Raw genomic sequence first — 71011 nt, forward strand, 5'->3', positions numbered from 1 at the left:
CCCACATCCACGCCAGCACTGGTTGCTTTTGTACTTTTGAATGTGTGCCAGTCTGTGTGGTGTGAGATGATATCTCATTGTTATTTTTATTTGCATCTCCCTGATGACTAGCGATATGGAACATTTTTTCATGTGCCTTTTGGCCATTTGTATTTCTTTTTTGAGGAAACTTCTGTGATCTATTTCTTTCTATTTACCAAAACTGTCTCAAAAATTGTAGATTCATAGAAAGTCTTAAAACGTAAGGAATCAGTCCTTTAGCTTCGTTCTTCAATATTATGTTGCTATTTCAGATATTTCATATCTTACTCATATAAACTTAACAATTTGTTTTTGTTTTGTTTTGGACCACATCTGGAGATGCTCAGGGGTTACTCGTGGCTCTGCACTCAGGAATCACTCCTAGTGATGCTCAGGGGACCATATGGGATGCCAGGCATCAAACCCAGTTCAGCTTACATGCTGTACTAGCTCTCTGGCCCCAAGAACCAGTCTGCTGATATTCACAAAATAATTGATGGGGATTTTGAGATTGCACTGAATCTTTAAATAAGGTGGTATATAACTGACATCTTTACAACCTTGAGGTTTCCTATTAACATAGGGTCTCTCATTTATATTATTTTTATTTATCAATTTTATAGTTATATTCACACCAAACATGAATGCATTATACTTATACCTATGCTTTTTATTTTTTATATTTTTTTAGGTGGCGGGGGGAGGCAGGGGGAAGCACTGGACCAGGGGCTAGTCCAGGCTCTGCACGTGGCTGTTATTCTTGACAGTACCCAATGGAGTGTGTGGTTGAGGATCAAACCGAGGCCTCCAACATACAAAACATGCACCCAGCATAAGCCATCTCTCTGGCCCATTCTTTTAGTGTTCATGTAAATGGAAATTTTTTTTTAATTGTGCATTGGGGCTGGAGCAATAGTACAGCGGGTAGGGCGTTTGCCTTGCACACGGCCGACCCGGGTTCGATTCCCAACATCCCATATGGTCCTCTGAGCACCGGGGTGATTCCTGAGTGCAGAGCCAGGAGTAACTCCTGTGCATTGCCAGGAGTGACCCATAAAGCAAAAAAAAAAAAAATGTGCATTGTTTTTTGTGAACTATTTTTTAATCTTCTACATAGACAGTCATCTGTAACCAAAGACAGGTTTACTTCTTCCAAACAGCACAATTTTTACTTTCCTTTATCTTATTGAGTTAGCTGCAATTTCTATTGAAAAGGAATAGAGATAAAATATTTGTTTTGTTTACTGATTTTAGTGGGAAAACTTCTAATGATCTAAAATGACTGAGTTTTATTAGATTGAAAAATGGGTATGATATTTTCAAATGCTTTTCTTTCTATATCTAGTGACATGTTATGAATTTTTTTCTTCAGTCTGTTGTTATAATAGATTATCTTAATAGATTAAAGACTTTAATTTACCTAGAAAAACATTTACTGTTTGTAGTATTAATGATTTTCAAGCTTTGCTGATTTCTATTTATTATTAATTTGTTGAATATTTCTCCATTTATGTATATGAGAGATACTGGTATGCGGTTTTATTTTCTTGTAATGATGCTTGGTTTTGGTTTTAAGCTCTTGTTTCTATTTCTGGAAGGGTTTATAGAACATTAATAATTTTTTTCTAGAATAGTGCTAGAGTTCACCATGAACAATGTAGATCTGTTGTATTCTGTTTTGAAACTTCATGAGTTAATGATTCAAATTACTGAATACAGTATATATTCAGATAGTATTTATTTATTCAGATAGTATTTATTCAGATAGTATATTTTTATGTGCGTTTTGGCAGAGGAATCTTTCAATTAATTGTGTCAAATTTGAGGTATCAAATTTGATGGTTTAGAACTGTTCATAATTGTTTTTTATTTTAACTTCGGGCAGGCACAGTGATTTACAAAATTGCCAACGGTAATGTTTCAGGCATATTATGTTGCTGGAGCGATAGCACAGCGGTAGGGCATTCGCCTTTCGTGCGGCCAACCAGTGTTCGATTCCTCCATCCCTCTCGGAGAGCCCAGCAAGCTACTAAGAGTATCACGCCCGCACGGCAGAGCCTGGCAAGCTACCCGTGGCATTATACGGTATGCCAAAAACAGTAACAGTAAGTCTCACAACGAGAGACATTACTGGTGCCTGCTTGAACGAACTGATGAGCAACAGTGACACCACACCCACCACTAGAGTGTCAGCTCCCCTCATCGGGGTCTCTAGGTCCCTCTCACTCCTCTTCGTGTCCCCTCAACGAAGGTCTGCTGGCATCAGTCACTTTTTATTTTCTTACTATGTTCTCTACAATCTACATGAGATTCACTAAGCTCAATATCATACCCTGTAGTTTCATCCACACAGCAGGAGTTTATCTATCTTACCCGTGGCATAATCGATATGCCAAAAACAGTAACACAAGCCTCACAATGGAGATGTTACTGGTGCCCGTTCAAGCAATTCGATGAACAAAGGGAGGGCAGTGCTCCAGTGCTACAGTTGAGTAGAGACAGTAAACTGGATTGATCAGTGGAGTTTGCTAAACTTTAAAGGCACTTAAGGCTCTTCTGCTAAGACTCTTTAAATTTTTTTTGAAAAAAGAATAATTCTAAACATGATATGGAATATAAGTTTGAGAGCTTACGTCTTGAAAGTCAGTATTTAAGAGACAAGAATTTATAGGTTTTATAGGTTTATTGGGTTTATTTAGTAATATGGAGTAAAAGATTTATTCATGTTCCAGCAACCTGAGAAGATTATGAACTTGGGTCAGGGGGAGAGGGATCTAAACAAAGGCTTCTTCCTCAAGATAATCACAGCTGAAGTGCCAACCAAGGATTACCCAATCAGAACTGATGCTGTCCTGTTGGTTTGACACCATTATTCATGGGGCAGTATTTCGCTCTTCTAAGACAATACCCAGGTACTTGCAGAGTGCCACTGATACACCACCCAAGACTGCATTGGAACAAGACTCATTTTCGCACCAAAGGAGACATGACCATGAGCTCATGACTATAAAATGCATTTGGCAATGCCATATCCCACCATCCAGAACTAGCCCGATACAACAGCGAGCTGGCTACCAGTAGTTCAGCTGAAGTACTACCTGGCCAAGCACATAATGAGATTTGGAAACGATCTTCCAATCCAGGACACCGTATACATAACCATGAGTCATAGATAGCACAGCGGTTAGGCATGCCTTGCATGTGGCCAACCCAGGTTCGATTCCTCCACTCCTCTCGGAGAGCCTGGCAAGCAACCAAGAGTATCTCGCCCACATGGCAGAGCCTGGCAAGCTCCCCATGGTGTATTCGATATGCCAAAAACAGTAACAAGTCTCAATGGAGATGTTACTGGTGCCCACTCAAGTAGATCGATGAGCAATAGGATGACAGTGATACAGTGATACAGTGATACAGTGATAGTGGTCGATGGTGCCAGTACAGCTGCACACAAAAATCATAGCAGGGGTCTCTTCAACTCTGACCACTAGTGACGTGCGTCGGTTTTTCCGCCTTTCATACAACTCAGTGTTTTGGTGTTCATAGGTTTCAGTTCCTAAAGCTAAGTACGGGACGTGTTCTTTCAGCAGTGATGGCTATCTGACTACACTTCGTTCGACAAAAAAGTGACTAATAGGTCTGGGGTTATGACAGACAAACTCCAGGCATGTGACTACCTTAATGGGAGTCTGTCCGGAACCTGGGAAAGTAACAGGACATTTCTAAACTGTGAGGCCAGCAGTGAGTTCGACCAACATGGGAAACAACTGAGGGCTGATTCCTGAGGGAGAGCACGTAACCTTGACTGTCTAAAGCACTGCTCAAGTTGAAGGGGCTATTTCAGAGGGGCCTCAACTCCCACAGGCCACTGACATGGAGATGTGAGATCAAACGACGATGCCTTCAGGACAGAGCTCAGGGTGGCACAGGTGGCTATATACAGGATGGCAACAAGTGAGCGCCAAACTGGGTCACAAACCCTTTCCCCCATCACTGTCCTTTCTGCAGCGTCTGGGTCTCCATCTGCACAGGCTGCCTGAGGCTCAGCGACCTGGCTGCTGCTGATGCAGGCTGGCGGAGTGTAGGGGCGAGATCCACACCCAGCATGGACCCCAAAAACCCTCCATTGCCAGAATCAAGAAGAGTCAGATTAAACACCCCCCTCTTGCCAGCTGTGGGGAGTCGGAGAGCGTTAGCCTCAGTGATGACCAGAACTAGAGGTGGGGAAAGGGCAAGGTAAGCACTTGAGCAGGAACCTGTGCCAGACGGTTTTGCATGACTGGAACACAGATCTGGAACAAGACCTTCAGAGAGTTAACAAGAAATTCCCCATCAGTAAGGTCCTTTGTGCCTTACGCCTCCAAACCCTGGGAAATGGCGGTGATGGCAGACGTCCAGGCTTGGCTCTCCCGTCTTCCCACTGACTCGGCAGGCAGCTCTACTTCCTTCTAACACAGTCTCATTTTTGGTGTGCGTCAAACAAATGGAATTTGTTTCAATTCCCACTGTTTGCAAGTGAGAGCTCTGACCACTCAGAGTGATAATGTAGTGGCCAGGGTGTTTGCCTTGCACACAGCCAACCCAGGTTCAATCCCAGGCACCCCAGATGGCCTCCTGAACCCCGCCAGGAGTGAGTCCTGAGCCCAGTGTCAGGAGCGAGTCCTGAGCATCGCTGGATATGACCCCAAAACAAAACAAAACAAAACAAAAAAGAACTCGTAGTCACATGTCCACTAAACCAATCAGGATTTCCATATGGACCTACTCCAGGACATAGGAAAACATAGACCAGAGTTTCTGCAGTTAAAGAGCAAGCACTGTCCATTAGTACAAGTCTAAAGTAGTAATACAAACTAGGAAGATTAAAAAATGTCAAGTTATTTGAAAAATATAAGACTTACATAACAACCATGTTACAATACCAGCATAGCTCCCTGCCACTCAGTTGTATCACCCGGGACAGGCTGAAGGACATAAACGAAATGGGCTAAAGATGGGTTAAGTATGGTTTTATTGTATTTCTTGCTGCTTATATGAAAATATAAGGTAAATGTCACTGGCTTGTGGGAGTGATTTAAGAACAGTCATAGGGGCCTGAGGAGAGTACAGCGGGTGTATCTGCCTGCATGCAGCCAATCCGGGTTCAATCCATGCCCCCACATGTGGTCCCCAAGCACTACCCTGAGTGATCCCTGGTCACAAAACCAGGATTAAGCCCTGAGCACAGCCACGTGTGAAAACCCCCAATAAAAATAGATGCAAGCAGCCAAGGTTCTATCCCTGGGAGCACATATTGGTGCCGTGAGCACCAACAGGAGTGATCCCTGAGCACAGAGCCAGGAGGAAGCCCTGAGCACTGCCAGATCTGGCCCCCAAACAAAACAATAACAAAAACAGTACTAGAGCACAAAGCGTGGCTCACGGCAGGTGTGTGACAGAGTCCAATTCATCCGCAATGTTGATACACATTTATTTCGGTCTCTGTAGTTACACGAGTTCTCTGACCTGGCCGAGGCCGTCCCTGCAGTCTCGCGACACTGTGAAGCAGTAGGATCTGAGGACGCTCATTCCAGTTTTCCTGGATTCCACACCTACAATGCTCATGCTGTCGCATTCCACCTGGGTGAACCCACTGAAAGGAAAGGACATTCTGTGGCTCATTTGGGAGGGGACAAATGTCTGCAATTAAGCTAACGGGAAACCACCGATCTCTGTCTCCTGGCCAAACAGGGATGTCCCGAGTGTTCATTTTAAAACAATGAAAAATTCCATTCTCTTTTGGAGGGGGTGAGTTGGGGAGCCACACCCAGCAGTGCACAGGGTTTCCTCTTGGCCCTGCACCCAGGGGTCACTCTTGGCAGGCTTGAGGGGTCATATAAGGTGCCAGGGATAGAATCTGGGTGAGCCGTGTACACGGCAAATACCGACTCACTACATTGCTGCTCCAGCCCCCAACACTGGCTCTTCCAGAGGTTACAGTCTCACCCGGGACTCCCTCTGCCATGAAGGTCAGAGAACAGACTTAGGACTGTGCACTCTCCGAGGAAGGGCTGTGTCAGGGCCCATCCCACTGGGAAGCGGAGGCCGTGCTGAGTGCAAGTGGCGCTCTTGCAAATGAGAGAGAGAATGCAGCTGCATACAGCATCTTCTTATGGAAAAACAAACAAGCAAAAAACACAAACAGAGTGAGCATCTGAGCAATGCTTCAGGCTCTGGGTGGCAAAGGACAGGCTGCGCCAAGACCCCCAACATCTTCCCAGCCCAGCATTTCCCGGGGCCCCCTTGATGAGGTAGTGCCGAAGGCGCAGGGACGTTACTTCATGGCCAAGGGAAGGGCGGGAGAAGCGATTACCTGGACCATCTGTGGGACCCTCCCAGCAGGTGATAGCAGCTCTTGAGGACAGGCCAGGTCCCGTCCTGTTTCCACATGTAGATTCGCAGGGAGAGGTCAAGGGAAGAGGTGACGACTCGGCTCTCATCCTTGAAAGAAGAGATTCAGGACTGTTCAGGATTGTACAAGGGAGAAGACAGAGAACAGAGACAAGCCCAGTGAGCAGGAACAGGGGCTCCTAGTGGGGAGCATGATGCGGCAGGAGCCGTACTCACCACCCATATGTCCGTGATAGGCTGCTGGTGGTCCTGATGGGCTGCCAGCTGCAGGCCGTGGATGGTGAAGACCACCAGCTCCAAGTCAGACCCCACCAGGACCACCTGAGACCCGTGAGCTTTCAGAAGAGGCGGGGCCGCCATGGAGTCTGGCAGGGGGAAGCTGGCAACCTCCTGTGCTTGATGGAAAGGAAACACTTGCATGAGCGCGTCTTGCCAGCAGGGGGCAGCAGAATACACGGGTCTTGTCTAGGAAAGTCAGTACCTGGGGAAAGCAGCAACTTTGTACTCCCCCTACATTTAATCCTGACCCATACACTCATTCCCCTAAACTGCCTCTCCTGTCTGCTGATTTAGAGAGAGATCAGAGGGGCCGGAGCATAGCACAGCAGGCTGGGCGTTTCCCTGCACGCGGTAGAGTCAGACGGGGCTGGGGGAGGGCAGGGGAAGGGGGGAGAGAGCGCATTAGAGGTGGAGCAGCAGCATCTGTCAGGCAGTATCATCTGGCGCTTCTCTAACGGTTTCCACTCATGACCCTTTCTTGCCTGAGAAACGCAGCACAGGCCAAGTGTCGAAGGAAATACCCGATGTTCTTGGAGAGAGTCCAGTAGGCGGGGCTTTCACCTTGCATGTACCCCACCCAGGTTCAATCTCCAGCACCCTCTATGGACCCCTGAGTGATCCCCGAGCACAGTGCTAGGAGTTAACCCTGAATGCCATAGGTATGGCCCTCCCCGCAACAAAACAGAAACAAAAACACACAAACCAAAAGAAATACCTCAGGTTCATTACACGGTTGATTTTGAATTAATGTTTGGTTACTGCATGTTCACAAATCTTTGACTGTTGCCAAACTCTGAGCACTTCTCACATTCAGTGATGCCCAATGCATGCAGGTCAGCTTTAGAAGCCAGAATCTAGGGATGGATGTCTGCCTGCCCCTACCCCTGTCTCTGACATCTGTGACAGAGAATGTAAGAGTGGCCACAGGAGGAGACTCTGCTTGCTGCCCCACTATTCCGGCTGAGATTAATCTCCGACTAACACCATCGACCCTACTCAGATGAGAGAGATAAAGTACAAAAATGTTCCGTGAAATCAATATTGCAAACCACAATGCCCAAAAGGAGAGAGAGACAGAGACAGAAACAGAGAGACAGAAAAAGAGAAGTGCCTGCCATAGAGGCAGCAGGGGGTGGAAGTGGGGGTGATGGGAGGGAACCTGGGGACAGTGGTGCTGGGAAATACACACCGGTGGAGGGAGGGCTGGATGCTGGATGTTGGATGTTGGATGTTGGGATACTGTATGACTGAAATCCAACCGTAAACAGCTTCGCAATGCTCTATCTCACAGTGATTCAATTAAATAGTTAAAAAAATAAAAAATGAAATTGCTAAGAGAGTACATCAGAAAAGTTCTCGTCATAAGAAAAACATCGATGTGTAGTGATGACTAACTACATTCTCTCTGATGTCCTTTTATAATATATACTAATATCATGTGTACGCCTGAAAATGGATAAAATGTTGTATCTCAATTATAAAAAAAATTCACTGAAATGAACACCTCACCAAGAATCCTCCCAGCTAGATATCATTCACATTTTTTTTTTTTTTTTACAAAACTGTTCATGATGGGGCCGGAGCGATAGCACAGAGGGTGGGGCGTTTGCCTTGCACGCGGCCGACCCGGGTTCGATCCCCGGCATCCCATATGGTCCCCTGAGCACTGCCAGGGGTAATTCCTGAGTGCAGAGCCAGGAGTAACCCCTGAGCATTGCTGGGTGTGACCCAAAAAGCAAAAAAAACAAAAAAACAAAAAAACTGTTCATGATTGCGTTTCAGTCATACAGTCCCTTCACCAGTGGTGTAAGTCCCAGCCTCAGCCTCCACCCCTGACCCAGCTGGCCTCTGTGGCAAGCCCTCCTCTCTCCTCCTCTCCTCTCCTCTCCCCTCCTCTCCCCTCCCCCCTCCCCTCCCCTCCCCTCCCCTCCCCTCCCCTCCCCTCCCCTCCCCTCCCCTCCCCTCCCCTCCCCTCCCTGTCTCTCTCTCTCTCTCTCTCTCTCTCTCTCTCTCTCTCTCTCTCTCTCTCTCTCTCTCTCTCTCTCTCTCACTTTAGGCATTATGGATTGCAATACAGATGCTAAAAGGTTATCATGTGTATCCTTTTACCCGCTTTCAAGACTCAGTTCTTGTCCAGAGTTGATCGCTCACATTTGAAGGAATGACATAGAGCTTCAGGGACAGACACCTGCTTAGGGAATTCACAGCCTTGAAACCAGTTTTGCAAGAAACAGTTAAGAGGTTTCTTAAATGACAGGACAAACGTCTCAGCATTTAGCATTAAGTACTGCACTTGCTCATGGTACTCATGGTTCCTTTCTACTGGATTAAGAAATGTTTACTTCTGGCTTTGCTAAGAAATTTTATACATTTTCAATAATGATTTAACACCTAATTTAGATTGAATGTTCTTTTTTTTTTTTTTTGCTTTTGGGTCACACCCAGCGATGCACAGGGGTCACTCCTGGCTCTGCACTGAGGACCCACCCCTGGCAGTGCACAGAGGACCTTATGGGATGCTGGGAATCGATCCTGGTTTGGCCACAAGGCAAATGCCCTACCCACTGTGCTATTGCTCCAGCCCCTGATTTACATCCACAGGACTTTTATTACAATCTTTTACTTATTAAGTAAATATAATGCACACTCTCAAGAAATATTCTTTTCTAATATAAAGCCAATATTCCCTTTCTTAGGATAATATACACTTTGGGCTTTTAGAGGCCTATCCTGATTTTTCCCTTTAAAATTTCTAAGTTAAAAAAAATTAATTTTAAAAAATAAAATAAAATTTCTAAATTTTTGTAACTTTTTTACATTTGCAAGATTTATCTGCTTTATGTAAACTCTAAAATGTAAAATTTTCTATAAAATAAATAACTGAAATGTATATGCCTCTAAAATATAAAAAATTTAGTTTTTAAAAAATCATTTGATTAAAATTTTGTGGCATTTCAGGTGAACTCTGTGTTATTTATCTGTACGTGCATAGTGTCAGAACCTTGAGAGAGAGAGAGAGAGAGAGAGAGAGAGAGAGAGAGAGAGAGAGAGAGAGAGAGAGAGAGAGATCACAATCTGTCCCCTATGTAGGGGGAAAAGAACATAGTTATAGGACAACAAATGGTCAAAGTCATCAGAACTGAAGATTTTATCTAACTTAACTTACTTGAGGGCAGAAGGAACTTGGGACACTGGTGGGGGGAAGTGGTGATGCGTCTGATTTTGGAATGATGCTTACATGAAAAATGTGAAACAATATTTAAACCCCAGAATCCGAATAGAAGTGGTTAAAAAGGGGCGGCACATAAGAACTGACATTTACAACACCAGTCAAACACTGTCTTTGACATCGCATAGAATCCTTGCTTTAAAAAATAAAAATCTGATGATTTCCTTATGGAGGTTAGCACTGGGGGATCGCCTCTCGACGATTTCGTGTACATTCTTCCATCAGAAAAGGATTATATTGTACACCCCGTGTCCTCTCAGCTGCCATGGGGTCAGAATAAAATCTATCATGAAATGGGACGAAAGCAAATGATACAAAGCCAAAAGCTAAGGACCGGAGGGAGGGCGCAGAGCCGCGTGGGGCCTGGGGGACGGGAAGGAGAGCTGCAGGCCTGTCTCCCACCCAACTAGGACCCCCGGGGGCGGAGCCTGCTGCGGTTTGCACGCGTCTCTGCGGACACGACAGACCACACATCTCCGGGTCACTCTCACCGCTAGTGGGAATCGCGCCTGCAGGAGCGAGACGGGAACTGGAGGGACAGGACAGGGATAAGGTGCGCGCCTTGCACACGCCACCCTGGGCTTAACTCCCCGCATCCCACACGGCTCCCAGCACCCACCCAGCACCTACTCTGATGCCTGAGCACAGAGCCAGGAGCAGCCCATGAGCATCTTCGGGTGTGATCCCAAAACAAAGCAAAATAAAAAACAGAAACGATGCAATAGTGGTGACAGTGCCCACACGGCCCCTTACCCAGAATGCCCACACTATCCTTGCACCTCTTCGTCCCCAGCTCGAACGTGGTGACGACCCCGTGCTCGCCGCTGTCGCTCCTGTGCAGCACTATGAGCCTGGCTGCCTCCAGGGGGGCCCAGCAGGCCTTGGACGGCAGCTGTACAGGGAGAAGCGCAGAGACGGGAGCCTCCTCTTCCTGCCGGAGTAGCAAAGAGCGCGTGTGGATCACCTGGGAAAGCACCGGCAGTGAGGGAAAGCACGGCTCAGGCTCGCGCCCCGTGCTCCGCCCACGCTCCTGGACTCCTCCCATACTCTGAGACTCCTCCCACATTCATAGGCCCCTCCCACCTCCAGAATCCTCACACCTCCAGACTCCTCCCACACTCCTAGACTCCTCCCACCTATAGGCTCCTCCCACCTCCAGACTCCTCCCACACTATAGGCCCCTCCCACCCCCACACCCTCCTGCCTTCCTAATCCCAGCCAACCTTCCTAGACCCCTCCCACACACCTAGGCTCCTCCCACCTCCAGGCTCCTCCCACCTTCCTAGACACCTCCCTTTCTCCTTGCTGTCTCCCACCATTCTAGGCTCCTCCCACCCTCCAAGGCACCTCTCCTGCCCCTAGACTCCTCTCACCTTCCTAGGCGTCTCCCAAGCCCCTCGACTCCTCCCTCATGGCCTGGCCCATGTCGCCAGTCCTTTACAGGGCTGGGAAGGTTCACTGCAGCCCACGTCTGCCCTCTGGAAAGGGCTTGGCACACTGGACCCAGAGAGTGGGTATGACAGCGGGGTCTTCCTGATTGGGAGTCATGGTCTGCACCTCCTCGTTGTGCCCCCAGTTTCTTCCTGCAGCCTTCCCACCTCTTTGAGTCTTGCTCCTGATGCCCCCTCCCCATCCCCCGCGCTATGCTGTATTCAGGTCCCGGGGGTTGCTGCGCTCTGCTCCCGTGACCCCTGCCTCTGGCTGCCCGTCCTAACCACTGCCCAACCTGGCCACCGGGTCCCAATACAGGCAGTTCTGTCCTGCTCTGTCCCTGCAGTGTCCCCCCTTGAGGCCTCCGCCGCTCTAGCCATCTGCTGTCCATTTGCTCTAATTCCCCTGTCAGGTCTATCGCTCAGACTAACCTTCTCTGAGCCTAGAAACTGGGGGGCTTCCTTGCTCCTAGGGTGCTGGCTGCACGGTCAGAGGCGTCACCCGCCCGGGCCAGGGAGACCAGTCCGGCAGCCAGCCCGCTGCTTCGCCATGCTCTCCTCCCCAGCATCGGGCCTCTCGCCCTCCCGGAGGCGCTGGTCTCAGGCCACTGTACGTCTCCTGGGCCACTGGACTGGCCCTGAAGTCCACGTCCCTTCCAACTGAGCTCTGCCTCCTTCAGCCGGCAGCTGGTCCCTCCCAGCCCACCAGGAAGAACGGGGGCGCTGCAAAGAGGACAGCACCACACCACTGAGGACACACTACACAGATGACTGCCAGCCAGTGAGAGGTCAGGAGTGGGCGGGTCCTTGTGGGTGGCAGGGCATGAACTTGCAGGAGAAGCTGCCCTTTCACATGCATCCCACAGGCCTGGGGCATAGGAGCTGCCCCCTTGTGTCCAGAGCAAGGAGCACAGGTTGTCACTGACCTTTGCGCCCAGGCCTGAGCGCTCGGTGAGTGCTAACAGCCACTGGCCGTCAGGAGAGCAGAGGAGGCTTGGGGCGCTGCCTGGAAACAGGCTCGCTCTGGAGAGCAGCTGCAGCTCCGGCAGGGTCAGCATGTACACTGCCCCCTCAGCACAGGCAGCCTGCAGCGGAAAGGTCTAGAAGTGAGCAGGCAAAGAGAGCAGCATCTGGGGCTCACTGGGGCGGTGGCCCCTCACACTGTCTCACTGTGGTACACATGTCAGCTATACTTTACTTTGTTTGATTAACAGTCACACCTGGCGGGGCTGGAGTGACAGCACAGCGGGTAGGGCGTTTGCCTTGCACGCGGCCGACCCAGGTTCAATTCCCAGCACCCCATATGGTCCCCTGAGCACCCCCAGGGGTAATTCCTGAGTGCAGACCCAGGAGTGACCCCTGTGCATTGCTAGGAGTGACCCAAAAAGCAAAACAAAAAAAAAGTCACACCTGGTGATGCTCAGGGATTGTTCCCAGCAGGACTCAGGGGACAGTGTGGAATGGGGGAACAAACCGGGGCCAGCTGTGTGCCAGGTAAGAGCCTTGCTTGTTGGGCTGTCTCTCTGACATGCACACCAGTTGCTTCACTAAAAAACATATTTGGGGGGCAGCGGGGGTCATACCCGGCAGTGCTTACGGTTTTCTCCTGACTATATTCAAAGGTCACTCTCGGGAGTGTCTGGGGTTTCTCGAGGTTTCAGGGATCAAGCCAGGGAGGCTGCATGCAAGGCCAGTGCCTTACCCACAGTGCTCTCTCCAGGCCCCTGCCAGCTACTTTAAAGTCATGTCTTAAAACAGTGTCCAAAGACGCAGGCACAAAGAAATATATCGTACATGTGATCACAAAACTCAGTGGACTGACAGCCCTGCTGTCTGCTTCAGTAGCATCATTCCTGAAGCTGCACCCCAGACACCCAGGAGGGGGAGCTGGAAGACACCCTCTGTAAAGAGAAAACACCAGGCAGCCACTACTGTGTTGGAAGGTCAACCCTGAATGATGAGATACAAGAAGACAATTGGAGGCGGGGGGGGGGGGGGGGGGGGGGGGGGGGGAGGGGCAGGGGAGGGGGAGAGAGAGAGAGAGAGAGAGAGAGAGAGAGAGAGAGAGAGAGAGAGAAGAAAACGTCTGCCATAGAGGCAGCGTGGGGGCCTGGAGTGGGGGGAACTGTACGACTAAACCCTGATCATGAACAGCTTTGTAATTGGCTCTCTGATGGTGATTCAACAACGACAAAAAATTTTAAATGAATAATAGGCATGTGTTAATATAGAAAAAAAAAGGAGACAACTGGATGTCTACGGGGGAGGAAAAAGTTCTCACTGGAGAAATAACTACTTGCCTAAAAATTCAAGAGAATTCACAATAAGATAAATCATTAACAACATAAATAAGAAACAAAAATTAAAATAAAATAAATCATTAACAGAAAATAAGTAAGTAAAACATTTTACTAAGATGAGAGTCTATGAAACGAATACCCTCACCCATGGAGAGAAGTAGGAAAACAGATAATCAGAAAACAACACCACAGAAAATGTCTTTCCATGGGACTAGAAGAACAACAAAAAGTAAAATGCTTCGAAAAAAATTTAATTGTAAGAAAGACATGTACAAAATGCATCTGAGGAAAACTTTCAAGTCCTTCTGAAGGACATAAAAGTCACCTTGAGTCAGTGGAAGCACACCATTCATTCAGGGACCCCATGTCAACACTACAGTATACCTGATCCCAAGGAAGATAGCATTTTCTTTCACAGAGAAATAAAAGTTGATTCTGTGCTTCATATGGAAAAAGTAACACATGAGAATACATGAGAAACCCTTGGGAAAAGAAGGCACAATGGGGAAAAGACAACTTCAACTCACTGTCACTTGTCTCTCCCTGGTTAGACGATGCCAGTCCCTACAACAATCCTGAGACCAAATGTCCAGGCAACAGAAGACACGCACTGACTCACAGATGCCTGCAGGGGTCAAGATACCTCTGTTCTCCTGAGCAGGCCCTCGCTCGGACTCAATAAATGAAAAAGGGTAAGAACACAGGAGTGAGAAAAAATCGCAGGGAGAAAGACTAGTGAGCAGAGGACAGGAGAAAGGAGGGATGGAGCATAGGGAGTCGCAGGGTTAGGGGTCATGAGAACATCCTTCAGAACAGGCAGGGCCACGTCTGGGAGGAGACGTGGTGCCACACGCTCAGCCTCACCGGGATCTGCAGAGGTGGCTCCCAACAGTGAGGCCCCGTGCCAGGGTCGACGTGACCTGGAGGCTTACACCCACCCGACCCCGGAGCCGGGCTCCTCACCAGCAGAAAGGGGCCTTCGGGCTGGTGACAAGCTTCCAAGGCAGCCGAGGAGGTGGGCAGGGAGAAGGAGGTGCACTCCCAGCCGTCTTCCGCTTTCCACACTTTGATCAGGCCCTGCTCGTCCACGGTGACCACCAGTCGCAGCCGAGGAAAGGTCACCAAGTTCACCAGAGCTGCAGGCTGTTGCGGGCTGGCCCAGATCTCCACACCCTGGACGGCCACCAAACGAACACTGGACTCAGAGAGGGGCCGTGTGCTTTGCCGCCACCCACCTAGGTCGGGAAGGCTGCAGCACTGCAGTCAGAGTATCCATGGCAGGAGACTCGGCACGGCAGTGGGGACTCGGGGCCAGGCCAGGTGGGGACGTGAGGCTAAAGGCCCAGCCTCGGAGCGAGGTCCGTCCCCAGGTCCGTGAGGACTGGGCGGGGGCAGGAAGCAGCACTGTGCAGCCGACAGGAGCGTGGGTGTTTGGTGCAGGAGTCTGCACCTGCCTGGGCTCCCCGCCATGGGTGCCCCCCTCTCGTGTAAGGAACTGGCACTTGGGGCAGACCCGAGCAACAGCCAGGAGACCCAGCGCCCACTGAAAAGACCTGGCATGACGGAGCATCCTCGCAGTCTCTGCCTGGGACGACGCTGGGGACGCCAGGTCGGGACCCAAGGGAGGATGCTCTCTCTCGCTGGAGGCTGGGTTCCACCGCCAGGTCACCTGAGGCGGAGCCCCTGGGAATACGAGGGCCAACGGGCCTCAAGACTCAGATAACCTCCCTCCCCTCTCCTGTTTTCTATCAAACGAGGATGGCAGTAACAGAGGCCACTGCCCAGCTGCTGAGCAGACTGGAGTAGAAAACGGACAGGGAAGCCTTTCAACTGTACCCATCAAGCGAGGCGAAATACCACTCGAGTCACTGAGGTTTCTTTGCTTGGTTCTGGGGTTTCACCCAGCAGTGCTCAGGGCTTACTCCTGGCTCTGTGCTCAGGGATCACGCCTCAGGGAACCATATTAGGTCCTGAGCATCAAATCTGGGCCAGCAGCCTGCAAGAGGAACGCACCACCCGCTGTGCTATCTCTCTGGCCCAAGTCACTGAGGTTTTAACATGAACTGTGCAACTCTCTAGGTGAACCCACACACAGTGCCCGCATCAGCAGCTGCGGACACAGAGAGGCCACTACCGAGATCCCTGTCTCCCTGACGTAGCCCCCGCCGGCAGATGTGGCAGATGACCCTCCCAGTTTCCCATCTGCGCCGGGAACTCCCTTGTAAGTGACTTGCGACCGTTCAATCATGAGGTACAGGAGGACTCACTAGGACCAAAGCCATGGTGTGTGGCCAGTGCCCACCCCGGCCTCCTGCTTACCTCCCGCACATCCCACGCACGCACAGTGTGGTCGGAAGACACAGTGCACACCACAGACTTCTCCTGCCCGTCACGCCGGTACTCGCTGGTTGAGATGTAAGCCAGCCTGAGGATCCGTCCTGAAAGGGCAGACTGGCACTGAGTGCATGAGCAGACGCCCGGGAAAAGGCAGGCCCGGAAATCGCTCTCCTTTCTTGCTCAGGAGCACCACAGGTCCTCCTGAGGGGACAGCAAGGCTGCAGGATGGTGACACGAGTTTTATGCCTCCCACTTCCTGTCCCACACCACTGACTTAACATCAACGACGTCCTCCACGACGTGCGTGCACTCTTGTAGCTGCTGTTTCTTTCCGCTGAGAGAAACGTAAGACCCCTTCTTCCCCAGCTGACAGAACAGAGAACCCAGCGGGCGTCTATTCATCAAGTGGCATTTTCCAACTCGTCAGCTGGAATGCCACATCCAGGAGCGTGAAGCAGGTGCGTCCCGCAGGAGAGCAAGGCCACCCTGTACCTTTGTGTCCAGTGATGGCTCTGCAGGTGAAATCCTTCTCTGGCCGCCCGGACTCCATTCGGAACTCCAGTTCCGATCGGCAGAGATAATACTGTCTCCAGGTCTGTGTGCCCAGGGTCACCTGGGAAGTCTGACAGGAGGGCCAGCGTCTCTGACACAGCTGCCTGAAAAACAGGAACTCCATCCCATGCCGACCAGGGTTCCATCCCCGGCACTCCAGAAAGTTCCCTGAGCCCTACCGAAAGTGAGCCCTGAGCACAGCCTGGTATGGCTCCCTCGGCAGAAGAAAAACTAAACAAAAACCTGACTGAAGAGATTAAAACATTGTTCTTCTAACTGGTAGCATTCTTGATAAAAAAAAAAAAAAATTTTAAAAAGAATTGAATTTCAGAATTCTTAAATATCTCAAATATAAAAAATAAAATGAGGGGCTAGAGAGCTAGTGTAGCAGGGGCACCTGCCTTGCACACAGCTGACTAAAGTTTCATCCCCGCATTACAAACGGTCCCTTGAGGGGCCGAGTGGCAGTACAGCAGGCAGGGTGTTTGCCTTGCATGTGGCCGACCTGGGTTCAATCCCTGGCATCCCATGTGGTCCCCTGAGCTCCGCCAGGAGTGATTCCTGAATGCAGAGCCAGCAGTAAATTCTGAGCACTTCTGGGTGTGAACCATCCCTCCCCAATAAACAAGAAACAACCAAGCAAAGATTCAACTCATGTTTGTAAGAATCTTTATTGTGTGAATAGCAGCTAGTGATTAAATCTAAACATAATTCCTACTGGACCAAGACAAGGCTACAATTTGTGTTGTATTCAGCAAGAGAAGATCTTGGGACTAAGATTTCAAAGGAGGTTTCAAAGGAGGAATGAAGCGGAAGGAAACTTTAATATCAAAATTATTTTTTAATTTTCAACTTCAATGTCTTAATTTTTCAGTTCTAATATCACATACACTTTTATCAATAAGTGGAAACACCAAAGTTGAATTAGAAGTAGTATGCCGATTTACTTCAATCATCCAGTCACATTCATCTACTTTGAATGCATTTCCACCCCGTACTTTAGAAACCCTACAACAACCTCCCATCCAAGTCAATGCAATCTCTCATACTGAAGGCCCCCAACCAGGGAAGGGTTTCCTACTAATATGGCCTGTGGACTGTCCCTAACTATATATCCCGCAAAGTCAGCAATGCAAAGAGTCGAAGGGCTTACACGCTCCACCCATCTCTCGTTGCTGGGGGACTCACCTGACCCAGTTAGTTCTCTCACTTACCTCCACAGTTCTGTGCTGCTTGTAACTTCATTCCAGAGCTAGCATAGAAAGGACACAAAGACAGGATCTGATCAGTAAACCCGCCAGAGCCGACAGACCACAGCCTGGCCCGCCCTCCAAGAGAACTCACCCTGGGACGGACGAGACATATTCAGACAATCAAATAAGAGCCAAATTGTGAATGTGAAAGGAATAGGCTCAGAAATGATAAGCAACCAAGTCTCGGTGGCTGAGTAGTTCTCTAAGAAAATAGCTCAAACATTCCAAGGAGAGAGGACCAACGGTGTCGTAATGTCTAGGAGTATGGAAAGGATGGCAACTTATCAATCATTTATTTATAACCCAGAGCCGGACACTGGTCCCTGGATTTGAGAGTAATCATGACAAAAGTAGTAAGGTAATGACAACTAAGAAGCTGTACGTAATGAGAATCAGGAAACTAAGGAGAACTAAGAAACTATGTAACGAGAACTAAGAAAATGTAATAGAAACTGGGAAACTGAAACTGAGCCCGAGGTTAAGGTGACAAGGGAGGAAGACGCTTTCCTTCCCGCCACCCCAGTCTACTGGGTTAAGGGCCCACCAGGTTGATGAAGGCTGCACCAAGCGGGCAGGACACACCGACACTGACTTTTTCTTTTGGGCACACGAAGGCCACACCACATGGGCAGGGTGCACTGACTGTTCTTCTTCTGCTTCCTCTGTATCCCTGCTTCACTGATACGGATGTATGTAGACTGTGGCCCACTCTTGGAGAATAAAAGAGACCCTCTCCGCAAACGGGGCTCCAAAAAGTCTCTCACGTTCTACCTGGGCCCCTCAGCGCTGAGCTTCTAATAAACTCACTGTCTTGCTCTGAGCTGTCTCTGTTCACTCAGGCTCAGGCCAGCACAATAGTAAGAGTGCCTGAGACTCTGCAACGGTTGATCAGGGGGAGATGGTTCTGGAAAATCCTGTAGCTGCTATGTGGACTTTGGGGACAGAGCAACCGGCCGGCTGCTGGATGGAGCATGGCACTGTGGGGACTGCCAGAAAGGACAGGAGGGCAGAAGGGGTGGACCGGGTGCGCCAAGAGTGCCACTCCCGCGTGCAGCAGTGAGCCGGCCAGACTCCAGGTCATGTGGGTGCCAGGCTACTTTAGTAAACATGGGCGCGTGCAGTACTTCCCTTATTGGTAGAAATGGGGCTGGGCACTGCTTCCCCAGGTACTGAAACGTTTAGCTACAGTACTCCAGGCTCAGCTTAGTCTCTGTGTTGTTGCGGAAGGATTTGCCGATGTCTTTTAAAAGCGAAACATTCTCTAACACCAAGCCTGTCCGTGGGGCAAAGCCCGGGCTGGGGGTCCGCGCGGCGGGGAGGGGCGCGCACCAGCCTCACGGTCACCGTGCGGGTCGCTGGGGCAGGTGCGCGCTGGGACGCCGCCGGGAAAGGGGAGCCGCTGGGGTGTGGCCACTGGGCTCCTGCTCCGGGGGAAAGTCCAGAATATTCCAAAAGGGCGGGGTGAGGGAGATCGCAGCGTCAATAACCCAGGCATGCGCCTAGTTTAAAGGGGCAGGAATGAGACTCACTAACCACAGTGGGGACGCTCAGGGGGACCCAGGTTTGCAGGGCCACCGCCCCTGGCCACCACCTGGGAGCCGCTGGGCGCTCGAGACAACCCGGAACCTGAGCTGCGGGAGCCGCCCCTGCCCCCCCCACCCCCGCTCCCGGCCCCGCCGCGCCCCAGCTACCTTGTCCACCTGGGCCGCGCGCAGCAGGTCGCGCGCCCCCAGGAAGGAGAAGACGTGCAGCAGCTCGTGCGCGCCCAGCCGCGGCTCCATCGCCCCGGGCCGCCCCGGGCCAACGCGCTTCCGCCCGCCGGCCCGCCCCTCCCGGCTCCTCCCCGGCCGAGCTTCCCCGCGCCCCGCCTCGCCAGGCCCTCCCGCGCGGACATCCACCCTTCCCCTGCCCCCGCGCTGGACTGGCCGCGGGGTCACTCTGCACTCAGCCTCAGCCCACCCCGGGGTTGGTCCCGAAGGTGCCCTCTTTTGGGGTGTGTTTTGGGGAGCACGCCGGGCTGTGCTCCAGGGTTGCTCCTGGCGGTGCTGGGACGAGCATCTGGGGTGCCAGGGATGAAACCTGGGTCCGCGCGTGCAAGGCAAGCCCCCTCCCCACTGCACTTTCCCTAGGTGGGTCTTCATCTCACCTACCCCCTCAGTTGTGGCCCGGTGGGTAGTATTAATATTTGATTGCTGCTGGAATTATTAGTTATTATTAGCATTATTAGTATTTATTGCTGCTGGAATTATCACCTACATAATCTAGGACACTCTTTTCAACATAAGGTATATACTCTTGCCATATACACAAAGTCACGTTTGCAATGTGACATACTCCATTTTGAGGGTCCATTTTTTCCACTTACCACCATCAAAGTTAAGCTTATGAGCAAGGTCAGTTTCAAGGTTATACACAATAGGTCAAGCTTGAAGGCATGATTGAGCTGAGGGTCAATGTATGTGAGAGTCAATGTAAGTTTCCCTGTCAGGGTCCAGACCAAACTTAAGTGTGGTGGGATTCAGGTCAGTCAGCAGTGACAGCCCAGTGTCAGAGCAAGGAGGACTAGGTCATGGTCAGGGTCACTATTATTTGAGGGTCACAGGAAAGGACAGGGTATTGGGTTCAACAACAAATTGACATAAGAACAAAAATAATTCAAGGTGGTAAGGTGATGTTATTGAGACCCGGCTCATGGTACAGACTAATTCAACTTCAGGTGTTCAGTATCAGGTTCAAGGTCACGGTAAGACTCAGTCTAGGGGTTCCAAGGGTGAGGAGGGCCAGGATTTCGTTGAAGGTAGAGATCACTCATCATTCACCACGGATCAGCAAGATGTCATGGTCAAAGACGTTAAGGTATGTTCAAAGTTGGCATGAGTAGGACAATCACGCTGATAGTCAAAGGTCAGGGTCAAAGTTATGGGAAGCGCAAACTGTCAAAGTGAAGGTGAGAGTCAAGTTTATAAATGAGCTTAAACTCTAGGTCATGTGAGATCCGAGTGATGGAAAGAGTCGGGGTCAATGACACAATAAGGTCAGACACGGGTTGGTAAGGGTTTTGCAAATAATTGAGTGTACATACAAAAAAAGCATCAAATTGAGGTTCCAGACGATAGTCCTGTTTAGAGCAAAGACTGGATTAAATATCAAATTCAGGCAGGGTGCAAAGCTCACAGTGAGGGTTGGGACTGCTATAAAAGCTCACATGCTTCAGGTTTAGGGCTTTATGCAAGGGGGGTGCCTGAGGGTCAGTACTGGGTCAGTGTGGGTACAAGTCACAATGAGTTATTTTCGTTAGAATGCAGATTCGAATATATAAACGAACAAGTCCTAAAACATTTCTTAAACCTGAGATACAGATGAAGAGACAGTACCGTGGGTAAGGTGCTTGCGTCAGACCTGGGCTTGACCTCTGGCACCACAAACGGTCCCAAGCCCAACCAGGAACATCTCTGGGCAGATGCAGGAGCACCGAGCCAGCGCTGATGTGTGGCCCATAAACCAATAGAAGAAACCTGGCCAGAAAGCTAGTACAGTGGCCAGGGCGATTTTCCAGCACATGGCCACTGTGGGTTTGAGCCCTGGCATCCCATATGGCCTCTGAGCACAGAGCTACGAGTGACCCCTGGCCCAGCTAAGTGTGCATACCACCCCCTCACGGCAGCCCCCCCCACCCGCCCCGCCACCAACCCCTGCAAAAACAGAAACAAAAGCAAAACACAAATGGACGAACAGGCTTCTCCCTGAAAGAAACGAGTTTATTTTGAGTTCCCTCTACACGCATTAAGGGCACTGCCTGCACTGTCGTCCTGCGTCCTCAGAGCTTACAGACCTTTATCTGTGAGGCACAAATTACACCCTGACAAAAGATCACGAAGACTCAGCCTGTGTCTCATCTACCGCGAGCCAATCTCTCGGTCTCGAGTTTCCCGACTGTGTCGGTGTCAGACAGGGCCAGCGGCTCTGCTCCCGCCTGTGTCCTGGTCTCGAGTGGGCCCGAGAGCCCATTCACCAAGTCACTAGGAACAGGCGCTGACCCGGCCTGTCCTGTGCTAGGCTGACTTCACAACGCCCCCTTACTTGCTGGGGAACATCTGTGAGCCTGGGCCCCCTGAGCATGTGGGGGCTGATGTCGGTCAGGATCCCACCCTGGGTCCCTGCCAGGCCTCGGCTTCTTTCTGCCGCCTCACCTCCAAAGGTTGCTCCCCGCACCAAAGTAGCGTTCAGTAGCGGACCCTGGGCAGAACTGCTTACGGGTTTATATCCACAAAGCCTGTCCTGCCACTTGCACTGCGGCCAGGGCGCGGCCTCCACTCTGTTCCCTCCGCTCCCTGGGCAGGAACGCAGGGCCGGGAACCAGACGCTCAGGCCGATGCCAGCGGCCCAGGCAGTGAGCCCGCAGCTGGGGGACCAGACGCCGCTTGCGGGGGCGGGCACAGGAACCGAGGAGGTGAGTGTGGCGGTGAAGAGGCCATGGGGACCCAGTCAGGCAGAGCAGAGGAAGCGGCCTAGGGGTCCTGGAGGTATCCTGGGGGCCCTGGCCCACCACTCAGCCTTGTGGGATAAAGGGTCGAATGAGCTCCGGGTTCAAGAGTGAGTCCTCCAGCGGCCGGTCCACGTGGAAGTCATGGACATGGGGTGCGCCTGGATGGGCCTTGGAGGCGGGTGCCCCGGGGCGCTGGGGGATGGGCAGCTCCGAGGGGTGGGCAGGCAGGGGGGCCGTGAAGAAGTACTGGTGGAGGAGGGCCTGGAGGACAGAACAGAGGACAGAAGAGCACTCACTCCCTGGCCCAGAACCTGCCCCCCACCCCGCCAGCACCGCCGGGGCTGTTCAGGGCCGGACTGGACAGAGCTGGACAGGACTGGACTGGACAGAGCTCGGTCTTCACCGCGCCCCTGGGCAGTGTGGGGGAGGGACGAAAGGGCAGGAGACAGATAATAAGAAAGTAATGAGGTAACACAGACCAACGCGGGCCTGAAGGACAGCGGGGACATCCCTGGGAGCTGGCACTCCAGAGAGCTGCAAAGCCACAGAGTGACAGGCCCCTGGCACGAGCAGAGAAGGGCACAGACCCCCGGACACGGAGGGGACACGGGCTGCAGGGGCGCAAGAGGACAGGTGGGGTCCAAGGCGACAGCCTGGCAGAGGGGCCTCGACATACGGGAAGGCCAGGGGCTTCTCCTGGGTGAGGGACGCAAGGGTGAGGCCCGGTAAGCAGCGGCCTCCTGCGAGGTGGACGGGACACTGCTGGGAGACTCTGGGGACAGCAGGGAGACGGGGCTGCAGAATCACAGGCTGGCAGTGCCGAGGGCAGGGAGTGAGGCTGCTTCGAGCGTGTCCCAGAGACACCTCCCACCCCTCGCAGGCCCCGACCCTGGTTTCAACACGGGGTGCAGGCCTCAGAGAGAGGGAATCAGGCCACCCCTGTGGTCACTGCGGGCAAGAGGTGGCACCGGCCAGCTGCAGAGTGAGAATCGGGCGCTCGTAGGCCATGTCCTGCCCCCACCGCTTCCCGCCCTCCCGCCCTGCTCTGTTCACCGGAGACGCGCGCCTGCTGCGTGACCCTCTGCCTGGGCGCTGTGGGACGCGGGTGCGGCTGGGGCCGTCCAGGCTCACCTGGGAGGCGGCAATGCGCCGGCGCGGAGGGTAGAGGAGGAAGTGCCCCAGCAGGTCCAAGGCCTGCGGCGGGGCGTCGGGCAGCACCTCCTGCAGGGGCAAGGCTGCCCGCTCCTTGAAGGAAATCTTGTTGTAGTCGGGCAGCTCTGTGATCTCCTGAGAAACGGGCACATCCGTGACCTGGGCTCCCTGCTGCACTGCCCGGCCCCACCCATTCGTGCCCCCGGCCTCTGGGCGCCACTCCGTGCTCTGCGGTTCTCAGGGCAGGGCACAGGACTGGTCCTCCTGCCGCAGCCTCCTAACTAAGACAGGAGGGGGCAGAAGGGAGCCCCTGAGGCGCTTCAGTCACTGCCTGGCCACAGAGAGGAGGAGCCCTCCGAGCCCCTCCCCTCCCGCACTGCACCCTGAGTGGAAATAAAGCTCCGGGATTAACCAGCTGAGGAAGCAGTTGGGAGAACCTTCCCACCCCACCCTCGCCCCGGGGCCCCTGCTAACCGGCCAGATCTGAGGGTTGGGGGTGCCCAGGACGCGCAGCACACAGCAGAGCTGCTCGATGTCATTCTCCCCAGGAAACAGGGGTGACCCATTCAACAGCTCGCCCAGGATGCACCCCACGGCCCTGCAGACACAAAGCCAGCTCAGGATCTCACAGCCTGCACCGTCCCTGACTCGTTTCACAGTCTGCACCATCCCTGACTCGTTTCCCCGCTCACACCACAGACACACACTCCCCACGCCAGCCCCGTCTCCCCCTCACGGACACACACTCCCCACACCAGCCCCGTCTCCCCCTCACGGACACACACTCCCCACACCAGCCCCGTCTCCCCCTCACAGACACACACTCTCCACCACTCGCCAGAGACACGCAGTGGGTGAAGGCCCCCTGAAAGCAGCTCGGACACTGTGTCCAGGACTCAGAGCCCCAAACAGTCAAAGACTTGAGCTCAGAACACAGCCTGTCCGCCTGGGAGCGGTTCTGAGCCTCCTCAGACCCTCACAGCCCACGGCAGAGTCAGTCCTGACCGGGCCCAGCCGCGGGCAGCAGCAGTGAGCCACACTGCTCAGAGCCGGCGCCCTCTCCAAATACTGGCGGGCTCCGGGTCCCCAACCCGCTGCCCCGCTCACAGGACTCACCACAGATCAACACCCTGGTCGTACTGGCGGGCACCATACAGCAGTTCAGGGGCTCGGTACCACCTGCAGGAAAGGCAGTTACAGTCGGCTACTGAACTGACAGCTGCCCCCCAAGGCCACTCCATTCCTGTACCACCCCGGGCAGTAAAGTCTGTCGAGAAGCATCGCTTCCCCGGAGAGCAGGCTGTGGTCTGTCCACCGCCACGCCCTGCTGGGAACCAGCTCAACCCTACCTGGTGGCCACCTGGTGTGTGTAGAGGCGGCTGCCGTCAGGGGAAAAGACCCGGGCCAGGCCGAAGTCCGCAATCTTGAGCTGGCCGGAGGCGCTGATGAGAAGGTTGGCTGGTTTCAGGTCCTACGGGCACCAAAGTGGGTATCAGTTCCACTGGGACACCAGGGGCTTTCAATGAGAGAACCTGGCGGGTCAGCCCAGAGGAGCCCAGTATTACACCCCCGATCAACGAGGCTGTCCCTCTGTCCGTGCTTCCTTCAACGGCTGCCCCGCTGCTGCCCTTCAGGTCCCCCACCGCCCTAGACCCGGGCTGGCCTCAGAGCTCACCCGATGCACAATATTGTTGGCATGGCAGAAGGCGATGCCCTTGAGCAGCATCTGGAGGTAGCTCTTGACCTGAGCTTGGGCCAGTGGCCTCTGTGCATGTCGCACCACCTCGGCCAGGTCCGAAAGCATGAACTCAAAGGCCAGGACGAAGCCCGCGCCGTGTGGGAACACGGCCTTCAGCTGCACCACCTACAGGCGAGGCATCCCATCAGTTCAGAGATCAGACCTCTCAGCCCTGGCCTCGGGCACACAGAGGTTAGATGGGGAGGAGTGACGCAGCATCTGGGCGGGAAGCAGGGAGCTATGAGCACCCTACTCTCTGGGACCCCCCACTGGGGAACCGAGGTCTAAGGAAGGTCACTAGGGTTCCGTGTGGCTCCCAGTCACCCACTAGAGATATCTACACGAGAAACACAACACACACATACACACACATACACATACACACACACACACACACACACACACACACCATTTCCCCTAGGACCATAACATGCAGCACTGAGAGAGCCACCCCAAGTGCCATCTCTGGAACCTCTGAAGACACACTCAGACTCTTCCTCAGGAGGGACGGGGAGCAGGGGGAAGGGGAGCAGGGGGACGGGGAGCAGGGCCAAGGCTCGAAGGCACTCTGGGCAGAAAGAACAGACCACTAACAAACGGAGTAAACAAACGCACAGTAGTGAGGACAGGAAGAGAACAGGTGAGGCGGGGCTGGTTATGCAAAGCCGGAAGTCAGGAAAAGGAAGGCAGAAACAGCGCAACGCAAGCCCGGTAGGGCCCGTTAGGAGGACGCGTGTCTGTTCTGCCTGATGATACTCACACCAAGAGGGCTGCATATTAACGGGGGTGTGCACGGGACGGGGGTGGTGGGGGGGAGTGAAGGACACCACCTTCTCCTGGGACTTTCTTCTCCCCCACACCCTTTTGACTTTGCTGGTGAAACAAGAATGCCCTGAATGTTTTCCCTCATTTTGTTGCTGTTTTTCTGATTCTAGGAAATGATCACTTCACAGATCAAAGCACGAGGACATAATCGCCCAGGTAACGGGAAGTCCTAGCTGCAGTGGACTTGAGGAGGATGCTCCACCAGACACGCCAAAAGTAGGAAAAACCGATACACCTCATAGCCCTATTGTTACACAAAGTCTGATGACATACGCAGTTTTGTGCCCGTTGTCACTCTATGTCACTGCACAACAGGCCTCTATAATGATAAGGAGTGAGGAAGGACAACTCAGGAACCTTTACTCCTACGCACGAGAGCAGAAGAGAGGCCTGTGCGTGTGAAGTATCCCTCCTCCCCTGCTCCCTCCAGTCCCCGAGCAGCAGGTCTGCCCACTGAAGCCCTGTTCCGCCTCTCTGCCTGACCACATTGAAGTTCTCAGAGGCCCTGGTTGGCCTGTGGCCAAAACAGAGAGAGACCTACCAGAGCCCCAAGATTCCTCTGCAGATTTCTCAGTCAAAAAGGAGCTCTGAACCATGGCTGGCAGGGATCAGGGGAGGAACCCAAACCCATCTGTAAAATGGTTAACCCGGCCTAAGAATGCAAGAGCTCAGGTATCATTATCAGCGGAAATTACTGAGTGCTGAGGCCTGAGAGCTAGCACAGCGGGTAGGGTGCTTGCCTGCAACTGCAAACCCACGTTTGGTCTTGGAACCCCCTTTGGTCCTTCGAGACCACCAGGAACCATCCCTAAGCCAGAGTCAGGAGTAAGTCCTGAGCACAGCTGGATGTGGTCCAAAAGCCAGTAAGAAAGCAACTAAAAAAGACATTTCTAAGCGTGTTGACAGTGTAGTGGAGGAATGGATGGATGGATGGGTGGGTGGATGACTGCAGTACACAGAAAAAACATCCTTTAGGAATGAAGACAAGTGAACACACAGGAGATCGGCATGGGAGGAGGTTGGAGGGGAGCAAGAGTGAGGGGGGGAGCCCCACCCGGCCCACTCACATACTGGTTGTCCTCCATCTCCTGCAGGGCCTTGATCTCCCGCAGCGCCTGGTTGGGGATACCGTCCTCCAGCCTGCGCAGGGCCACCTTCTTGAGGGCCACGATCTCTCCGGTCTGCGGGGCGGCGCGCAGACACTCCCACCTGCTCTCGAGGTGGGGGCCTGGGCCCGCGCCACGAGACCGCGCCCACCCTCGAGGGCGGAGAGGCCCGGCCCCTGGGCACTCGCGCGTGGGTGCAAGGCGCCGGACAGAGGCGCACGGCACCCTGCTGGAGCCGCGCAGGGGTTAGTGCCCGGGTGAATCGGGGCTCCGGGAAGGGGGCAGGCACCGCGGACCCCACGCCCCTCCCCGCAGCGCCGAAGCCCCGCGCCCCGCAAGCCTCACCTCGACGTGCTTGGCCTTGAAGACGATGCCGTGCGCGCCCTCCCCGATGCGGCCCAGGATGCAGTACTGGTCCATGGCGCCCGCCCCGCGCGCCCCGCCCCCGGCGCCTAGCAACGAGCGGGCGCGGCGCAACGGTGCCGGGTGGCGGGACTGCGGCGGGGTCTGCCCGGGGCCCCGCCGCCTGCGTCTCACCCACTCGCGAACGTCGTCAAGCAGCAGAGGCAGCGTCAAGGCGGGACGCGCAGCACCAGCCTCCGCGGAGCCGCAACGCTTCCGGGGGCCCGACCCACGTGATGACGACGTCAGCGCGCGTCTGGGCGGGGCCTAATTCCGGGGGCGGGGCTTCTGGTAGCCAGAGGGGAAGTGGGCGGGGCCTCAGGCTGTGCTGAGAGGCGCCCCGCAGCGAGAGGGCGGAGCCGAGCGGGGGCGTGGCCTCGGGGAGGGGCGGGGCTTCGGCGGGGCGGGCCCACAGGCGGGTTTTCCACGAGGAGATCCGACAACAAGGGCGATGTGGAGGTCTGGGGCGGGTTAGAGGGAAGATCAGAGGGTTCTCTCCCTGGAAGGTGAACTGGCCCACACGTAGGATATCTTTTTAAGAACTCGAACTCTGGGGCTGGAGAGATAGCACGGCGGGTAGAGCATTTGCCTTGCACGCGGCTGACCCGGGTTCGATTTGCAGCATCCCGTATATTCGAGCACCGCCAGGGGTAATTCCTGAGTGCAAAGCCAGGAGTAACCCCGGTGCATCGCCGGGTGTGACCCAAAAAGAAAAAAAAACTGCAAACTCTGAACAAAACTACTGTGTGTTTTGGAAGGAGACCTTTGAGACCTTTGAAGACTTTTAAGGCATGCTCACAATTGCAGAGCATTCGTCTCTGTATCACTGTATCACTGTCATCCAGTTGTTCATTGATTTACTTGAGCAGGCACCAGTAACGTCTACATTTGTCCCAGCCCTGAGATGGGCTTTCCTTTCTGGTCTTTCCTTACTGGTCTTTCCCAACAACAGTCAGAGGAATGAGACTGTTACTGTTACTGTTTTTGGCATATTGAATACGCCATGGGGAACTTGCCAGGCTCTCTGAGAGGGGTGTGTGTGTGTGTGTGTGTGTGTGTGTGTGTGTGTGTGTGTGTGTGCATATACCAATATATGGCAGCTCTTCCTTAAATGTAACCTGCCTTCATCCTAAAACCATACTATAATGATAGCAGGGCGTCCATAGGAGCTCTTAAGCTTCTGCGAAGATGCTCTTCGCGTATGATAGGACGAATGCAAAGAAGCTATAGTATAACACCTGAAGGTTCCAGGTCTAACAGTTCTTTGGTCAGATTATGAAAATACAAATCTTATACCTTGCTGGTGGGAGTGAAATTTGGTCGTGATGATCAGACTACAAATGCATATTGCTTTAACTCAGCAAGTTCATGTCTAGAAATCCCCCCATCCATTTGTTTGCACTCGAGTGAAGTGACATGTGCAAAGTTATTCACCGAAGCATTGTTTGAATAAAGACTGGAATCACTGCAGATAACCATCAATAAGCAAATGACTCAATTGTGTATGTCTTCAAATAGAGCATTATGTGGTCTTAAAAATGAGCAAAAACAATAAATCAAAAGGCTCAGTCAGTACCAGCTGGTACAGTAAATCATCAGACAATGACTCCGGTAACACCATCGTGAGATATCACAAATTGACAGATTGACTTTTATCTATTTTCAGATAATTCCATTTTGTTGTAATAAGCAATATAATATAGATTTGTTTGTGCCTGCTAAGGGGACAGTCTTGTGGGAGAGGAAGTAGGGAACTGGGGACACTGATGGAGGGAAGGTCACACTGGTAGTGGGATTTATGTTGGAGCATTGAATGCTTGAAACAACTATTGTAAACAACTTTGTAAATCATGGTGTTTAAGTAAAACATACAAGCTTGGGGGGGGTGTTATTTTTGTTTTGTGGCCACACTGGCCATGGTCAGGCCTTAATCCTGGCTCTGCACTCAGCATTCACTCCTGGTGGGCTCAGGGGACCAGATGGGATGCTGGGGATGAAACCCATCCGCAAATGCCTTACCTATTGCTCCAGCCCCTATGTGCTTTCTTATTGCAGCGAGAAAAGAATTATGCCATTCTTCTCTTTGGAAGCTCTGCAAACAAGAGGTTGGAATGAAATATTTGAAAGGGTGAAACAAAAAATTGCCAGCCTAGAAGTCTAGATCCAGTAAGAGAAGCCTTTGAAATAAAGGAGAATTATTATTTTTCTAACAAACACAATTAAAATAAATTTATCATCTGAACACCTACCCTGCCCTAAAAGCAATGTTAAAAGAAGTGTTTTGAGAATTGGTAAAACAGTATAGGCCAGAAATTTTGAAATAAGGGCCAGAGGTGGTGTAAAACCTCAATTATCTAGAAATCAATTTAACAAAGGAAGAGATCTGTTTAAGTGAAAATTATAAAACACTTCCCAAAGAAATAAAAGAAGACACAAGGAAATGGAAACATATTCCTTGCTCGTGGATAGAAAGAATCAACATCATTAAAGTGACCATCTTACTCGGAGTAACTTACAGACAAAACACAATCCCCATCATAATTCCCATGGCATTTTTAAAAAGCAAGTAGGACAAATGCTTAAAAATCTGTAAGGAATCATAAAGTTCCCGGAGGGGGAGGGGGGAACAAAACAATCCCAAGAAAAAAAGTAGGGAGATAGTTAGATTCTCAGATTTTAATTTTTTACTACAAAGTTATTGTAATAAAAATAGCTGGAAAAAGTACAGACTTCTGGGTCAGAGGAATAGAACTGAGAGCCGAGGGGTAAACCCTCAGGTGTATGGGCAGTTAATTATGACAAAGAGGAGCAAGGAGAGTCTCTTTGATAAATGGTGCTGAGAAATAGTAGGGACTGGAGCGATAGCGCACCGGGTAGGGCATTTGCCTTGCACATGGCCAACCTGGATTCGATTCCTCCATCCCTCTCAGAGAGCCCGACGAGCTACCGAGAGTATCCTGCCTGCATGGCAGAGCCTGGCAAGTTCCCCGTGGTGTATTCGATAGGCCGAAAACAGTAACAACAAGTCTCACAATGGAGATGTTACTGGTGCCCGCTCGAGCAAATAGATGAACAACGGGAAGACAGTGCTACAGGGAAATAGTAGAGTCACATGCAAAACAATTTTATAAATTTGACTCTATCTCACACTATATACGAAGGGTAATTCAAAAGGAATGAAAAACCTTGATATCATACCAATCTCTATAAAAACATAGTCCAGACTCTCCAAGATCTTGACCTCCAAGGATTCATTAATATGACACTAGTGGCAAAGAGATTAAAAACAGAAGTAAACAAATGGCAGTCCAGCAAATGAAAAGGCTTATTCACTGCAAACAGAATGAGGCCTAAAATAAAAAGATTGGGAGAAAGTATTCACATATCACAGAGGAAACTGGAAACATTTCTAATCAGAATCAGTCCAACTTGAAAATCTTTTAGGACTGAGCAACTATATTTTCTCCGGCAGGATAGGCCAGGACAGTGGGGGGTTCTGTGTCTCAGTCTGTCCCCTGTGGAGCCAGAACCAGGGGTTTAGGCAGGGCACAGAGATGGAGGTCTCGGGGGGCTCCAGAAAAGGTCTCTGTCTGCATTTTCTTTCTCAGCAGCTTATGATCACTCTCAGTCCCTTCTCAACTCTCTTTTCAAGCTCAGCTGTGTTTGAATTTAAGCTTTCCAGGGGATGAATCTGATTCTTTTTCTGTGTTTATCTAAAACAGTCCCAAAAGGATGTCGTCAAGCATGTCATCTGCAAGTTAATCCAGTCAAGCACAAACAAAGAGGAACCATGTTCTTTGTGTTTAAAAGGAAGCACTTGATGGCCATTGAAAGATAACCCAGGTCTGGCTCTGTTGTTAATTAGTTAATTAATTAATTAATTACATGCTGATAGGTGAGCCAGTCGAGAACTCTGCCCTCACTTCCTCTCCTGGTTCTTGCTGCTCCGAGCAGTCCTCAGCTCCACCCTTTCTACTTACTAGATTTACAAATTACTAGAACCTGTGGAATCCGAAATAAGCACTCTGGGACAGCATCAGCCTAACCCTAATTCTCATGTCACACTTCCCATGTGTTCTCTTTGAGCTGATTTTGTTTGTGAGTGGAAAATTTTAGATATTCCCACCCTGTCCGCACTTGTGATAAATGTCCCTCTCCTAGCTAAGAAAAATGCTGATTTTTGAAAACTCCCTATGGCCACACTGGTAAGACACCATGATGTAAGCACACCCTCGCTTCACTCCATGATGTATGAGCATGGTCAGAATGAAGAGTTTGCAGTAATGACCTGTGGGACCACTGCCTGGGGCTGATGTTCTCAAAAACCTTTGTTATCTAGACTCAAAACCTCAGCCCACTGGTCGGAGTAACCTTCTGTCACATTGTCACATTGAATAAAGAGCTCCTTTTTCTCCCACCGTAGACTTTGTTTCAGTGTGATTAATCAGAATGTGATTAAGTGAACCCTGGTTACAACACTTTATGGAAACCTCAAAATAAAGATGCTGCCAGTCTCACCATAACTCCGGGCTTGCAAATGAGAAATCCTGACTTCTACAGTAAGAGGGTTGAGAGCGGACAGGTGGGCAGGAGGGGCACATTTGGAGTGCCAAGAGGGTGTTCTGCTGGCAGTGTGTGGTACACTGGTCTCGGCCATTTTTGGCACCTTTTGTCATATTGCACAAACTAAACATACACAGGCCCACTTTTCTTGCTGCCTCAACAGTTCTGCAAGGCTGGAACAGAGGAGAAAAAGCCCACAGTGCCACATCTCCTGAACCTCTGCAAAGACACAGACAGAATATTAAAGAAATAAAGCTCCCAAAAGAAACTTACACACAAAGAATCGCCCATAAGATTCACAGCAGATATATGGAGATTCTACAAGGAATAAGAGAATGGTGGGGTATAGTTTTTTTCTTTTTCAGTCAACCCAATGCAGTGAGCACCTTACCAAAAAATACTCTACCCAGCTAGATTATCATTCAAATTTGAAGAAACTGAGTTTCATGGATAATTTAGGGAATTCAAAACCTTGAAACAAGGTTTGGAAGAACCATTAAAGGAATTATTTACTTTATTTTGGTTTCTTGGACCACAGCCTTCTGTGTTCAGGCCTTCTCCCTGGCTCTGCATTCAGGGATGCATTCAGGGATCACTCCTGTTGGACTTGAGGTATCATAGGGGGTTCCAGGAATTGGACCGCAGTCTACCCACTGTCGGCCCTAAAGGAGTGTCTATTAAAAACAAGACAAACTTCTCTGCATTTTGTCATCGAGTATGGCATTCACTCATGGTGCTTATGGTTACCGTCAAGATTAAGAAATGTCTGTTCCTAGCTTGTTAAGGAATTTCTAGTGTTTCATTTATATTGGATGTTCTATGTCTATTCAGATGATTTTGTTGCACCTGTAGAGATTTTTATTGTAATCTTTACATATTAATGCAGATTCTTCACCATTATCTATAGTAAAATAGTGTAAAACATAAACAAGGTTCCCTTGATAGGATCCAACACATTCTCATGCTTCAAGAGGCCTACACAGAGGCCTTCAATTGTGGTTGTGAGCCCATGGAAATGGTGGAGGTTGGGTTTAGAGGCTGGAGATTCATTTCACCTGGTAGGGTGCGGCAGTGAGCAGCTGCTTCAGAGCTGTGGAGGTGGGCCTGCTAACATGGCCAATTTAACAGCTGTCTAACCCCAGTACTATTGGTGGTGGGAAATATACACTGGTGAAGAGATGGGTATTGGAACACTGTGTGGCTGAAACTCAAATGTGAACAACTTTGTAACTGTATATCCTGCGGTGATTTAATTAAAAATATTTTTAAAAAGAAATAGAAAAAAATCCCAATACCTCAACTGTGAGTTCACAAAATATTGTGGGTGCTGTGTGATATGCGTTTGGTGGCTAAGAGCTGCCTCCCATCCTCCCCAGGCCTCCACAGCAGTGAGACTGAGCACGGGGGACCACAGCCTGATGGTGAAAATGGCCCATTTAATGCAGAGCATACTATAGAGCATCTGAAGGGGTTCAGAGGTGTAGGACTGCGTGTCTGGGTGATTTACAGAGGGAAAACATTCCAATTCTCTGGGGAAGATAATCTCAAGGAGACGCTCTGTCTCCCAGGGATATCTATATTGCTTTTCTCTTTCCTTCTAGTCAAATATATTAAGTCAAACAATTAGTCAAACAATCGATTCTACTTCTTACCAATATGTGCAGTTGTTTGGATAAACACAGTAAGAGGTAAAGATCCCAAAACTTAGTTCTCTGGCTCTGAGAGCAAGGGAGGCTTTTACCATAAATTCCAGACTCAGTCCTCAGATCAGCGTGTCCTTCCCCATGGGGGGCCTGTCTCTTACGTCATAGCAGCTTGCATCAAGACCATGCATGTATGCTTTCTAGACTGTCCCATTTCAATGCCGGGGTAGCTTTATCACTTGCCCCGGGTCCATCCCAGTCCCATGGCGGGATCTCCCTTTTGGGGTGTTAGGAACTACAGCAACCAAAGCCTGACTCAAGTAATTAGGATGGATGGCCAGGAGTAGACATATTTTAGAGTAAATCAACTCGCAAATATTATGAGCACAGCATTAACAGTCTATCTGTGCTTGAGCAAAGAACATTGCTCAATAGCAAAATATGAAAAGGCAATAGGGGAAATAAAAAAGCAAGTAATTCACAACAAATACAAAATCCAGAATTACCAGAAAGTTTTGGCTTATAAATGACCAAGATTGACTTGGGGAACTATGACAAAGAGAAGTAAAACACAAAGAAAGTTTAAAGATAAACTCAGGAGATTAGGGATGCTCGCAAGAGCAACATAAACTTCTCTGGGAGGAGGAAAAGGGGAAATTCACTGATGAAGCCTAAAACACATAGGGTTAATACCCAACACTGAACAAGATGGTTTTAAAACTATATAAAAAGAAAAAGGAAAAGCCCTTGACTCTGAAGAATACCCATACGTGGCACCTGGGACAAGATGAAGGTTTTTAGAGAAGGTTATATTAAAGAAGGTGTGTCCTGAGAAGTGCCAGGACGGGGTATCAATGGGTGGGTCTCCCCTTATATAAGCCCAGGAGGCGTCAGGAGGAGGCAGTTCCACCAGCTGACTCGGCTTCGCGGAGGCCATGACTTCTCCCGGTGAGTTCCTGGGAGGAGGGTGGGTGGCTGATCTTTCAAAGGGGGGGGGGTGTGTGGGATTTGGAAGACACCTCTTTTCTATTTGCGTGGTGGTGAGTCCTGGAAATTGGGGAGGCCGAAACAGCAAACCAGGTCCCACCAAGAAGGGCGGTGGCGCTTTTGTGGAAGGTACCTGTGGAAGGGGCAGTGCTTCTTTGTTCATTCACGGCAAAGGCCTTCTGTGCATGGCGCCCTGACGAGGCATGCAGCAGAGCACACTCGACTTCTCTGGGCCTTGTATTGTGCTCATTCTCCTCCATAATGTGACTTGTTTGAACTGAATCAAAAGCCCGGTTGTGGTGGGCTCAGGGCCCGGGAGGAAACACTGAGGACCTGGAAGCCTCCCTGGTCTCCCAGGAAAACACTAAAGCTCAGGAGGAGCCTTAGTCGTGTGCCGGAAACCATCTTCAGATTGTGGGGTGGCCTGAGCAAGCAGCTGGTCTCCAAAAGGCACCTGGAGTCCTGGCCTATATGTGACGAGCAGGGGACCCTACCGGGTCAGTTTCTTCCTAATGCTGTGTGTTTGTCCAGTTCCAATAGGACACTCAAGGCCCAAGAGAATCAAGCTCAATGAAAACCAATACAAAGTCCTCACCGAGGCCTTCCAAAAGAGCCCTTACCTCAGCTGTAGTGCCCGGAAAGCATTGGCTGAACTAACTCAGTTATCTGAACCTCAGGTCCAGGTGGAGTATATTGGTGCCTCTGTGGAAGGGCGGGTGGGGCAGGTCATGAGATCAGCTGGGCCCGACTCTAATCAGAGCCTGTTGTTTTATCAAGGAGCTTAAAATCCACTAGGCATCCATTGTTTCAGGATTGCATTAGGAGGGCATTGCCCTATTCCTGGACTGGTAAGTAGATTAGACCAAGTCACATAGGTAATAGCTCCAGCAAGGTGTAGAATCTAGACTGGCTTATGTGAGTCAGATGTGTCCAATATTTCTTTATCACTTTTAGAAACTAAGACTGAGATGTTCCAAATATTCACTTGAATTCATTTGAAGAGAACTATAATAAACATATGATATGTTAGCTTAAATAACCAACCTTCCAAGAAAAGCAGCCATAATTTCAAGCCAGAAACCAATTTCATGAAAATAGTAGCCATCAATGATGAGAAACCCCTGAAACTGGATTCTGAGAGCTGCTTAGCTTGCCATCTGTTTACACAGCCTCTGGTGCATCACTTGATAGGTGTATACATATATTCATGGGGTGGGGGAAAGAGAGAGAAAAATCACTTTGTACTATGAACTCACTTTGACCTTAGAGAGATCACAAAAGGCTTTCAGGTTTCCAGGGTCCCAGATCTTTTGTTTTTCTGGGTCTCAGTATGAGGGGTCAGGGGCCTGGGTCTTGCTCCCTTCAGTAAATCTGCCATTACTAGAATGATACAGCCCAGGAACTGGAAAATTGGCTCTTCCCACGCCCCACCAAGATGACTGAAGTTCTTAGTGAAGTTTGAGGGTTTAAATGAGAGCCTGAAAGTTCTGGAAGAAGTTCCTGAGTGTGTCTGGTCAAAATCTCTGAGCCGAGTGAGAACACTCCCAGCCTAGGCCCTCAGGCTCCAATCTGAAGTGTTTAATTCTGAATCTCTTGGGGTGGGAATTCTAAAAGGTTTTGGTTGTGAAATGTGGTGGTCTAGGAGAGGGGGGGAGGCAGGTGGACTGGGTGCCAGGGATTAAACCTAATCCCCGCTATTACCTAAGCCTTGTAAAGCATGTGCTTTACAGCCGTGCCTCATCTTCACTTGTGAGTTTCCAAAAGAAAAATAATGGTGGGGTTCACAGGACTCAAGTGGTCGGTGGCCGAGAACCATTCCCCTGGCCGGCCCGTGGCAATGGACAAAGGACCAGGGAACGGAGGAACAGGAACTGGGCCCCAGGCCGGTCAGCAGTCAGTTTGTTTCTCTCTCCTCCCCCCTCTCCTCTTAGATTACGATGGTAGTTGCTATTTTGGTCGGAGTCCCGGTCATCATAGTTCCACCATGCTAGTCTCCTCACAGACCTCAAAGTCCTCTCCTTTGTTATCTCCTTCCTCATCTCCTAGTCCTCTGCTTCAGTCTTCGATGTCATCTAGTCCTCCTTCTACTCCCAAAGTCTCCAAAGTCTCTGATCTCCATCTCTGGTCTTCATGTCTAGTCCCTCTTATCCCTTACTGCATCATTATATAGAAATCATGAAGGGTGGGTACCCAGAGGTGGGGTTGGTGGTCATTTTGGATGAACATTTTGTACGAACATGTAAGAGGTATATTAAGCTTAAAGGTTGGCTTTTCCTGGGGACATCTCCCTATATATCCCAGACCACAGTCCTCAGGATAGGTTAGTCTTTTCTAACCTCAGCAGGGTCCTTATTCACTTCTCTTTGGGTTGTGACAGAGTTCTATGACCTCGCTCTTAACTTACACTTATGGCATTTAGCTTGTCCCCTTTCAATGTCAGGGTAGCTTACAGCTTGCCCTGGGGTCCATCCAGTCCCTTCATTGAGACCCTGCTTTTGGAGTGCTAGGAACTAAGGGAAACTGAAACTTAAGTAAATATGAATGGTAAAAAACCCCAAACCAATTATCCTTCTTAATCAGGAAAGGTGTGAGGGGAAGGGTTGGAATGGTCTTTCGGGAGTAAATATTATTTTGGAGTCAGTTAACTCCCATGTTACAAAGCATAGCATGAACTGTCTTCCTGTGTCTATACAAAAAGGACATTGCTAAATAAAACATGCAAATGACATAAAGGAAAGAGAAAAGTAATATAGGATTATTAGTGCCTGATGGAATTTGTTGTGGGAGTGGCTCAATAAACCTCAGCTCCCTGTGGGAGAAGCAAGGACAACCCAGTGTTATCCAACATTCACTCACATATAAAAGCTTGGTATTTTACTTGTTAGCTTACTTGTTGGGGCAGGGGGTTTTCCACCCAGCTCTGTTCCTGGACTGCTGGTGGTCGAGAGACCATGTGTTGACAGGGACCATTTGGGACCTCCTCCTTGCAAAGCATGTGCTGAGTCCATTGAGCAAATTGGTCTCCAGATGCAGACGTTCTGAGACCACAGACAACTCCAGTGAGCTGCCCCACTGCCTTACACCTACTCTGATTTTTTAAGCATCTGTGTAACTGGGCCGACAGTCCCTCACCTGGAGACCTGACCAGGCTGTTGCGCCCATGTTCCACCTTGGCTCAGCAGTTCTGAGGCCTCCCCAGATGCTCTCATACATTCCAACTTCTGAGTCCCACAGGTGCTTTTGTTCTATGTCCTCCCATGTCACCTGAGACCCATTTGCGGGTCTCACACTTAGAGGGGCTGCTGGAATATGAGGCATTTCCACTGAGGGTAAGCTTAGTCCCAGGTGTTCTTTAAGGAGTTTTACTTTTTAAATATTAACATTTGTTATTAATTACCATTATTATTACTTTGTTTTGGGGGCCACACTTGGTGGTGCTCAAGGGGACCATACGTGTTACTGGGTATAGAACCCGGATTGGCCACGTGGGACTCAACCACTCTGCTTGCTCTTCATTGCTTTGGTCCACTGTTAAAAAAAAATCTACAGAGTCCAGAGATGACACATGAGGACCCAGAGGAAGATGCGTGAGCCGAGTGAAACCCAAGCATAAACAACTCTGTAACTGTGTTTCTCACAGTGATTCAGTTTTTTAAAAAAGGCACTAGTACACAAAGAAGCCAGGAAAGGGGGGTGGGGAAGGGTTGGAATGTTCTTCCTGATTAAGAAGGATAATTGTTTTGGGGCTTTTCATGTTTTGGAAGGGGGAAGTTGGGTCATGCTCAGGGTTATTCCTGACTCTGTGCTTGGGATTGTAACCAGGGATGGCAGGATGCAAGGCAGCACCTTAGCCCCTGTCCTGTCATCATCATCATCATCATCATCATCATCATCATCATCATCTATTACAAGTATGATTGGAACAGAAATTTCCTAAATGTCCATTTCTTCTCCTAAGCATGCCCCACAAAAGGCCTTTCCTTCAAACTGTTTGTGGACCAGGATACAGAAAAATTAAATCTTGGACAATTGAAAAACCTTACAGTGACCTCTTAATAACTGAGAGAGAAAGGATATATTCAGGACATTTCCTGGATTTGTCAGTAATTCCTTGGATCTCTAATAAAATTACTGCTACATGCTGGGCATGTAGCAATATCTTAATATTTAATTTTTAAACACAATTTAATTTTTACATAATTACCATATTTAATTCTTTTGATAAAGACAAAGTTTTTAAAAACTGTTTGAAGGCACTGGAGAAATTAGGTTTGTTTTTTGCTTTTTAACCAATTTTAACTGCTCCCCCAACCTTAGCTTTAGGGTGATATTATGACATGAAAGGTGCGAGTTTAAGGAGCACAACTGAGTGGCTCGATACATTTATATATTGCAAAATGATGATCACTGGAGCTGGGTTACCACTTCCTCCCATAACCATAGTTTTTTTGTGTGTGTGGAATAAGTATCGCAGATCAACTGTCACTGTCCATCAGGCTGTCGATGAGTTTCTGGACTTTGTTGGTCTTATTTGGGAGTTTGCAGCCTTTGCACCGAGTCTCCCAATTTCCCCCACTCAGTGGGGTTCTTTGAAAGATTCTCTGAATAATAAAGGATCACTGTGGCTGGTTATTCAGAAGAAAAGAGACAGAAAGGGATGTGAGAGACTGATGAAGGTGCCCTGAGGCCCAAGGGTGGGTAGTGGACACAGTCTGAACACTTTGGGGTGAGGTAGGGATTTGCTTCCAAGTTGATTGCATCACATGCAGGGAAGTCTTTGAATCTGGCTGCCCACGGATTTGGAGCCTATTTTTATTTGACAACTGCTCAGCCTTGGGTCATGTGTTTCTCCTGGGCGACCATGATTCTGAGGCGGAATGTTCATGGTGTTGTCTCTTTTTGTCTTCTCTCCCTCTCCTCTCTCCTTTTCTCACCATCCTTGCCAAGACCTGGTTTCAGAATAGGAGAAATCGAGAAAAGATCACCAAGAGAGAGGCCGGCTGGAGGCTTACCGCATCCGGGGGTCCAGAAGCCAAGGATGCAGGCACCCCGAAGTGTGAACTCTGTGGCCGCAGCTCTTCCCCCCCGCAAGGCCTTCTGGGGGCCCAGGATGGTGACAAGAGCGTCCAGACGTCGGAGCATGGGTGTGATCAAGCCGCCTTGCCGGAGAGCGCTGGTGTCCTGACTGTGGATAGAGCGTCCAGACCTGGGGACGCGGCGCGGTGCACTTGTGGAGTCAGGCTTCTGGCTCCCTCCCCCACCAGGCATCAGCACTGTGGCTCAGTCTCCGCCTCCTCCCCCACAAAGACTCAGGAAGCTGACAACGGCCAAGATTCACCTGAGCAAACCCAAAATGTGCCTGGTTTGGACGGTGGAACAGCCTCTGTCCCCGGGGTTCCGGGATCAACAGCCAGAGGAAGTGTCCATCAACCAGGAACAGTGTCCGTCAACCAGGCCTCTGAGAGGTCCAGGACAGCCTCTGAAAAGGTGGACATAATCTGAGGTGGGCTTGATAGGAGCTTTCTTAAAAGTAGCCCCCAATTCTTTTATGTTTCATCTATGCCATATGGAATGGAATGAGATTTTGAACTTGGCCTGCAGAATATACCCCTTGAATCAAGTTGCCATGATAGATCAGCAGCAAGTATAAGGACTGGGGTGGGGGAACCAAAAGGCAAAGGACTGAAAAGTTTTGCTCTAGTTGGAGTTTAGGGGAGTTTTTGGTCCTAATGATGCCTCTGGGTTCTTAGAAGGAGTGAGAACAAGTGGTACCCACGTACGGACTATGCGTATCTGACAAAGTGTGATGATTCAGACTTGTAGCCATGTTGCCGAACTCTGAGGGGTGCTTCCCTCTCCCTGGGCATCTGTCGCTTCCCAAGCCTGTTCCTCCTCCATGCCCTCCTGCCTTGTACCTGCTGCTGAGCAAACAGTGTTCTAAGAACAAGCTCTCCCCGACGCCGCCCTGTCAGGCCCACTAAAAAGTCCAACCTGAAATAGACAGGATGAATAGAGATGGGAAAGATGAACTAAATACTTTTCTTCTCTTTCAGTTCATAGGATTTTTGCCCGAGCCCTTCCTACAATCCCCAATTTCCTCAAGTAGGGAGGGTGGGGATTACACCAGCATGGGTGATTTGTTTAGTTGAATGTATAGGGAGAACATACCTTCTGGGATGCAGAGAAGAAAAAGTTTGCCCCCCATTTGAAAATGAGGATCTGGTGTGAGTCAAAGATGAAGGTGGAACTTCATTTCTATTTCCCTGCTAGGCTCACGTTTAAGAGAAAACCAGGAGTTGAGGCCAGGGTACTTGTGGATAGAAGTGCACATTTACACGGTTCATTGTCTTACTCCTTAACTTTTATGTGAAGTTCAGGTGAGTTCAAACATCAAAACCCAAGTGTGCCATGGTCGGGGTGCTTGTTCCTGCAGGACTATGAGGAGCGGCCGGAAGGCACAAGATCCAGAGACAGAACCAAGGGCACAAACATGCAAGATGCGGGTCCTACCACTTGAGCTGTATCCCTGAGCCAAGCCAGGAGATCATGATATGCCCTGAGCACTTCCTCTCTCTGTTCAATGAGGCCCAGGGTGTCATGTGTGCCTTTAGTCTCAGCCTCACAGCTGGATCTAAAATTAAAACAATATCTTGATCCATTCATCCACTGTCAGGCTTTTGGGTTGTTTCCATATTTTGTTATTGTACTCAGTGCTGTGATGAGCCATAGGTGTGTATAGTTCCTTACGGAGCAGTGGTTTTGCCTTTGGATGGAGGGGGAGAGATGCCAAGATGAGTGGGTTGAGAAGTTGTGGCATGTATAGGCAATGGAACTCCCTGCAGCTGTGTGCAAGAATAGAAGTATGCATTTTCCTGCAACATGGGTGGAAATTGAGGGAAAGGGAAAGTACAGAACAATCACTCGTGTATGGGACTTAAAGATGCACAACAAAGGCAACACAAGAAGAGAACGGAACCACAACAATGTAGTTGGGGGAATTGAAAGGGAGGGCAGTGGGGGTCCTTCGGGGAGACAGGTGATGGGTGTGATGTTGAAATTATGTGTGTGGGTATAGAGGCAGGCTTGAGGGGTATTTGGGAATATTGGAAATAATGGTGGTGGGAATGTGCAATGGTGGTGGGGTTGGTGTAGGAATATTGAATGTAATGTTGAATGTAACAACTTTATTAAAATAAACAAATTTAAAAAAAAAATCATGTGCATGGGAAACCATCATGAGTAGTATTGTAAACCAAAGAAAATCAATTAAACTAAATAAATTGGATCAAGGTCGGTGTAGCAGGTTCTGACTCAAACCACTCAGGCTGTTCAGTAACCTCTGAGTCCAAAACCCCCTTTTCCCTTCCCCGAAATGACAGTTCCGGATTCAGGATGTATAATTCCACCCCAGAGCTCCCAGGGCTCCCAGCAGTCTCATAAATTGATTCCTGATGGGCTGTTCTGGATTTACTGAGACTGGAGGAGGCAGAGCAAGTTCCACGACACAGGGCATGTCCTTGCCCTTCATCCAGGTGGAACAAGCTGCATCTGACCAAGAATGAGCTTTTTTCTCTCAGACTCTTATTAGCCTATGAAACAATGTGTAATATCCATGATAGAATGAATTGACAGGTACCGTTTCTTACTCTGTGCCCAGTTTTATCATTGTATCACCGTCATCCCATTTGTCATCGATTAGCTCGAGCAGGCACCAGTAAAGTCTCTTTGAGACTTGCTACCGTTCTTGGCATATAGAATATGCCACAGGAAGCTTGCCAGGCTCTGCTGTGTGGGCGAGATACTCTAGGTAGCCTGCCGGGCTCTCTGAGAGGGGTGGAGGAATCGGACCCCCCCCCCCACCCACTGTGCTATCACTCCAGTCCATGCCCAGTTGTAGTGGGGAATAAATGATACCAATTCATCAAACATTTCTCAGACTCTCTAGACATCACCACTGGGCACAGATTCAGTCTACAAGATGCTCAAGTGGGTGGCGGTTTAGGGTTATTATTACCTTGTTTTCCAGGCTTGCTTGTTTTACTTTTCCTTGTATAAAGTCTTTATGGTGACCATAGCTGGAGTTGGGCCCTCTGCGTGGAGACTCTGGTGTGGGTCTCTGAGAGATGGGCATACACATGGTCTCTTCCCAGAGGTTAGGGTGAGATAGCTGTGGGTCTTAGAGATGCATCAAAATGCCCTTGGCCGGGAGGTGCCAAAACAACCGAAAAGGGACAATTCTGTGAGTGCTCCTCACAACACAAAAAATACATAAAAATTGAACTGAGCAAAGTACTCCTCTGAAGAGTCCTCACCTCCATGAGACACAACTCTGTGGATCACAGAACTACGCCCAATGTCAGAAGTAAGAAGCACTCACTTCCCCAGATTGGGGAGAGGGACCAGCGAGGAAGTGAGAGAAAAGGGACTGGCAACCTGGAACTGGACATAACATGCAAATCTAGGGTAAGAGGTGCTGAACTTGAAGGGCTTATAATGTAGCAGCTCTAGAACTAGCACTTGGTATGTCCAAAAGAGAGTTGATTTTGTTAACTACCGCTCCCAGCCATTCCCAAGGTGAGCCATGCCTGGTAGTGTCCCTTTTTTGTCTGTCTGACAGGCTCTCTCTCTTTGAGTTGACTGGTCCAAGGCCACACAATACGTCTGTACGGAAGTGTAAAGAGCTTATGTTTTTCACAGAATTCAGTAGTCTTAGGGAGTCCTGAGACTTATTTAAAAATGAAACCACAACTGATCTGGACTTGGAAGAGCCATTTCTGGGGTGAAGCCCACCCAGTAGGGGCACAGTCCCAGCCTACCCCCAGTAGAGTTCTGACTTATCAGGAAGTCAGTCAGCACCACGTAAACAGGCTAATAGCCTGGGCCTCTTCAACAGGCTTATGTAGTAATGCAAACGGATAGACGTATTGCCAATTCCCTAATCCGGACATAATATCCTACTGGATTCATTCTCCAACCCAAGTCAGACTACACCTGCCACAAAAGCTCCAAAGAGGCCTAGTTTTGCACCTGCTCCCACTGTGTCTGTGTGAAAGACTAGGAAGCAGTAACCAGCACAGCCTGGGTGCAGTCATGCCCAGGGCACATCCGGGAGCAACCATCATCCAAGCACACAGCTAGGCGCTGCCATCGTAGAGGTGACACCAGGTTGATGAGCTTGGTGATGACCGCCCTGTCCTCCACTGCTGTCAGGTCGTGATTTGGAGCAGACACCCTCAAACTTGTATTGGCAAATGCAAAACATCCAAAGATCAGCACACTGACCACCTGTTAGTGGGTGCATGTGAGTATGACTCCAGTCACAGCCCGAGTGAATTGCAATGGAATAATAGATCAAGTATAAGACAATAGTAACTGTGAATCCTAAGCCAGGGCCAGGGCAGTAAGATGTTTGTGTTATTGTGGTTACTGCAAAGCACAGATCCCTTGTTATCCAGGTACATACAACACAGAGCAAGAGACTCTGTTTAATTTTACAAGCATTTAAGAAATCTTCCCAAGGCATCCACGACTGCCACAAATCAACAGAGGCACAGACACTAGTTGAAAACGTGCATGGAAGCACCAGATAACTGCTCAGCTTCGCTCTTAGCTCTCATAAAGTGCCAGTAGTAATGAAAAATATGAAGCAATTCAGCCCCACCAATGAAAGTAAAGGTAATAATATCTCAGAACTTTCTACACTGCCCAAGAATGACTTCAGAACAATAATCCTCTTGATGTTCACTGAACTGAGGAAATAATTTGAAGAGAGAATCATTAAACTCAAAGAAAGATTGATGGACAAAAAAATGAAAGAACTCATTCAAGCAGAATTGAAGGAGCTAGTGAATATAGTATAATGGTGTGACTCTGAAAGAGAATAGAAGCTAAATATTTTTTAAAAGCTAAAAGTTCAATCAGTGACCGCAAACATAAGGCACACTTCATCATCAATAAAGAAGAGGTAATAGAAAGAATAGTTTCTGAAAGTGAAGAATATTTAAGATATGTATTATAAAATAGCAAAAGGGAAAATGTCCACATCAGAGGGATTCCGGGGGAGGAGAGAGAATGGGGAGTAATGATTGGTTGAAGAAATAATATCTTAGGCTTTTCCCAGTCTGAGGAGGGAGACTGTGCATTAATCTAGGAGACCCAAAGAGTGAAAACCAAAATAAATGGCAAAAACAAGTTTCATGCAAAAACAAAAACATAAAGCACTGCGACTCCACACCCTCCGCCAGCGTCAGCTTCTCTCTGCCATGTCCTGGTGCCCCTTTTCCAAACTCCTATAGAGACAAGCTTCCTCGAAAAGACAAGTTCTCAGCTTGGATATTTGTTGTTTCTTTGCTATGTTATTTTGTATACCATATGTTAAGGACATCATCTCTATCCTTCTCATTTCACTCAGCATGCGGCTTTCTAGATCCAACCATCTAACTGCAAATTGCATGGTTTAGTCATTCTTCTAGCTGAGTAGTATTCCGTTGTATATATCTGCTACAGGTACTTACCTTTGCTGTTTATGTGTATGTTACAGATGGCCATTAACATACGTAATGGGAACCACGGAAAAGGTGATGCAGAAGCTAAAGACAGAAGCCGAGACTGCTCTTTGCAGGAGGCTGTTGCGCTGGCTTGTGGCCTGGACTGTCACAGTCCGTCTTGTTCTTTGCGCCCCACCCTGCAGACAGGGCCAATGGTGCTGGTTTGATTTGCATTTAGTGCTGATTCCCCATATAGTAGGACTCCAGAGTCCTTGGCCTGGAGTTCTCCGCACACAGAAAAGTTCCCTTCTAGTTGTGCGCAATCTCCTCTTGGTTCCTGAGAGGATGGATTTCTTGCTATTAACACACGTTGGTCACCTGTAGGATAACATAGCTTCAGGTAGTTTAGGTTTATTGGGTTACTCCTGTTACAGTGCTCCCATTCCTCTTTGTTTATTTGTAGCTTCTTTCTTAGTGTTCTATTGACCTGTAAACATAGTTTTTCTCTTCTCCTTGAGTCCTTTGCATAGTTTATTCAGAGCAAGGTCCTTTTTGTATGGACACAGGAAGATTTAGCAAATGCCAAGCTTTTGTAACCTGGGAGCCATTTGACTCTATGTGATATTTTCCTCCTGGGCATCTGTTCTCTCGACCTAAGCCTCAGCTGCCCTTACTTCCTAGCACCCCCAAAAGCAGGGTCCCGACGAGGGACTGGACGGACCCAGGGCAAGCGGTGAGTTGTGTGCTACCCTGGCATCGAGATGGGCCTGGCCAAGGTGCCTAATACTTAACTATAAGTTAAGAGCTTGATCATGGACAACTGTTGTCATGATCCAAACAGTGATAACCAGATTTGGACCCTGCTAGGGTGAGGAGTGATTAATCTGGCCTGAGTGCTGTGGTCTGAGTCTGTGGCAAGATGTTGCCAGGAGAGCTGCCTTACAAGCCTTAATGTATCTCTTGCCATCCAAAAATAACTAGTATTTAGACGTTAATAAGTGTTTGGACTAAGGAAAGGAGAAAAACACCTTAAGAGTCAGGAAGGGCTTTGGAATGCCCTGCCCTCAAGAAGGGCTTTCTTATGTTGATTTTGCTACCTGGCTGGGTGTAGCCTAGAGGGAAGGTGGGAGAGACAAGTAGGAGGAGAGATGAGAGAAGGGAGAGAAGCGGGAGTTAATGCAGAGAGAGGCCGGAGTTGGGAGTGCGGGAGATGAGAAAGATGGAAGATTGAATAAACGGCAACTAATCAGCAACCAGCTTGGTCCTCCCTCGTTCTTCCCTCGCCGGTCCTTGGCCAACGGCCGTCCCGATCCAGTCCACACACTGCGGTTCCAGAGCACCCAACTCGGGTGGTGAGACAGAGCTGCCCGGAGAGCCCGAGAGTGCACGCACCCGTCGGTGTGCTTTAGTTTTTGACAGTCACCTTGGCACAAACCCCTCGTGGTGTGAATAAACAAACATTTATGTCTTCCCTTTCCATCTCTCATATATACTTGGTGCCTTCAGAAAAAGTGGTTGAGTTATAGCTTCTTTAAGTGGAGAGAAGTAAAAATTTACAGGGGAAAAGCATAGAATTTACAACATACTTCTCAAAGGAAACCCTAGAAGCAAGAGAAAAATGGAATGATGCATCAATGTATTGAATGAAAAGAAAATCCTACCAGGATTTCTCTGCTGTGCAGCATTATCACTCAGATTTGAGGGATTGAGAACATTATTTCGCTGACCAACAGTTGAACATACATGTTGCATCGAAACCAGCTCTGCTAGGAACATGAAGTGACCTATTTTAAAGCAAAATAGAATAAAACAAATACTGGATAGAAAAGTGACCACAATTCTCACAAAAATGGTGAAAAATTCCTTCATATCAATAGTTTCTCTAAATGTCAGTGGAGTGAACTTTCCTATCAAAATGAAAGTGGAGTGGAGTAATGGATCATGAAACAAAATCCAACCTTCTGTTGCTTACTATGAAGAGGAGGGCAAGTTAAGAGTCAAGAACTGAAGGGCAGGTTAAGGGTTAACCGCTGAAGTTGCCCTTTGTAACTACTTGACTGCTTTGAAAGATGTCTTCAGGACCTACCGCTGGGCAGGACTCTGTCACCAAATGGGCCAACAAACTGCCCTAGGAATTATAGGCAAACATTTGCAGGGAAATAGTTAACAGTCAACAAATGTTTAGATATGCAAATCAAGTGACCTATGTGTGATCCCCTTTGATATATAGATGTGATTCCCTTTGATATGTGAGATTTTCATTTGTCAACAAATGTTTAGATATGCAAATTAAGTGACCTATGTGATTCCCTTTGATATGTGAGATTTTCATTTCTCCCCCAAAAGGGTATAAAAACAGCTAGCTTTTTGAGTTTGGGGCCTTCAGTTTTGCCACGCTATTGAGGCACAATTGAAGGTCCCAATATAGCTATATTGGCTTAAATAAACCCCATGCATTTGCAGAAAGAGTTGTCTTGGTTTTGTTCTTTTGTCTCTCGGAGCCTCCCCCGGGCAGAGATCTGCCGACCCTAACAACTAGAGACAAACTTTAAGTCCAGTGTAAATAGAGACTCAGCCAACTGATGGAAAACTATCATCAAGCTAAAAGTTGACTTTTGAAAAAGAAAGAGTTTATCTGATAAACCTGATAAATATAGGATTATCAGACCAGATAATGTTCCAGCTATATAAAGCATGAGATATGGCTCTGGAGAGAGAGCACAGCGGACAGGGTGCTTGCCTTGCATCATGCCTGGCCTGAGTTTGATCCCCAACATCCTGCCGCAGCCCTCTCAGCCAACTTGAACCTCGTCCGGAGAGAGGGAATGAGAGTTGAGTGGGCTAGGGAGGACTGCATGCAACATACGGCGTACAGCAAGTTTATTAAAATCCAAGCAGGTTTATATAGTTTTACTTTAGTCATAATCAGCAGGTTACATAAGTGGCATAAACATTATTAATCAAGCGATGCAAGCAACTTTGTTTTTGCCAATATTACTTGTTTTTCAGTTCCTTCTTACTATTTCGGTTCCTTATCTCAGCCTTGAGAAAGATGGGAAAGCAGACGTGGCCTTGAGCATGGCCAAGGTGGACGTGAGTCAATCCTCCCTTCAGCCTCCTCTCGAGTCCAGCTGCCAGAGCATGGTGGCCCTTCAACTTTTCTCTCGAGGCAGGTCGCCAGAGCATGGTGGCCCTTTGACCTCCCTTCCAGGCTGGCCGCCAGAGCATGGTGGCCCTTCAGCCCCTGTCAAGGTCAGCTGTCAGGAGATGACTCACCCTCACGCCAAGTTTCTCCAGGAACTAAGGTAGGGATTGCCTAGGCCTCCCCCACACCCAGTCCCTGTTTACAGGGACAGAGGCAGGGGGTGTCCAGGCCTGTCCCCAACAGCATCCCATATGCCATATGGTTCCCCAAGCACCTCTAGGAGTAATTCCTGAATGCAGAGCCAGGAGTAACCCCTAGCAGTTCTGGGTGTGGCAATAAGCTAATTAATAATAATGATAATAATAACAATAACAAAATAAAATCATGAGATAGGACTCTTCAGTATATGAACCTCAGAGATGTTTTCAATGATTTGATTTCATTGGCCAAAAAAAAGCATTCAAAAAGCTCAACAACAACAAAATATACCCCAATAAAAAATATAGGGCAAGGAGGTGAGCACTTCCCCAAAGAGGACATATGAATAGCCGATAAGCATAAGAAAAGAGTGTTCCTTTGGGGCTGGAGCAATGGCACAGCAAGTAAGCTTTTGCCTTGCACAAGGCCAAGCCAGGGTTAGTCCTGGCATTGCATGTAGTCTCTGAGCACGGCCAGGAGCGACCCCTGAGTATCCCTGAGTGTGACCCCCAAAACCAAATAAAGTTTTTAAAAAGTGTTTGTCATCACTTATAATCAGAGAGTACAAATAGAGATGACAATTTTATACCACCTCACACCAGTAAAAGGACATGTATAAAAATACCGGAGACAGTCAGAGCTGGTTATCGATAAATTGAGGTAGTAGACAGCATTGGTGGGCATGCAGGGAAAAAGAAGGAGCGGTCACTGCAGTGAAATGTTTGATGATTCCACCTCTGTGGAAAACAGGGTCGTGATTCCTCAATAAGTAAGTACAATACTCCCATCCGACCCAGATTCTTGGCATCTACCCAAGAATACAAAAGCTAATTTAAAAAGAAACATGCAGAAGTATGTTCCTTACTGGGCTAAGTACAATCTATAGCCAGGATATGAGAAATAATGTGAATGTCCAACAGCAGATGAACGGATAAAGAAGTTGTTGCATTGTATATACAGTGGAGTACTGAAGCTACAAGAAAGATGAAATCTTGCAGCCTGCTGCAACCTGCATGTAACGAGGGTATCGTGTTAAACAAAGACAGGCAGGGAGATGGACAAATATGGATGACCTCCCCATCCATGGCAGAGAGAAACAAAACAAGGTAATAGACGGTATTGAATGGCAAAGACCCCTGACCTGGGATTACAAAAGTGATAGTACAAATAGTGTAGAGAGAGCAGGAGAGGAGAGGAGGCTTAAGGAACAGAAGAACAGTAGAGGAAGGTTTAGGCAAAGCAAAGTAACTTTGTCTATAAACCAAAACTTTAATTTTTTTCAAATATTGCAGTGATGATTTTATTTATTTATTTTTTATTTTAGAAGGTAGTTCACATTATTTGATTACATTTAGTATTCAAATACCAATCCTATCACCATTACACCTTCCCACCACCATATTTGGGATGTTTTCATCCCAAGCCCCAATTCCTGTCCTAAAGCACAACCAAAATAATATATTTTGTATTGTATTGTATTGTATTGTATTGTATTGTATTGCATCGTATTGTATTGTATTGTATCATATTGTATTGTATTGTATTGTCAGGATGAGAATGTTATTAGGGTATCCCAAAGAGGAATCGAAAGAGCTATGCTGGAAATATCATGTCTCACTCAAGTGAGAGAAGGAATCTGGAGTTCTGACCTCCGTTGATGGTCAAAAATCAGGGATGCTGTCTCGTTTGCCAAGACATCAAAAATCAGATGGGCCGGTCATATAATGCGATTCAGAGATGACTGCTGGACTAGAGCTGTTACCGACTGGATTCCATGGGACGTCAGAAGACCTCATGGCCGCCCACCAACTAGATGGTCAGATTTCTTCGTCAAATCTCTGAATGAACGATTTGAGGCTCTTTCTGTTCCTGGAGTGAGCAGGTATCATTGGGCTACACTAGCTCTCGACAAGGACAAATGGAGATGTTACTGGCACCCGCTCGAGCAAATAGAAGATCAATGGGACTACAAGTGATACAAGTGATTGTTTGTTATTTCAGGGTCAGGAGAATGAGACCCCTTCATTGTTACTGGTTTTGGCATATGAACACGCCACTGGGAGTTTGCCTCCAATGCGGCATCGTTGGGAAGGACGAGTAAAGAGAGGCTTCTAAAATCTCAGGGCTAGGACGAATGGAGACGTTACTGAGACGGCTCGAGAAAATCGACGATCAACAGGATGATGATGATGATGATGATGATGATGATGATTGTTTGTTATGAAAAACTGCTGAAAATGCTACAAAAAAATATCCATAGAGGAGACAGTGTAAAGATTGTTCTATTTTGGCAGGGGCCATTAAGACCTTCTTTTTTTTTTTTTTAAATTATTAGTGAATTACCATGAGACAAAGTCACAGACTTACAAGTTTTCATGTTTACGTTTCAGTCATACAATGATTGAGTGCCCATCCCTCCACCAGTGCCTATTTTTCACCACTAGTGGTCCCCAGCATCCCTCCCACCACCCCACCCTGTCCACTTCACCCCATTCTGCCTCTGTGGCAGGGCATTCCCATTTGCTCGCTCTCTCTTTTTGGGTGTTGTGGTTTGCTACCAAGGTATTAAGTAGGCATCTTGCTCGGTCTATAGTCTATTTTTAGCCTGTATCTCCCATCCCTGGTGGGCCCGCCTAGCACCCTTTGCTTGGTGATCCCTTCTCTATCAGAGCTACTTCTTCACCTATCATGTGAGGTCAGCTTCCAAGCTGTGGAGTACTCCTCTTGATACTTATCTCTACTATTCTTGGGTGTTAGTCTCCTATTCTGTTACTTTAGATTCCGCAAATCAGTGCAATCTTTCTATGTCTGTCCCTCTCTTTCTGAGTCATTTCACTTACCAAGATACTTTCCATTTTGATCCACCTATATGCAAATTTCATGACTTCATCTTTTCTAACAGCTGCATAGTATTCCATTGTGTGGATGTACCAAAGTTTCTTTAGCCAGTCATCTGTTCTCGGGTACTTGGGTTATCACTAACATGTTATTAAAGGTTGAGTGATGTGAACTTTTGTGCATATATATATGAAAAATAGGCATAGATATCACTCTATGATTGGTCACCTATTTGAACCCCATAAAATGTGGTGCGGTACTCTTGGAGAACAGGTAGGGAGTGTCTTATGATTCATAGCCTCGCGATCCAGGAATAGGGTCACTGGTGCGTGAGGCTTGACCGGAGCATGTGGGGAGTGACCTTGAGCAAGGTGGCGATTGGGTTGTGGAGGTTTTCAGCTGTAGACTGGGTCCCTTGGGGCAGGAAGGGCTCTAACCCACCCCCTCCACACCCCTAGTGAAACAGCCTGGCATGGGGCCCTAAACCAAAACTTTAACACAATTATAATCACCTTATGCAAACCAAAACAAACATTTAAAACTGGTGGGGGACTGTGCGCGTGATAGAGCTTCTCGGGACAGCGGTGTTCTTCCTCTGAAGTCAGTACAGAAGCAAGAGAATGAAAGAAAGATTGTTTTCTTGCTTTTTCATTTTTTTCTTGTATTCTTTGCAGGAACACTTGGGGGAGGGGGGTTTGTTTGTTTGCTTTGGGGCCACACCAGGCTGTGTGAAGGGCTTACTCCTGCCCCTACTCGCAGGAGTGACTCCTGGCGGGCTCTGGAAACCAGTCTCTGGGAATCAAACACCTTACCTGCTAGACTATCACTCCAGCTCAAAGATGCACACTTTTACCTAGGAAACTTCTTTTTTTTGCTTTTTTTGGGTCACACCTGACGATGCTCAGGGGTTACTCCTGGCTCTGCACTCAGCAATTACTCCTGGCGGTGCTCAGGGGACCATATGGGATGCTGGGAATTGAACCTGGGTCGGCCGCGTGCAAGGCAAATGCCCTACCCACTGTGCTATTGCTTCAGCCCCTACCTAGGAAACGTCTATGTGTATTCTACTGTGTCACGCCAACACCACCAAGCATAAAATCGACCCCTAACTCCCCTTTCTGAGGTTTCTTCTCCAGCCTGTGCCAGCCAGACTTGCTTCCCAACTCAAGTTGCTTCCTGCCTAACAGTCTTCCTTTTCTATTCAGTCGTCACTGTATTTTGGAATGAGAGAATACAGACCACATTTCCATTCATATAGGAAAGCCGAGTATCATGGACAAAACTGAAACGCAAATCACAGCTGGAGGGAAGATAGACACAGTTACAATGGCAGAAAGATTAGAAGCTGGTAGTTTTGGCTCACATGCGGCTGACTTGAGTTTGATCTCTGGCACCATATATGGTCCCCTGAGCACCACCAGGGCTGAACCCTGAGCACAGCCAGTGGTGACCCCCCCAAAAAACAAATTAAAAAACAGTAGAAAATTTAATAAATTCATTTTACAATGAATTCCCCCCCCATGAAAGTGTACCCATAAATGGACAATAAATTAAATAAAAATTTAAAATCATAATATATTTTTAAGGGCTGGAGCGATAGCACAGAGGGTAGGGTGTTTGCCTTGCATGTGGCCGATCTGGGTTTGATTCCTCCGCTCCTCTTGGAGAGCCCAGAAAGCTACCAAGAGTACTTCACCTGTGGTGTATTCGATGTGCCCAAAACAGTAAGTCTCACAATGGAGATGTTACTGGTGCCCGCTCGAGCAAGTCGAGGAGCAATGGAGTGATACAGTGATATATTTTTTGAGTGCCACAACTTTGAAGAGTGAAATGTAATCTTTTACTATGAAATTACTTTACCCTTAAAGTAATAAAATAAAAAATAAGCGTAGGGGCCCTGGAACAGCCCAGTAGCTTAACCTGTGTGGTGGCTCTCATGCCCCACTTGGGGCCACATACACACAACAGGCACTGAACACATGCCCTCTGGCTCCGCTGTTTGTGCCTGGCAGTGACCCTTGCCTTGCAGGTGCTTCTGACCGCCCCACAGTTAAGTAGTTGGATGTGAAAGCCCTGGGGTGATGGTCCGTGAGCAAACCCAGAACACCACAGCTAGAGGAGTTTGACTGTGAAAGAGGGTCTGTAAGCACTGAACCCAATGAGTCTACCTGGACGAGCACTGCAACCTGATATATGAGTACCAGGCAGGCGTGTGTGTGTGTGTGTGTGTGTGTGTGTGTGTGTGTGTGTGTGTGTGTGTGTGTGTGAGAGAGAGAGAGAGAGAGAGAGAGAGAGAGAGAGAGAGAGAGAGAGACCCAAATTGCAGCAATAATAAAGAATGAAGGGAAGGGGGAGAAATGAATTATTCCTCTCAAATATTTCAAATATTTCAGGACATGCATAAGAGCTTTATTTTATAATAGTATAAATTTAAAAGTTCAGTGAAAGGAGAGCAATTCATTATATGGATATCCTCTACACCTATTTGAACATTAAATGACACATAGTCTTGTTTTCGACATCTGGGCAATCCCATTTAGTTAATTAAATCTTCTATTTTACAGGGAAAGAATCTGCAGATAATTAGCCAAATCCAGCGACTTCCTCCTCCTTTCATCACATGTCCCCAGCTGAGTATACACATGTTAAAGGCATACCAGCTCCGTTGAGATGAACCACACTGAACTGCTGACATGCTCCCAGCCCTGGTGTCATTCCATACACCCAGGGGGACCAGAACATGTGTGTTTGAGGTGTGATTGCCTGTGGGAGGGGGAGGGGGACTGCAGAGACAGAGAGCGCAAGTCCAGGGAATTTTGCTGAGAAATGGCACTTCAGGGTTGGTGAGCAAAACACCCACCAACAGTGCGTCTCCTTTCCTAGGGGCACATGTTACAGGCCTGGAAGGCAGATACTTGAGAGACTGCAGGTAAGTTGCTTCATCTATCTGCTTATCTTACTGCAGCGTGTAGACCTCTTCCTTGAAGGAGGGTGGCAAGGAACAACAGCAGAGGTAGGGCAGGTAGGAGGTCTTGGACCTTGGAGAGGGGAAGTATGAAAGGGGAGAGACGCTCCCAAATGGGGTCCTACAGACTTTCTCTCTCTCTCTCTCTCTCTCTCTCTCTCTCTCTCTCTCTATACATATATATATATACACATAATTTAATATGTAATTAAAGAGTTTAATTAAAGAACTGTGATTTACAAAGTTATTAACGGTTGAGTTTTAGGAGAGACGCAGTAGTGAATCCTAGAAGACAGTAGCTCGCCGGAGAGCTCTCTGGAACCCAGGTCGAGCCAATTTCACCAGGGCTGCTCAGATGTTTCCCCTCTCCACCCACTCTAGATGAACCCCCGGTGGCCACAAACTTTCAAAAAAAAAAACCCCAGGTACATGGGAACCAGGACTGAAGGTGCCAGGCCACATGGCACCAGAGACGTTGGTCCTTCCTGTCTCCCGTCTCCCGGCCCCTTCAGGGTCCTGGCTGTCACACCCATGAACTGAGGCCATATTTAAGCTCACCACCAGCCTTGATACAGAGACTCAGAAATGAATCTCCAAAATGGGTTAGCTCCCTGCAGAGATGTCTCTGGACCCAATCACTGATATATTTAGAACTCCAGGAGCATGCAGCCACTTTTGCGGCCATTCGACCTCTCATGATATTCATAATTAGCAATAGAAAATAAATTATCTAGAATCTGCCCGTGGCAGGCAGGTTTGAATGGTGGTGGTAAAATTTGAAATAATGGTGGTGGGAAGGTGTGATGTGGCGGAATTGGTGTTGAAATAATGAATGTAATCAATTAATGTGAATAACCTTGTGAAAATTAAAAAATTAAAAAAAAATAGGTGAGTTTTAGGCATATAATGTTTCAACACCCATCCCACCACCAGTGTCACTTCCCTCCGCCAGTGCTCCTACATCCCATCCTCACCTCCGGCATCATCCCCCGCCTGTCACCTTGACACGAACATTCCAAAGCTCTGGTGGTCGCAGCTTCGATCTCCTGCTTCCAGCGCGGCTGAGTCTGTGTTTGGGATACACGGCTACCCACTCTCCCAGATCACCAGTGTAACCGGAGCCCTGACGCCCGTCCACGCAGTACTTCCTGCTCTCGTCTCCCTCCTTTCTTTCTCTCACCGGGGCAAGGGGCATCCAGGCAGACTATCTGAAGGACAAACATGCAAGGTGGCCAGGAGGGGTCAAGTAGCCCCCGCGGTTGCATCTGAAGCTCCTGGGCCCACCAACGGAGAGCGTGTGATGGGTGCAGATAATTCTGCTCGCTCTACAGAGTCACACTGGAGAGCACCTGTAACAGAGCCAGTGTTCTGTCGCCTTAGGGCACTTGTTTCCCTGAGGGTTTCCCTGAGGTGGAGGCCCTTTCAGAGGGGTTGAGACTCTTCTCTCGTTGTGAAGTGATCAGCAAAAGAAGGTCATGCTGGTAGGCATGTAGTCCACAGACACAACATTTCAAATTTCTTTCCCCAAGAGTCAATTCTTTTTGCTTTTTGCTTTTTGGGTCACACCTGACAATGCACAGGGGTTACTCCTGGCTCTGCACTCAGGAATTACTCCTGGCAGTGCTCAGAGGACCATATGGGATGCTGGGATTTGAACCCAGGTCTGCTGCGTGCAAGGCTAACACCCTACCTGCTGTGCTAATGCTCCAGCCCCGCCAAGAGTCAATTCTAAATCCAGACTAATAGTATAGCGTCTCCCTATTCTCCATAAACATGTTTTCTCACTTATTGCTCATTTTCAGCTGTAGTGGCGTTTCTCCTTTCCTGCCAGCTGTATCTCCTTCTCTCCAGTCATCATCTGGGTTTTCACACTTGGAGCACTCTCCCTCCCCTTTGAATTGTTTTCTTCTTTATCTTCCCAAAATAAAGCGTATGAGGAAAAAGTATTTCTTCTCCTCACCCTCATCTCCTGTGGGAGTGAAACAACAGTAGAAGGACAGAGAGGAAATATTCCTCACCTATTAGAGAGCTTCGGGATGATCTTCTTAGTCTGCTCAAACGACCAAATTAACATCAAACAGATTAGGAGGAGAAAAAGAACAAATTTAATGAGTTGCATTTAGAGAATTCATTATGGGCGCTAATTCTAAAACTAAATGGGAGCAAAACTAGGGCATTCATCTTGCTTTAAGAAACAGGAGTGACGCCTGGGGCTTCACTGAAGAGGGCCCTCAAATGGCTCAAGGACCAGATGTTTGCTCTGGGCGTGCATTGGTTTCTTTGCCAGATGGACTCTAATGAGGGGCCGGGGCCTGTGTGATGTGCAGAGGTAGGGAGTTTGCCTTGCATGCAGCAGACTCAGATCAATTCTCAGCACCCCACAGGGTTCTGTGAAACCCTCCAGGAGTGCTCCCTGAGTGCAGAGCCAGGAGTGAGCTGTTGAACACCAGGTGTGGCCTCCAAACAAAATGAAACAAAACAAAAAAAAATTTTTTTTTTTTACAGTGCATTGATTTATTTTACAAGTGCAGACCAATTTTGAAAAACAAATCCAAATAGACGCACAAAAAATTTTGTTTTCTTGTTTTCCAGGGCCTCTGCAGTTTGAACCAACTTGGGAAGATCTCATCCCCAAAATACACCAATTAAATATTTTTTTCGTATTAGAGAAATTTAGTATGTTTTTTTCCTTTTTCCCTCCACCCACTTTAATTAAGACATTGTGATTAACAAAATTGTTCATAGTAGACTTGTTTCAGGCATACAATGTTCCAACAACAAACTCATTATCAGTGTCTTCATCCCTCTACCAATGTTTCTACGTTCCCTCCCAATCCTCAGCCTGTCCCACTGGCAGGCATATTAAAAGACAAACATTATATTAATTGTGCTAAAAACTTAAAGGAATAGCAAACAGAATTATATGTTTATTTATCATAAAGTATTAATTATTTACTGATTATAAAATAAATAAAAATCAATTTGTGATGGTTGATTGCTAAGAGATTTTAACCAATACATATACAAGACATTGTTTCATTATAGAAAATGTATAACACAAAACAAAAAATTTTAACCCTGAGCAATGCCCTGAATTTTAATTTCTCGAGGTGGTTAAAGTAATGATAAAAAGTTTGTCATGAGGTTACAGGGCCTCAATTGACCTCGGTTCAAAGAAAAATCCCCAGGCCCAAATGACAACATTTTAGAAAATTTAAAATATCTTGGGAAGGTCTATCCTACTAAGACAAACACCCTATCAAAAAAATGAGGAGACATAAACAAATGGATGGCCAATGAGCAAATTAAAAAGTGCTTATCATCACTCATTATTAGAGAATTGCAAATCAAGACAACAACGAGATATCATCGTATACCACTGAGAATGGCACATATCAAAAAACAAACGGGATGGAGCAATAGCACAGTGGGTATGGCATTTGCCTTGCATGTGGCTGACCTGGATTCGATTCCCAGCATCCCATATGGTCCCCTGAGCACCACTAGGGGTAATTCCTGAGTACAGAGCCAGGGATGACCCCAGTGCATCGCCAGGTGTGACCCAAAAATCAAAAAGACAAACCATAACTGGTAACCATCTGTGTTGGTCGAGTTACAGTGACAAAGGAATCCTCATTTACTGCTGGTGGGGATGTTGTTTGATTTAATCCCCATGGAAAATAGTATGCAGATTTCTCAGAAAAGTGAGAATAGAGTTACCATAAGCACAAGCAGCTCCACATCTTGGTATCTATGATGAGTGGTGAGTGGATAATGACGACATGGGTGTATATACACAATGGAATCATGAAATCAGGCAATTCACTACAACTTGGATGGAACCGGAGGGTATCTTGTTCAGTGAAATGAGTAGGAAGAAAAATAATAAACACTGGATGATCTCACCTGTGGTATATAATATAACAGGACAAGGGAATGCAAAGTACGAAATGGAGGATAACGTTATTACCCTTCACTCTAGATTATAGATATGAAGACAAGGAAGAAAACAAATTGAAGGAGTGTATAAGAATAAATGGCCAGGGGTTCCCGAACTTTGTATGAGGGAAGCATAAGCACAAAAGTGTATAAATCTGTAAATGTGCCCTCACGGTGATTCACTAATTAAAAATAAATAAATTAATTTAAAAAAAAGAATAAATGGCCAGGAAGGTCTGGGTTCAGGGGCTTCAGGCAGCCAGTGGCACAGAGGGGCCGTGTAAGTGTGCATCTGAATCACAAAGTCAACAACACTGAAAGTATGATATCAACAGACCAAATAAAAAACGTTCCCATTCTTCAAAATAACAGAAATTGAGCTTCTATATGACCCAGATATACCACTTCTGGGAATACACCCTGGGGCCCAAAAACACGCAAAAGAAATGCCAATTGGCCTCCTATATTCATTGTAACACTATTGACAATAGCAAGAATCTGGAAACAACCCGAGCGCCTGAGAACAGAAAACTGTATTTAAAAACAAACAGCTATTATATATATAAAATGGAAACTACGAAGCCGTCAGGAAAAATGAAGTCATGAAATTCGCTTATAGAGAGAAGAGGCCAGGCAGTCTGGTGAGCAACGCGGCCGGAGAAATGCTCCGGACCCGAATCCGGGCCAACAACACCAGGGATCCAGACGGAGGAGGTACAGCAGGCACACCTTCTCCGGATGGAGCCCTGGCGACACTGAGAAGCAACTAACACGGCTCCGGGTTGCGGGACTGGAACACATCTGAGCCTTTTCTAAAAACTGAAAACATACAATCTTTTAATGACAAACCAATTATCAAATGCTTCCTTAGTAGGGCTGTCTTCATTGGGGGGAAACTCCAACAACAATAGTGAGTTTTGTTTTGCAATATGGAATGTAAGCAAGGTAGAGAGAAAATGAAGTGAAATTCATCAGTTATACAGTTGGGGGGGCTCTGGCGGGGGGTATACTGGGGATTTTGGTGGTGGAATATGGGCACTGGTGAAGGGATGGTGTTTGAATATTGTATAACTGAGACATAAACCTGAAAACTTTGTAACTTTCCACATGGTGATATAATAAAAATTTTAAAAAAAATTCACTTATAGATGGATGGACATGGAGAGCATCGTGCTGGGTGAAATGAGTCAGAAGGAGAGGGACAGACCGAGAGTGACTGCACTCATTGTGGGATATAAAAAAAACAGTAGGATACCCAAGGACAGTAGAAACAAAAGCCAGGATAAATGGTCCATGGCTAGAAGATTGCTACAAATGTGAGATGGTGTGGGGGGAGGACAACTAGGATAGAGAAAGGACAATTAATTGGAAATAATCACTTTGGACAAGAACTGAGTGCTGGAAGTAGGTGAAGGGACAAGCATGATTAACTTTCAGTACCTGTATTACAAGCCATAATGCCCAAAAGGAAGAGAGAGAGGGGGAGAGGGAGAGGATAGAGAAAGAGAGAGGATAGAGAGAGGGAGGGAGGGAGAGAGAGGAGAGAGAGATAAGAGAAAGAGAAAGAGAGAGAGAGAGAGAGGGAAGAAAAGTGCCTACCATAGAGGCAGGCTGGGGGGCACGGAGAGAGGGGCAGGAGGAAAACTGGGGACCTTGGTGGTGAGAAAGTACACCGGTGAAGGGATGGGTGTTGGAACATTGTATGACTGAAACCTAACCATGAATACTGTGTATGTCACAGTAATTCAATTAAACAAATAAAAAGTGCTTGTCAAGGAGGCAGTTGGGGTAGGAGGAAAAGTGGGACATTGGTGGAGAAAGTTGATACTGGTGGGATGGATGCTGGAACATTGTATGCCTGAAATTTAACCGTGAAAAACTTTGTAATTCACAGTGCTTTGATTTTAAAAATTAATTTAAAAAACAGTAGAACTCGCCTTCCAAATAAGTCAAGATTTATAATATAAAATGCATACATAGTGGGATTCAAATAAAAAATGTTAAAAACACATATTTAACTAAACATTACAATGTACTTCAAATATTTGGTAGGAGATTTTGGTTATTAATCTTTATGTTTTGAAAACTAGCTAATAGCTTAACATGCAAATATATAGAAATTAAAATATTTGGCTAGATATTACAAAGAATATATAGGAGTAATTCTTGGTCCCTTTGAGAAGTCAAATAATGAAACAGGTGGTTTGGTATACACTCTTTGATCCATTTGGATTATGAGAATCTGATTTATGAGGTTTACTTGTCATTCTTCTTTTAACCTTGTACAATCTGAAGAAGGCATCAAAACTGAGAAAAATTAAAATCAACAGTACAATGATGTTTGTAACAGTAAATATCATAGTATCTAGAATGTGGACATAGTATTGGAAAGATAAAACACCTTATTTCTAAATTTTTATTAGTGAATCACCGTGAGGCACAGTAACAAACTTATGAACTTTCATGTTTGCATTTCGTTTACATCCCTCCACCAGTGCCCATTCTCCTCCACCAATGATCCCAGTATCCCTCCCCCGCCCCCCGCACCCCAACCCCCACCACCCCACCCTGCCTCTGCAGCAGGGCATTCCCTTTTGTTCTCTCTCCTGTTAAATGTTGTAAAACTCCCTATTTCTTTTTTTTTTTAACTATTTCTTTTATCTTTATTTTTTATTAATGAATCACCATGAGGTACAGTTACAGATTTACATATTTTCATGCTTGTGTTTCAGTCATACAATGCTCGAGTAGCCATCCCTCCACCATTGCCCATTCTCCTTCACCGATGACCCCAGCATCCCTCCCACCCCCATCTCATCCCCCCACACCCCACCCCACCTCTGTGCAGGGCATTCCCTTTTTTTCTCTCTCTCCTTTTGGGTGCGATGGTTTGCAGTGGAGGAATTGGGGGGCCATCCTGTTCAATCTATAGTCTGCTTTCAGCATGCCTCTCCCATCCCGAGTGGGTCCTCCAACCACACCTTAGTTGGTGTTCCCTTCTCTCTCTGAGCTGCCTTTTCCCCCAGCATGTGAGGCTGACTTCCAAGCCATGGAGCAAACCTCCTGGTACTTACTTCTACCATTATTGGGTGTTAGTCTCCCATTCTGTTGTTTTTTTATGAATCAAAGGATATTTTATCGTCTATATAGCCTTGTTATTTACATAACACTTGTTTGATCACAATGAAAACTCCCTATTTCTAAACACAGTTTATATGTTCATATGTCGACTTATGTCATTTCACTTTTTGAAAGATCTCTTTTAGTACCTATTTTCACTAACCAAGAAATCCCAAGACAATTTTCTTTTTCGAGAAAGAACACAGTGATGAAACTTACACTCAACATTTGTTTGTATTATGGCATGAAAGAAGCAGGGCCACTAAGCAACAAGAGTGACACGCCATGTTCCTTACCTGGGGGCTGTCATAGTTGTATACAGGCACCATGTACATATATATAAAGTATATAAGCACCATAGCACTCCTGCTTTTACTATGCACTACTGATCTTTGAGGTCTTACGGTATATTGGTCTTCAGTGGGGTCTAAGAAGTCTCAAAAGTGTTTCCCTATAAATAAATGGTCACTACTTCTCTTAATATTATTTCATTTTATGGAAATGTCCATCAGAACATTCTATTCTCAAAAAAAGTTAAAATAAACAGATGAATTATTTCAATAGACATAGAAAATGAGCTAAAGGAAAATAACAGTAAAAGAAACTTGCATGTTAGAATAACATATCAAGAAAATTGTTGGTCGAACTCAATACATATGTTTATTTCACATCACTTGTATCACTTGTAGTCCCATTGATCTTCGATTTGCTCGAGTGGGTGCCAGTAACGTCTCCATTTGTCCCTGTCATGAGCTAGTGCAGCCCAATGATATCTGCTCACTCCAGGAACAGAAAGAGCCTCAAATCATTCATTCAGGGATTTGACAAAGAAATCTGACCATCTAGTTGGCGGGTGGCCACGAGGTCTTCTGACGTCTCGTGGAATCCAGTCTGTAACAGCTCTAGTCCAGCGGTCATCTCTGAATCACATTGCATGACTGGCCCATCTGATTTTTGATGTCTTGGCAAACGAGACAGCATCCCTGATTTTAGACCGTCGACGGAGGTCAGAACTCCGGATTCCTTCTCTCACTTGAGTGAGACATGATATTCCCAGCATAGCTCTTTCGATTCCTCTTTGGGATACCCTAATAGCATTCTCATCCTGTTTGCGTAGGGCCCAGGTCTCTGAGGCATATGTTCATGCAGGAGGAACAGTGGAATCAAAAAGATGTGCCCGGAGTTGGAGGTTCTTCGTTCTCTTAACCACCTCTTTGATGCTCTTGAATGCATTCCACACTGCTCTCTTCCTCCTGAGCAGTTCTGGCACCAAGTCGTTCCTCATGTTGATTTCTCGACCCAGACACACATAGCTGCTGCATTCAGAGATGTTCGTTCCATTGAGAGCAAATGGAGCTACAGGGACCAGTTCGTTTTTTTTTTTTAATTTTTTTTATTGAATCACCAAGTGGAGGGTTACATAGTTCTCAGGATTATGTCAGTTATACAATACTCAAACACCCTTCCCTTCACCAGTGCCCATCTTCCATCACCAACCCCCCCAGTATATCTGCCGCCCCCTTCCACCTCCCCAGTCCCCACCCTTGTACGTGATAAGTTTCACTTCGTTTACACTTTGTCTCGATTACATTCCATGTTTCAACACACAACTCACTACCGTTGCTGGGGTTTCCCCCCAAAAAGAAAAAGACAGTCCTATTGCCAAGGAAGCATTTGATAGTTCTCCATTGCTAAGAATATAGAGATATTAAGTCCCGCTGTTTGTTACATAACTTTTCTTTTTCCCCCTTGCTCCGCGCCACCGAGTTCACGCCTGTTTAGTAATCGCCACGCTGTCTGACAAAGGGAAAAAAAAAAACCGAAGAGGATGGTTATTTCCCGTCATCAGCCGGCGTGGGGCTCTGGCTTAGTTGATAGTCTAGTAGAGTGTCTGCAAGCAGTTTCTGGAACCAAAGGTCTTGCGCTGGTATCGGCTCCGGCTCGAGATTCCACCAGCGTCCCGCTGTTCCATGTACATAATTTTTCCCCTTACATCCCATTCCCACGCCACCAGATCTGTTTGCTTAATGGACATCACACTATGTTTGACACCACGCCGCGTTTCTTCCCGAGAAAGAAGGATATTTCTTCTCAGCCAGCGTGGGGATATAGCTTAGTTCAGTCTAGGGAGATGGCTACCACTTTGATTGCCTTCAATATTTCAGCAAAAGACTTACTATTCTTGTTAGGATCTCCCACAAAAGTCCGACCCATTAAGAAGGAACCATTACATATTGCTGATACTAAGATGACATTAGGTCGCGCGGCCGCAGCGGTTTTGGGTTTTGGGTTTCTGTATAAAGTCCAGGGAAAATTCTGCCTGAAATTCTATCACTACAATCTTTTACCCTTTTATGGTGCTCATAAGATGGGAAAACCTAGAGAAATACCGGGCCCCCACACGGGGGGCCTGGCGGAAACGCTCAAATCACATACTGCAGGTTGCTGGCGGGCTGCTGGTGTCCAAAGCAGCTCCCATGTCTTCCTCAGTCATACTGGGGCTGCGGGCGCGGCGAAGTGGGAAAGCCCACGTGGCTGCACTCTCTTTAAGTGTGGGACCAGTTCGTTTTTCATGAACATCATGTTGTTGAGATTCAGCTGCAATCTGATGTTTCCACACTCGTGGTCGAAGTTGGCCAGCATTTGTGCCACTTGGCTAATGTTTGGTGTTATGAGAACGATGTCATCAGCGAAGCAGAGGTGGTGTAATTGCCGACCGTCTATCTTCACTCCCATTTCTTCCCATTCCAATCGTTGCATGATGTTCTCGAGGGTGGCACTGAAGAGTTTCGGTGAAATGGTATCACCCTGCCGCACCCCTCTCTTTACATCAATGTAGAATGGTGAGATCCTGGTGGTGAATCCACAATACAGCTCTTGAAGGATTTTGATATACTGAGTTTGAATGGCATCTGAGGGAGGGGTCAAACCCAGACGCCCCACCCTACCCAAGCCAGATAAATACCTCACTGGCCGTACCCAGCCACCGCCACCCTCCCGGCCGCTCTCCAGACCATAAGACGCATAAGATACTAAATACTCATTATTTCCGCACCATATTTGACAGGTTTAATTTGGTGTAAACCATGGTAACAACTCTAAGGGCGATTGGAGGCCTCCCTAAAAGCCTCCGTTCCTCTCGAAGAGTCCGGCAAGCTACCGAGAGTATCCCGCCCGCACGGCAGAGCCTAGCAAGCTACCCGTGGCGTATTCGATATGCCAACAACAGTAACAACAATTGGCCTCATTCACCTGTCACCGAAAGAGCCCCCAATATGGCAGCGCTAAGAAAGATGAGCAAGGAGAGGCTGAAAAAATCTCGGGGATGAACTAGACTGCCCAAACCATTTATTTATAAATCCATAATTTCATAAATTTAAAATTTGCATTTCACTGATATATAATATATTTAATGTTATATATTCAACATACACTATGTATTTGGTATATAGCAAATAAACTTTTATGGATTTAAATTTATAAATATTAGCCTATGTATTTATACATTTATAAATAAATGATTTATAAAGTAAATATAAAGATTTATCTTATGAACTATAAATATATATTATTTATATTTGCTTCACATCCATTGTCCCTTATGAACACTTGCACATCCTACACTTCACCTCGCAGTGGGGTTCTCTCCCTGAAAGAAGCTCCAGCTGCAGATGCTGAGAACTCGGAGGCTAAATGCTGACCGCCAGCTCCCACTGGGGGTTCTAGGCCCTGCATGCTTTCTGTCCTACAGTGACACTAGAGGAGCCCCCAGGGATTCTCTGCAGGGCTTGTGGGCTGTCCCTCTATTTCCTCTGCCTTCGGTGCAGCTGTGAAGGCTGGGCTGGTATTGGCTGCCCCTGCCCTGACCTATGGCATTGCTTGTGAGATAACCTATCCACTTACTCTGAGGTAAGGGAGGATCACTAACACTTCAAACAAACCACGCTCCTAAGTCTCCCCTCTGAAGATACGGTGGGGGGGGGGGGGAGAGAGAGAGACAGAGAGACAGAGAGAGACAGAGACAGAGAGAGAAAGAGAGTGTAGTCGGGGGAGTTTCCTTTCAGTTCTCTGACAATCCTCAGATGTGAGGTAACTAATTTATTCTGAATCCAGTTAATTTTATTTTAGTTAGCCCTCAGGGAAAACATGGCTTAATTATTTCTCTGTAGTCTCTGTCCACCTGCACTGCCTCTCCTATGCCCCTCCTCCACGAAGAGCAGCACCTGGCCCTCAGGGCTGCCTTATAGGACAAGAACATCCAGGTAGACGTCAAAGACAGATCTCTTCAGCCAGGGGCCGACAGAGCTTGGTCACCACAGGAACCAGACTTCCCTTCAGAGTAGAAGTGAGTCTCCATTTCTTTTCTCCAATGAGTAGCCGTTTCTTTAACAGCTTTATTTCAGAGAGAGATGGATTGTTTTCCTTTCTGATTGTTGATGCTCCACCTGATTCCTCATGAAATCCAGCCATGAACTATATCTGACATAAAGCTTCGGTTTTAGCTGACATATCTGTAAATATGTGACAGGTGTGGAAATAGTGATGGCTGGATCCAGATAGAGGTAATTAATTGCTTTCCTTTTTTTTATGTATTTTCAAAATTTCTGTTATTTATGGGAATCTCACTTTTCATCTCAAAGAGTGTTGTTCTTGGTTTTTGTTTGGTTTGTTTTGGGGCCATGCCTGACAATGCTCAGGATTTACTCGTGGTTCAGCACTCAGAAAATTACCACTGGTGGTGCTCATATGGGATGCTGGGAATTGATCCCAGGTCAGCCACATACAAGACAAACACCCTACCCACTGTGATATTTCTCCATTCCTTGTTCTGGGTTTTTTTATGCCATTCATTTGCCAGGATATGAACACAATCCAAGTCCAATGCAGACGAATGGATAAAGAAGTTGTGAGAAATATACATATATACATAATATAGATATATATACATACACTAAATGGAATGCTCAGGGATAAGAAAAGATGACATCTTACAGCTTGTTGCAACTTGTATGGATCTGGAGGGAAGTGACTAACTAACAACAAATACTGGATGACCTCACTCATCTATGGTGTGTAGAGAAACAAAACAAGGGAATGTATGATATCATATGACGATGAGCCCTTGACCTTTGATTACAAAGCTGAGATCTCAGGAAAGATGCAAGTCAAGCGCTGAGCTCTTGCTCGGTTCTATAGAGCTCGGAGTCCACGGCTGTGCAACACTTCCAGAGTCTATCATCCCAGTAGAAGCCTAATTAGATGGGAAAATAGCATAGACGTCAACTAAGCTCAGTAACGAGAAACAGTAACATAACACAGAAGGCTCAACTAGCAACGAACAGCTTGGTAAAGCCTCAGACAATGACTGTAATGCCCCCGTGGTGAAATATAAGAATTTTCACAAATTTTCTCTTGCTGAAGTATCACTGTCATCCCGTTGCTCATCGATTTGCTCGAGCGAGCACCAGTAACCTCTCCATTGCTGAAGTATTTTTCAATAATTACATTAGCCATAGGGCTGGAGCGATAGCACAGCGGCAGGGCATTTGCCTTTCACACGGCCGACCCGTGTTCGATTCCTCCGCCCCTCTTGGAGAGCCCAGCAAGCTACCGAGAGTATTGTGCCCGCGTGGCAGAGCCTGGCAAGCTACCCATGGCGTATTGGATATGCCAAACACAGTAACAATAAGTCTCACAATGACAGACGTTACTGGTGCCCGCTCGAACAAATTGATGAGCAACGGGGTGACATTAGCCATTTAGCTCTAATTAGTAATATAAAATAAATTATGTGTGTCTGCAAATGGGGTAGACTTGGGGGTGCATGGGTGGGAAATGCAGGCAGGTGGAGGGAAGGTCACACTGGTGGTGGTGTTGGTGTTGAGAGGTTGAGTGCCTGAAATAGCTGTATTATATGCATCTTTGTAAACCACGGTCGTTAAATGAAGCTTTAAAAAGGAAGTACTAATTAGAATTTATTTTCCATGACTTAAACTTTTAAGTGTGGAAAAGATAAGATATATCTATTCCTGACATTCAAGGAAAAGTTGGAGGTGGAGGACATGGCGGGGGTGGGGGCGGGGAGGGATGTCAGTCTTGCTTACAGGTTCTTCTAAAGCTGCCTGACTTGGGACCCCTCCATTCCCCACCTGTCTTCGTTCATCCATCCTTCTGGCTGTGTCTATGTTCCCAGCTCCAGTCATACTAGATAGGGACCAACCGTAGGACCTCACTTCACGTCCAAATACAGACTCATTATAGCATACTGAGAGTCCCATTTCAACATAGCATTGTGGGTGGCGGAGGTGGGGATTCTATCCCCAAGGGGATAGAATCAGTGTCCACTCTGCTAGGATCCATATTCCCAAAGAATTTTTATACCTGTGCCCAGACTGTTCTTCCTGCAAAAGGCCAATATACATTTCCTTGTAAGATGGTTTGAATTGTAGAGCTACTTTTAGACAGGTATTGTGCTGAATTTCCAGTTCTCCTTCAGAGCAGCCCAGGGATGATCAACCTTGAGCAGCAGGAGAGTCCCCCAGAGAGCTCAAGTCACTGGGCTCCACCCCCACAGCGCGGGACCCTGAGAATCTGCGTTCCCATCAAGCTCCCAGGTGATCCCTCGCCCGGGCAGCTCGCTGGCTATTCGGGATGTTCTCCACCAGGTGGCGCAACGAGCACACCTAGGGCGGTGAGAGCCGCTTTCTTCTGGGTGGGGGGTGGCCACACGCGAACAAAGACCCTCCCAAATCGCCACTGACTTTCTCCTGGGAGGATTTGGACCTTAAATTGCTATGACCCAACCTCAGTGCGGCATCTCAGACTTCGAAGTCATAAGATAGTAAATGAGACAAGCCTAATAAATAACGCTGTGATGAATTACAAGTTCAGGGTCTTGCGGAGACCAGGTGGTCGGCAAACGCCCTCTAGGGTGAAGGACTGTGGAGCGGGTCTTGCCGTGGCTTTCTTTTCCCCACGTTTGGTCAGATTCAATAGCGAATCCCTTTACTTGTGAAATTAATTTTCTAAGAGCGATTTCTTCTATTTATTTCTGGCTTGGGGCCACACCCAGCAGTGCGCAGCGCTTACTCCTGGTTCTGTGCCCAGGGATCATTCCTGAAGGGGCTCAGGGGGTCACACTCAGGTTGGCTGCGTGCAAGACAAGAGCCCTGCTGGCTTTAATCTCACACTGGCCTATGAGCTCTTTCTGCTTAAACTGTGCTTACGATGCAATAGCAAGAAAAGCATGAGAGTTTGAAAGGCTCAGCCCGATTAATCAAATAGTAAATACTATTTGGGGAAAGGGAAGCTAATTAAATATGTAGAGAGATTACAGATAAGTAATACAATGAAATTGTAATTTTGAGTGTAATCAGGGTGAAGATTAAGAGTGGGAGCCACAAATGAAATAATATTAACAATATCAAAGACAGATGAAATCTTCAGAAAGTTTGTGATGAGCCCAGTTATGTGTAAACCCAGTGAATTTGTGCTTATTCTTGTGTGAAACATTCGGTGCAAGGCATATAATTACATTATAAATTAGATCTATGATTTCTAGCAGTTTTCCTAGTGATATGAGGAAAGCAATTATCTAGAATGTACCTTTGCAGAGGGAAAGAAAAAAAAAAAAGCTCTACCAATTCTACTAGAGGGAATAAAAGGCATGGGAAGAAATGTCAAATCATTTTGACACAAGCAGACTTCCAAACACTTGATTAGCAGTGTTTATCAGGAAGCTTTCTCCTGGTATGTTTTATCACACTTCAAATTAGCAGTCTTGCCGTCTATCAATGCCAAGAGGAGGAGAAATACATTTTGTATCTTGTAAGGGGGAGGAAAAAGAATGACTAAGTAAGCAGATGGCCTTTGAGAATAATTCTTGACATGTTTTGAATCTGCAGAAAGTGGAACCTAGTGCTCACACGCTAAAGATCAAGACGTGTGATTATTTGTGTTCTGGTCGAGGGAGAGTGGAATCGAAAGATGACAGTCGAACCTGGTGAGGGTAACCCAAGGCCTCAGCCACTGGCTAACAGGTGCATGTGGAATGGAACCTTGTCTAGTTGCTAGGTCCAGGGTGTGTGTGCTTTTCTATCTTCTTCCTGGTGATGGGCAACCTGCATCCTCACGGTGTCAATAGCCCTGGGTTATACTTCCTCCCAGACTTAGGGGCTGGAAATCCAAGGTCAGCGCACCCACATGGTTTGTTTCTCCTGTGCTCTCTCTCCTTGGCCTCTGTTTCCCCCTCTGGCCATCCCTCTGTGCATGTGTGCGTCCCAATCTCTCCCGAGAAAGGCCCAAGCCATGCTGACGGAGAGCCCACCCAAACGGCCCCATTTCACCTTAATGACTCTCTGAGACCCGCATCTAAACACAGGCCCCTGCCGAGACCCCAGGGCTGGATCTCTGCCAGGAGTAATTCCTGAGTGCAGAACCAGAGCCAGGTGTAAACCCCCACCCCGCTCCCCCCAAAAAAAGATATTAGGCATTCTACTTTCAGCCAACTAGAGGTTGATAAATGTGAATGTCAGGCTGCAGTGGAGAGAGTCGTGTATACAGTGTGCAGGCAAAGGCGTATTAGCATTGGTGGGATGCTCCGGTCCCTCGCCCTGTCAGCCTTCGCTTCCGGATTGGCAGTCACAAGAGAACAAGCACGGAGGGCACTGTGCCCACGGGGGAGAAGGAGCCGTTGCTTCCTGGTCCATGGCAGCACGGAGTGCTTCCTCGGCAGTGGAGGACATGGTACTTCCTGGGAAGGCAGAAACCGGAGGAAGCAGAGGAGGTGAGTGGAGTCCACTATGTCCCTCCTGGGAATGTTCCTGCATTGCTGGAGGGCTGACGGCATGCAGAGTCATCGCCCCAGGGCTACACTTTGCCCCAGGGATTCTCAGTGCGTCTCACTGACTAGTAGCATCAGCATCACCTGGAAAAGGGCAGGAAATACAGATTCTCAGGCCCCGTCCCGGATCCACTGAACCAGAAGTCCTGGGCGTGGAGTGATCAGAGATGAAGCAGGCCCGTCAGGGACAGTGAATCAAAATGGCATATGGCGGGGCTGGAGCGATAGCACAGCGGGGAGGGCGTTTGCCTTGCACGCGGCCAACCCGGGTTCAAATCCCAGTATCCCATATGGTCCCCTGAGCACGGCCAGGGGTGATTCCTGAGTGCAGAGCCAGGAGTAACCACTGTGCATCGCCAGGTGTGACCCAAAAAGCAAAAAAAAAAAAAAAAAAAAAAATGGCATATGGGACAGCGAGGACAGTGGTTAAGGCACTTGTCTTACTTGTGGCAGACTCTGTTTTGATTCCTGGCACCACATGGCCCCCTGAGCACTATCGGGAATAGCCCCTTAGCATCACTGGGTGTAGCCAACCCCAAATATAGGGCTGTCACTGTCACTGTCACTATTATCCTGTTGCTCATCGATTTACTCGAGTGGGCACCAGTAACGTCTCCATTGTGAGACTTCTTTTTTTTTTTTTTTTTTTGCTTTTTGGGTCACACCTGGCGATGCACAGGGGTTACTCCTGGCTTTGCACTCAGGAATTACCCCTGGCCGTGCTCAGGGGACCATATGGGATGCTGGGATTTGAACCCGGGTCGGCCGCGTGCAAGGCAAACGCCCT

General features: G+C 47.9%; 2 protein-coding genes across 6 annotated transcripts; both read right to left on the reverse strand.

Annotated features, from left to right (window-relative positions):
- Positions 1-4227: 4227 nt before the first annotated feature.
- Positions 4228-19603, reverse strand: LOC105943432 (F-box/WD repeat-containing protein 12-like). 2 transcript variants are annotated; one of them, XM_055127857.1, is made up of 10 exons: positions 19480-19603; positions 17750-17787; positions 16476-16639; positions 15966-16084; positions 14610-14819; positions 12273-12431; positions 10670-10880; positions 6625-6803; positions 6371-6498; positions 4228-5650 (listed from the first exon to the last, which is right to left on the reverse strand). In XM_055127857.1, the coding sequence occupies exons 1-10, from the start codon at positions 19567-19569 to the stop codon at positions 5506-5508; spliced, it is 1443 nt and encodes a 480-aa protein (XP_054983832.1). In that variant the 5' UTR covers positions 19570-19603; the 3' UTR covers positions 4228-5505. The 2 variants fall into 2 exon arrangements, with proteins under 2 accessions (XP_054983832.1, XP_054983833.1); XM_055127858.1 differs by lacking the exon at positions 12273-12431.
- A 1922-nt stretch (positions 19604-21525) lies between these two features.
- CDK20 (cyclin dependent kinase 20) lies at positions 21526-27725 on the reverse strand. 4 transcript variants are annotated; one of them, XM_055126383.1, is made up of 8 exons: positions 27441-27725; positions 27061-27129; positions 25102-25290; positions 24776-24897; positions 24543-24605; positions 23901-24024; positions 23406-23561; positions 21526-22535 (listed from the first exon to the last, which is right to left on the reverse strand). In XM_055126383.1, exons 1-8 carry the CDS (start codon positions 27513-27515, stop codon positions 22338-22340), a joined length of 996 nt encoding a protein of 331 aa, XP_054982358.1. In that variant the 5' UTR covers positions 27516-27725; the 3' UTR covers positions 21526-22337. The 4 variants fall into 4 exon arrangements, with proteins under 4 accessions (XP_054982358.1, XP_054982359.1, XP_004620993.1 ...); XM_055126384.1 differs by having other exon boundaries at positions 27057-27129; XM_004620936.2 differs by having other exon boundaries at positions 27057-27170.
- Between the last annotated feature and the right edge of the window lie 43286 nt (positions 27726-71011).

Source organism: Sorex araneus, chromosome 2 (genome assembly GCF_027595985.1).
Source record: "Sorex araneus isolate mSorAra2 chromosome 2, mSorAra2.pri, whole genome shotgun sequence".
NCBI lineage: Eukaryota > Metazoa > Chordata > Mammalia > Eulipotyphla > Soricidae > Sorex > Sorex araneus.

Excerpts from the sequence above, each read along its gene's own strand:
- LOC105943432 (XM_055127857.1), bottom strand. The coding sequence starts at position 19,569 with ATGGAGCCGCGGCTGGGCGCGCACGAGCTGCTGCACGTCTTCTCCTTC. Across the intron at positions 16,085-16,475 it reads AGCCATCACTGGACACAAAG|GACGGATCCTCAGGCTGGCT; the intron begins GTACAGGGTGGC and ends CTGCCCTTTCAG. Across the intron at positions 5,651-6,370 it reads GGGTCCCACAGATGGTCCAG|TGGGTTCACCCAGGTGGAAT; the intron begins GTAATCGCTTCT and ends CTTTCCTTTCAG.
- CDK20 (XM_004620936.2), bottom strand. The coding sequence starts at position 27,515 with ATGGACCAGTACTGCATCCTGGGCCGCATCGGGGAGGGCGCGCACGGC. Across the intron at positions 25,291-27,056 it reads AGATGGAGGACAACCAGTAT|GTGGTGCAGCTGAAGGCCGT; the intron begins GTGAGTGGGCCG and ends CCTCGCCTGTAG. Across the intron at positions 23,562-23,900 it reads CCAACCCTCAGATCTGGCCG|GAGATCACAGAGCTGCCCGA; the intron begins GTTAGCAGGGGC and ends CCCGTTTCTCAG.